Below are 72,089 nucleotides of genomic sequence, written 5' to 3'. Positions count from 1 at the left end.
TTGAGCACCAGCTCTGTGCCAGGTTCTTTACTGAGCACTGGGGATACAGCAATCGGCAAGACACAGTCCCTGCTTACTGCCCTGCCAGAAAGAGCCAACTCAAGGCACGTCTGAATAGGACAAGCTCTTACATGGTATGTTTTCCTCTTTCAGGGACAGAGACATCCTCACAGAGACCTAAACACAGTCATTAGAAAAAAAGCATCCACTCGAAATTATTTAGAACCAAATAGGGGAAACGGCTTTATAGATTTTTTAACACTGAAGACTACAATTCACATAAATACAGAAACTCAGCTTTGCAGTCTCAAGGCAGCTCTTCGGGAGTCCACATAAAAAGGTAAGGTTTCTGCCTCCGCATAGTCTCCTCCTGCATGATTCAGAAGCCCTGCTAGCCTGCGTCACACCATGAGACTGTAAAACACCCGGTATCTCTGGGTTTTGAATCCAAGCTCCTCACTGTTGTTCACTTTCCCATGAGGTTTACCTGCAGATGGAGAATTCCTCCTCACACAGACCTGAACGCTGCAGCAACATGAGCAAGTTAGATTTCTTATCACAAATTAATAAATGACCATTTGGTTTCTAAAATGTGAACGTTAGTCCCTCATTTGACCAATTTTACTGAACTCCCAGAATATACCCAGTGATGTTCTGGGTGTGGGACATGAGAGAGAATCAACCAGATTAACTTAAGTCCTCTAAGAGCCTACATTTTGATCATCAGAGAGAGTAGTTTTTCCATTCTTCAAGGCGCCTGCTATGGGACTCACGTAAAGGTCATGAAAAATCCCATGCAGGAACATTGAATTATCCTATTTCATCAATTTAAGATACACTTTTTTTCTCACCTTTTAACCTCTCTGAAATCAAGGCATGTTTTATAGCCAATAGATTCTTAAAGTAACTGTCATTAGCAACATAATTTGTGAGGGAAAGAAATCCTTGATTATTCTGATTACATCAAGAAGGCACTAGCACAATAATACTAACTAACAATAATAACAGGTAAAACTAAAATTTCAACAACTCAAGATAATACAAGTTTACTCCTCTTTAAATCCGATGCCAGTGTTCCATTTTGGGTAGCTCTCCGGCAAGCACTAATTTAGGTACCAATTCCCAATGAAAGCTCTCTAGTCCAGGACTCTTAGTGTTTCCCTGTGGGCCTTTTCTGTTCTGGCCAGGCAGGAGGGCAAGAGTATAGGAGTTTAGTATGGGAGACCATGTGTGGGCCAGAAAGTGGCCTACAACACATCTGCCAGAACTCCACTGGCCCAAACCTAATCACATGGACACGCCTACCTGCAAGGAAGGCTGGGAAATAAAATGTAGCTACAGGTACAGGAGGAAGAGGAGATGAGTTTGTTGACCAGCAGTTGGTCTTTTCATAGGCTTTCTGGGTTGTTCTCCATACTTCCTCTGTTCTTACATTTTTAGGAGCATGAAGGAGTTGGGAAAGTATTTGCTGATATGATCTCTGCACCTCTCCCTCTTTGTAGGACTGGGGTGTTTTTAATAGCAATATAGTGATAGGAATATTTTCAGCGATAGGAGATAGTCCTACCATGTGATCTTATCAAATTAAAAAAGGTCAAGTTTCTCCCCCAAAACTTTGGCTATTTAAGCCTGCAACTCAATCATTTGACCAATAACAATTATCTAGTAGGAGCCTAGTTTATCTTAGATTCTCTCAAATCTCAAAGATCTTCAGTATCTCAAAGATCAGTATCTCAAACATACTGTATCTCAAAGATCTTCAGTATCTCAAAGATACTGAAGAAGTGAAGAACCAACCAGTGATATCCAAGAACTGATAATATCATTACTGTTTAAAAAATGACTGCCAAGAAACGATCAGAGAGCAATTCATTAAACTATGCAGTGTTGCCACCAGTAAAAATGGTGTTAAAGAAGAGAGAAATTAGTTTGGAATGAAAGAATTTGTCATTCTTTCATGATTTCAAGTGTGAGAAGACTTGAGGTCTTCTAATCAGTGGGCTTTTAGATCCTTAGGCCGGCCCCTCTCTCTCTTCTTTCCTTTCTCCCTTTTCCTTTCTCTCTTTCCACCTCAGCACACCTAAGCATGTGAAGAAAAAGGAAATAGAATTCCCCACCCCAGCCTGGAACTAATCCAGCCATTGGTCAGAGCTCTGCATTGTAGTATCATTGCTTTCCCTAATTGATAAAACTATACTTCATTTCCTACTTATTGGTTTTGTACCTAAACTTAAGTGGTCAGAATCTTAGACAGCACCCCCAAGCCCCTACAGATACTAACAGAATTCTTCTTTCAAGTGATGTGATTTGAGTTGGGACGTTAGCTAAGAAGGTGAACAGTGAGAGTGACAAAGAGAAGATATTCCAGAAAATGGGGAGAATATGTAGAAGGATTAGGAAACAGGAGTGAGTGTGGTGTACACAGGATGTAGTGGAGAGCTCAGACAAGGTGAAACAAAAGGGGAACTGACTCTCTCACTGAGCTGGCTGGGCCCCCTGAGAGAAAAGGCAGCAACTGCACTGAGCAAGAACCGGGCTCAACCACGGGGGGTCTTGCTGACCCCAGGCAGAAGCATGAAAAATAGTTATGTTACACTTGCTTAGTATATTGGGTTGTTAAATGCTTTTTCATGTTTGCACACTCTTATTCACTTCTCAAAATAATGTTCTGGAATGGAAATTTTTAGGCAAATAAGAGATGGAGACACAAAAGTGTTAATTTTTTTGCCCGATCTTATATGACTTCTAAGTAGGGGGTCCATATCCTTTGCTTTCCAAACCAGGACACATTTGAGAATGAAAAGGAGTATTCTTAATAGCTACACTGAATAGCAGGTGTAAATTGGGACAATCTTGGGAAAACTGTCATGTATTGTCCCACTCCACATAGAGGGCAAAGTATGGATTTAAGCACAGAGCTCCAGACCCGCAAGTCTGATATTCTTTCCTCTACACTGTATCTGGCTTTTCGATCTATTTAAAACCAAGGAATTCTTCTGGAAAACAGCACTTAGCCCACCTTAGAGTAAGTACTGTGTTTAAATTAAGCCTTTAACAATTACTAATGTTTGCAAAATTTAAACTAATCCCAAATGATGTTTCATAAAAGTTGCAGGTGTTTGGTTCATACAAATGAAACAAACTGAGCTTTGATTGCAGGTAATTTGGTTTTATAGTGAAAAACCAAGGGGAATATAGATTTAATGGATTCCATTTTTACACATGATGGAAGAAATTGGACACAGGATTCTGTGCTATGGCCAGTGATTCACATGCATAGAGGGAATCTGGACCATGTATATATGTATAGGTAGGGAGCTTGAACTTTTGTCCTAGACTTGTGAATAGAGTGACCATATAATTTATCATCCAAACCAGAACACTTCTGAGAGTGAAAAGGGGTTCTAATAATAATTGTATCAGGAGAGCAGATATAAAGTTGGACTGCTTCTAGAGCAAACTAGGGTATATGGTGATCCCTTATAAGGGGGTGGGATGGGCACATCTTCTCCCTTACTCAGCCTCTAGAGCTCTAAACAGTGGGAAAACCAAGATTCATGTCTACTTCACCAGTCCACCTTTGTTTTTAGAAGAAAGTTACAATTAATAAGGGTTCCAGAATATGCAGGATTTCCTTTTCTTTAAGTTAATATACTGCCCAGAAACTGATTTCTATAATTGTAGGAAGAACTTTGGATGGCAAATCAACTATAATTCCTAGAAATGTTTTTGGTTGCAGATAATGCAAATGTTTAATTTGTATACTATTTAATATTTATTTACTTTTAATATTAATAATATATCTACACTAGATCATAACAATGTTACATAAAAGCAACTATTTCATTCAATAAATACTGCTGAATGATTCTTAGGCAATAAACTACCAAAGATTGAAGGAAATAGCCAATTGTTGGATTGAACAAGCAGATCTATTAACCCAAAGATTAATCCAATTTGCATATAACAATACCCAACTCAGTGCCAATTTTCTCAGTTTTTCTGCTCTTAGAAAAGTGAAATTTAACCCATAAGCCATTCTGTAAAATATCAACCAGGAGCTATATCTAAAAAGATAATTTTGATATTGATACAATTGCAGAAACTGGGCATCCTTTGAATTTTTTTCATTTTTTTCAATATGGAGCTCCCTTTTGTTATATCATCTTGGGACTATGGAAATAGAAATCCTCTACCCCCAGAAAAATTTTCAACCACAGCTTGCCTGGGTCTGATTGTTCTAGGAACTAGAGGAAGCATCTCACCAATTTCATTCCTGGTGGCCTCTCAGGAACAATCCAAGATGTGAACCATTTGACTCCATATTTGATTTGGGCCACAATATGATCATTGCCTGTGCTTCACGTTGTCATTGGGCACATAATACTGCTCTGAATGCCTGCTGCCACTGCGCACCCAAAATATGCAAAGATTCAAGTTAAATAGGATAAGAAGATATAGAAATCATCCCCAAAGACTATGTACACAAAACATTGAAAGACTGAAGTGCAAAAGAATAAGAATATACAGAAATAGCCCCAGATCAGCACTGCAGTGAAAATAGATGCTAGTATCATTATTATATGGATTATAGTAACTGTCCTTATTCCTAGGTTGTCTTTCTTCTGTCAACTTTAACTTGAAATGTTAGGCCACTGCCAGTTTTCTTGGCAGTTGTTAAGGTGAATCAGACTCACAGAACCTCCACTATTCCAGGAGACAAGAACCCAGGCAACTTTTGCCTCTGAAAGCACACAACAGTGTGAGCATTGTTTTACACATGCCAGATTCTGTAGGTCAAGAATTAGGAAAGGGCACAGTTGAGACAGCTCTTCTCTACCCTTCAATGTCTGGGGACTTAGCCAGAAAGACTTATGTAGCTGGAACAAGGCATATCTGGAAGGAGAGGACCTATTTATAAGATGCTTCTTCACTCATTTTTCTGGCAAGCTGAGATGCATTGGTTCCACTAGAACTGATGAACAGAATATCTCCCTGTCATTCTCCATGAGGCTTGAGCTTCTCACAGCATGGAGACTGGGTTCTGAGAGGGAGTGTCCTGGAGAATCCCAAGAAGACCAGGTAGGAGTTGCACAGCCCTTTCTGACCTGGACTCAGAGATTACCACCTAGCCTATAATTGTAGTTATATCTGTAGAGAAAAGACATAGACCCCTACCTTGGCATTTTAAGGTCATATTTTAAAACTGCCACGGATGATATTAGAAAGTATTTCTTTTTTTCTGCATCCTCGTCCTCAGACTTACATTTGGGTCTAGCTTTTAAAACCACCATGGTAACAGCTATAATAAGCTTTATCTTTAAACATTAAATAAGTTGAGAGATGGCTTGTGTAACAGAAACAAAATTGTTGCCAATAGTTTTGCCACCTTAAAGGTGATAAGTAGGACTGATAGCACAAGGAGTCAAGACCATACTGAACCCAAACCACCAACTCAGGACAGAGCAGACCCATGCAGGACACATCATAGGGCCATTGTAAAACAGACCATTTTCCCACTTTGTCTTGTTTATTCCTACTACCAGTAGAGCTTCAGGCCATTTGTAGACTAGCCTGCTGAGACATTACTCCATATCCAGGGATAGGTATCACCACCACTTTTTAATTAAAGCCTGCTGTCAGTCTGACAACCAGAAGTCATTTGCCTCTGTTTCTCTCAGGCTAGTTTTGGGATAAAGATTACATTCTATGAAGACAAATAGTTAAGTGATTCCAGAAGCTTAAGGTGAGGGAATTATTATTACAGTCTTCATTCCTGGTGTCAGGACCCTGGAATTTGACAGTCTTTTGGTTACTCATAACACTTTTTTATTCTTGGTAGAATTTGACCCTGGGTTTTAAAGGTGGTAGAAATTGGGAAGTTTATTCCCCTTTTCATCCTGGTCATAGATGAGAATTCCAGAGGACCAAGAAACAACTCTCTTCCCACCCCTCCCTTGTTTTTCTATCAAATCTAACCAGTAAAACTCAACCCTATTCTTCTTGGTCCCAATATATGGACAGCTGATGGAGAAAATCATACAACTGCATATATTCATCATTCAAAGATTTGTGATTTCTATCAATTCCAGCTCCACCCATTTATATCTGTATTATTTTGTGCAACTACCTCAACCAATTTCCCTATGTGAAAAATGGCAAGAAAAATAATACCTATTTTATAATGGTAGTTGTGAAGTTTAAGTGAAATTATGCACGTAAAGTACTTAGCATATTATAAATATGCAGTGAAACAGTAAATGTTAACTGTTCTGAGTTATTATGATTCTAGTCCCAGCTGGAGTTGATGATTTTAACTTTTCTCTCTTCCATTCTGCATAATCACAATATTGAAACTTCATTTCTCTCTCAAATCTTTACCATTTCCATGCTTACTCTCTGTGATTGCCTCTGAATATATAGAGAACATCTTTATCCTAGAGGAGCCCAGACATTCCTAAAGCTCCAGATGGCCTTAGGCTTTAGAGTACTGGGTGGTAGGATACGACTTCCCAATGTGTGCCTTTTTCTGTGCTGCATCTTTTCCCACACACATGTACAAAACATGGAGTATGGCAAACAGACACAGAAATCGGCCTGGCCTTTATCAAAAGCTGCCACTCCCCTGCCAAGCTTCCCCATGAAAAGGGCCAACTTGTACTAGAGATGCTTTCACAGTGATTCATAACACCAGGAATCTGGGAACCAGACCAGAATTTACTGTGCTGATAGAATCCCCTCTACAAACCATGACACATCAAGAGTCCACACTTACCAGGAACAATGGTTAAGATCCATTACAGCTCTAGTTTCCCATCGTTATAATGTTTTAATACTTCTAAGGTGTGGTCCGTGATATTCTGGAGCCCACTTGAGCTGGCTTACAAGAGCTGACTAGAAATTTTTCAGGAATTTTGTGAGCCAGTTGTTACACAAAGCCATTATTAAAAATTACAACATGAAACTTACATATTAAATGAATCATACTAAAAAGAAACATAACAAATACCCCAAACTCATCACATCCTAAGTATTATACTACTTTTTTCTATTATTTATGCCTTTGAGGTTATTACCACATATTCTATTTTTGTGGTAGGAAGAATATATGACGATGTGCTGCTGTGCATCTCTTCAGCTCTGCAATCAGTAATATGTTGGTAGCTTTAAATTGATCATGGTGGCTACCAATCACAGCCTGATTTGTTCCTTTTTTGATTGTTTAGTCATGAGAAGTAATGGAGAAAATGTTAATAATGTAGATTAAACTTGTGTCTATCACCATCACAATGTGAGCAGCACAAAAAATTGAGGATTATTCTCCCAGATTTGCACCAAAAAGTTGCTGACATTATTGATACACTATGAAATTCTGACACATCATTTTTCACTTTCACTTTCACTTTAGTCTCAGTCATTAATGTAAATAAAAATATTAACCATAACTCATTTTAGAACTATACTCATTCATCTCTTACAACCATGGGCTGGCCACTTATGAATAGAGTTTAGCAAAATTCAACCACATCAATCTGTGAGAATCAATCAGCTATGTGGAATTTACAATAAAGGGCATTGTACATTTTATTATTATTTGTCAATTATGTGCTATACATCCTTTGTATCAGTAAAATTTATGATAACACTTAGGTACATATATAAATGCATAGTTTTTTTTTTCTGAGAGTCTGTTATTAAACACATACTAGCATACCACTATGCTGTAACTATTTCTACCACTTCTTTATAAAGAGTCCAGACAGCTTAGAGAATTTGGATCTATTTTTAAATGTCACATATAGGAGATTCCAGAATTCCTAAGGTATTCGTCTTTACCTTTTCGAACATTTGTGATGACATCTTTGCCTCATTCACAGCATGACTATGATATAGTGAGGCTGCTGTGATAATAAATAGACCAGAGCCCTTGATTTTCCTAAGGAAGAAGCCCTGGATTTAGGATCAAACTAAAACTCTGGAAAGAACCATCTCCTCAGCACCTGCCTTTCTACTTGGTTGTTGGTGACCATTAGGAGAAGGTTCCCTGCAGGATGCCATGGGAGAGAAGACTTTGGATCTCCTCTTCCTTAACAGGCCACTGCTTCATCAAGCCAAACCCAGTGATAGAAGAGGCTCTTTCTGCCTTTGCCCCACTACAGAGCCTAGTAGGTTCCATCTAATCTGACATGGTGTCTGATTGGAGCCCCAGTTATGAGGAGACATGGGTTGGGACTGATTGCACAAAGGACATCATGTGCACCTCACCTCCCAACAACTTGGCCAACATGTATAATAACAACCCCATGGAGATGCAAAGGAGGGCAACCTAGAATGCCTCAGCCATTAGACAGGATGACATATTAAGAGTCTAGGAAAGCTAAACTTACATAGTTGAAAAGAGAAGACTCAGAAGAACATAGTTATAGCCTATAAATTCTTTCAAAGTAACAATAAAAATATAAGAAGAAAATTGTTGGTAGCATGAATTGGTGGGAAGAAATGGAGATTCAAAGAAAGAGAAACTTTGCCTTTGATTACAGAAAATGTTTTGGAGAAAAGTAATTCTATAATTTGTCTTTTAAGGTGTGTGATTTTTCTGTTTAATAGGTATTAAATAATGCATTAAATGGTTGGATAAGTCTAAGAAGATTATAATGAGGAACTTTCAAAATAAATGATGTTTTCACATGAATATGTTTATTACAATTTTATGCCAATAGATTATATAAATGTGTAGGCTAATATTGAAACTATAACTTTCTTTCACAGATTCATTAAATCTGTCATCATTATTTATCCTAAGGAGTATGCCTGAACAACAATGGTAGAAACTTGCATTTTTCTGCTTTGTATTTCTCAAGATAATAAGCTTGTCATGAGTGATTTCTTTGAACCCCACAACTGGAAGCACAGTTTAGATTTCATTATGAGTGCTTGAGTGACAAGGTGTTAGATTTTTACCCACCAACCACACAAATTAATAGGACTACCCTATTAAATGACATGGGCATTTGCAACTTCCAAAGGTGTGAGTTCCAGGAGAATCTCAGCAAGTGTATGTCTTTTCCCAAGCTTTTTGCAAATAGGCGCCTTGCTCCCATATGGAAATGAGTAAATGTTTGATGATTTTTAAGCCGTTGGTTATAAATTAGACTCTTGATTTTATTTTTGAATGTCAAAGTTATGAATTTTTTTAGGAAAAGCAGTTCAGTTTGAAAAAATTTAGGCCTAGGTTCCAGTTTAAATTAAAGTGAAATCTTTGTTTGATACTCCAGAAACCCACAAGTGGAAGGCAACATGGGAGGATGCCAGCATTTCACAGACCTTTCTTCACTCCAAACTGAAATGTTTGTGAACTATAGGAACGTGGGGAATGCAGCTCAGGGCATTGGATGAACCCCTAGGGCTCAGTCACTTGCCTTCAGTGACAAATATCTCAACATCAAAACCAGGGTATTTCCTTTGCTATAGAACTAGTTCAAGGGATTCCACATTCTCTCTTAGCAATCTTTATTTAAAGTTTTTCTTGTTTTGTCTAATCTAAATCTTAGATGTTATATTTTCTACTTAATTTTTTGGATATTCTTTAGCCATATGGGATATGAGAAGAAAGAAGAAACCAATTACCCTTTGCATTCACATTTCTCCCTGTATTTGGAGATTACCAGTCTAATCTCTTCTGGAGAGAAAAATGCATCTAATTCTTGGCAATCCCATGGCGTGGGTCTGACATTCTCTATGTGTGTACATCCTCTGTTTCAAGACATTTCCATTGCTTTGGGGAAGCCCTAACATTTCATTGCTTGGGGGTTTAATTTACTACACAGGGGCCTAGTCTATATTTTGGCACACTATAGGTTAACAGCTTAGACTATCTCAGAACAGTCCCCAAAGAGTAAATATCAAAATTATTATATAACTGGAAGAAATGGAATATCCATCCTCAAGAAATGATTCAACTCAGCACAATAAAATTTCCTTTAAGCCCATGTGGATTAACTATACTTGGGCACATGGCCAGGCCAAAGTTAGCTAGCTTAAGAGAACATTACACATTATCTAAGATAATACTTGAAATAAATAGTTCTCCTGCATTCCTATTCAAAGGAAGATAATGAACTTCTTTATAATTCCCAACAATGTGTTGTGTTATGTAAAGTAAGATTCTAGTGAGGACCAAGGCTATGGAGCCATTATCTGAATTGCTCCAAGCTATATTTCCAGTGTTAGAGAGCATTTTTATTTGAAGTACTGACTAAACAAAAGGAACTCATAAGCATCTTGAGCAAATGCTAGAAAAGCTCTTAGGGGATATTTAAATCTTCATTATTTAAATCAGAAACAATTCCTTCTCACCCAAGTCATTCAGAATTTCTTTTGTTTATTTAAGGTTTGTAAGCTAAATGGGATCTGGTGATACGATATAAATCGATATAAATTTTTGCCAAAAATTTATTCATGGAACAATAAGTAATTTGTTGAATAAGTTGGGCACAGTTGTATATGAAGAGGGAAAAAAAGGAATCCTTATTCTCTCATGTATGCCTTTTCTTCATTTCTCTGGGCAATTTCTTGGACAGAATTCATAACATCTCTGATGGTTTTCAGGAAACAATAAACATATCATCTTTAGATATAAAAGAAAAGCTAGTCCTTTCTTATATCAAGTTTCAGTCTCTCGACTGATATAAAGTTTTTCTGGATCCTCTGACATGATCTTAACTCAGGCTCAAAAACCAACAGATGGGCAGGAAGAGGCTCTAACTGGCTGTTGTTTGCTCAGCTTCTCCATTTGCCGCCCCTCCAGCTCACTGTGCTGTCCCTGGTATCTGTGGGGAAGGGAATAGTGGCAGAAGTGCAGAAGGATAAGGAGCAAAAAGCTCCCTTGACTATTGCAGTGGTAATCAGACCTCATTCTGTTAAGGTCTTAGTAGGTTTATCTTCCTTCCACCGTCCATCCTATTCAGGTGTTTACTCAGAGTCTGTATTCCCGCTGCGTGGCACACCTTCGTCTACAATTCCCTGACTTGAAAATAATGTATTTGAATGTTCGTCACATTCTTTCATGGCTACTGGAAAGATCGTGGGTCATTCCCACCCTATGGCTTAACCACCAATCCAAAATAAAAGGTGGCTCATTACCCTTAACTTGAAGATGGGGTTTCTTTCCTTGAAAATCTGGAAATATGTCCCAGGGATGCTTAGGCTGCTGACAGAAGTGAAAAGACCAATTCCTGGAACATCGAGCAGTTGTTGAAACATATATAATAAGCATTTGCCAAAGGAAATTCCACTTTCTGCAGGTGTGTATTAAATATGGGAGAGACAGAAAGAGAAAGAGGGAGAGAGAGAGAGCGAGCGCAAAATATGGTAGGGAGAGAAGACTGCGCAATGGTAAAATGCAATGTTTAGAGGGAGGCAAAATGAGGAAGAGATGGTTGTTTGTTTTTTTAAACTCTTCAGTCTTTAGGCTTGACCAGAAAAGCTGAGTGAGGAAGGAGGAGAAGTACACATCTCCCTAAGCAAGTCACTGCTTAGAAAACTGTAAGTCAGAATTACTTTTCTGCCAGAAATGGTATTCCTCAAAAATAAAGGGAAAAAAACATTTTTCAGATCCTTCCATTTTGGTAAAGACATTAACTTTCACATAATTTGATTTTTAAAAAATCTCAACAGCAGAACAGAATTTGTTGATGGAGAATTGACCTGGCATGAATATTATTGGCAAGAATCAGACTTCTGGGATGATTTTACTTAAACATTCTCAATAAAATCATACACGGAATTCTAAGAGACTCTCTTGAGTTCCTATTCTGTGTAAGGCACAGGGTTGGGGGAGGGGATAATCAAAGAGAATATAGATGCTATGAGCATTAACTCTGGGGGATCTATAAAGAAGTTATGACATAAAGAATATTTAACCTTTTCCTTCTTGTCTTCAGAAATTTTCACTTTCTCAATGTAAGAGACAAAACTTTACATCTTGGATCATTCTAAATCAAGAACTTTTGAATATATTTAACACTGTTTCTTTTTAAAAAAGAGGGAGCTGGAAAGGAAATGAAGGGAATATGGAAAATGAGATCAACAAATAGATTCAATAATTTACCATCAGAAGTTTCCTCAGAGCTGCCAGTAAATTTCTTGCAAAGTATACAATTAATATTTATGAGTGAGACATTGCAGGGCGTGCATCTGCCATTGCTTGGTAATTCACTTAATTTCTCTAAGGTTCCATTTTCTTACACTGTGCTAGAATCAATTAACCCCACTCCCTTGGGAAAGGGGAACTAGGTTTGGTGTGAAGGAAGAAAGCATTTGAAATTTTTAAAATGTAATCAGAAGTGGTTTATTCTTCTTTGACAGCAAAAAGAAACACATTTGTACCTAGTAGATGTACTGGTAACCAGATCCAAGCCCAGAAAAGACTCTAAGGCCCTCACAACAATGCCCGAGTTTATTCTTCTCAAGGGGGTAGGATGACTGCTCTTCTTGCAAATGAAATCTGAGTATATTATTGCAGAGAAAGTTTTGGCTATAGCAGTGTGAACCAGCATCCCAGGTACACTTGTGAGGAGATTGGCCTGGCTATCTCTGGTGAGGAAACTACAGTGGATTTAGATATCCTCTGACCATCATTACTTGCAGGACTATGGTCCATAATCTCCTTTCTGAATAATGAATGACTGAGCAAACAACAACCTTTTGAATTAATAGTTGGACTAAGGTTTAAGAAGATAGAAATGGTGGTGGAAGCATCTCCCCATGGAAAACAATGGGGATTATCAAGGAAAGTTATGGAGGACCAGAAAAAAAGGGATTGGAGGGGAAAAAAGGGATTGATTTAAAATGATCCAAGATGTAAAGTTTTGTCTCTTACATTGAAAAAGTGAAAATTTCTGAGGGAAAGGCAGCATAGAAAGGAGAAGGGCAGAGATTAATGAGATCACGAGAGAAAGGTTTTCTATGGTTCACACTCCTTAGAGAGAGAGATACCATTTCCTCTGAAATTTGGTCTTTTAGAAAAATACTTCAATCTCACTCACAGTTAGGTCTATATGGGTTGGAGGAGACTGGCAGATTGGTAACACCCAAGGGACAAACCATCACCTGCCCCCTCATTCCCAGAGGATTGATCACAGACAGAGCTGAAGATGGACTCTTCCATCCTTACCACATCCCAGCCCAATCCTGGGGCTTCTTAGGCAGTGCCACACAGGATCCCAGAGCAAAGAGTCTCACAGAACTTTAGCAGCAGAGAAGATCCCACTGACCCATATGGCTGCCCACATGGTTTAGCACAGGTGCAGACTTCAAGACCACAATAATAAATCTTCAAATGTACACTGTGAGCATGAAATGAGACCATTTAAATGTATATGCTCTTCACTCTTTAAAGTGTTATACAAATAAGGTCTTATTTTTCTAATTATGTACTATTAACTCAGTTATATCTATTCTAATACAAAATTTTTGGTCTGGCCTTCTGTCTCTAATACCAAAGTAATTTTCTTAAAGGCCTACATATTACCATTCTGAGTTGAAAGCCACCTTGGATTAGGTATATATTCTCTATTGACTAAATTGGCTTGTTCCCAAGGTAGGTTAGAACAGAGTGTGAATGAACATCTGAAGTCCAGAATATAAATAGGAAGGCATTATGTTCATTTACTGACCTGTTTTGGAGAATCATTGTCCCAGATATTGTGAGGCCTATAAGAGACAAAAAATAAAAGAAAAAAGAACAATTAGTGCTCTCAGGATTTCTCTGTCTAGGGGACAAGACAGACTATAATTTAGCTGAGTTTAGGACAGGATGTGCTGTTTTAGAGGATCACTCTTCCTAGGAGCAGGTCAGATAGAACATTATATTCCAAGGAGCTGGCCTGCTGTGTGCACAGCACAATCAGGAAAACAAAACAAAACAAAACAAAACAACAACAACAACAACCTGACTATATGCCCATGAAAAGAAAGCTAAAACTAATTGTCTAGTGACTGAAACGGCAGGTCTGTTGTTGCTGAGAATTGGATTACTTAGGAACTCTGGGTTGCAAGGAACATAAACCTATCCAAGAATATGGCATGCCAGGGGTGAGCAGTAAAATAATAAACACAGGAAAGACAGAAAACAAATCTCAAACATACAGAGGTCGTATTGTATGGTTGCTTTGAGCTTGGTCTCTAAATCATACTACCTACCTTTGACTTCCAAGTTCTATTCCCTATATGAACATTATGTGACCTTGGGCAACTGATTTAACCTTTCTTGGTTAAATCTTGCTTTGGTTTTCTTATTTTTAAAGGGGGCTAATGAAAGTACTTACTTCAAGTAATTGTTCTGAGGTTAAAGGGAAAATCCTTGAAAAACTCTTAAAACAATTCTGGTGAAAAGTGAGGGATCAATAAATGTTATTCATGATCAGTGTTAAGTTCCTAGGTTCCAGGAGAAGTAAAATGGTAAGAATTCTTGGGGGGAGGTGGAATCCATTTCAGTCAGACAGGCCTCAAGAAGTTTGGAATATCTTGAACTGGTAAGTCATTGAGAATTTGAGTGCTGCCAATGACCAAGAGGTTTTGCTTGCACCCCTGACCGAGTGCCCCCTGAGCCACAAATCTGTTTTCACCCAGTCTTCACCACTAATGTGTCTCAGCTTTTCTCCTTGATTCCATGTCTGTGGACCTTTCCTTGACATCATTTCTTCTACCCTTTAAGCTTCTGCTTACACATGATGTCCCCATGCTGCTTTCTATCTGTGTGGCTCTTAACTTCTGCTCCCATACCTACTCTCAGTTTTTCTCTCTATTTTATACTCAAATTTCTTAAAAGAGAGTCTAACTAGTTACTAATACCCTTGTTGGACAAAATAATCCTACCAGTCATTTAGTAGGTATTTGGCAAGTCAAGGGAGCTCCCTTAAGTTGGGCATCTGCTCCTGGTATGTTCAATAATGGCCAGGATGAGCACATCAGGTGGAAGAGAGTGGGGTTACCTAGATATAAGGATCTACTTGGGTCTGTTTCTCATTTAAGAACTCAGACTAGAACTTTCTAGAGGTAAGTAGGGGTTACCTGAAGAGGTATGAGGCTTGAACTCTAATTCACCACTACACATTCAACCACCACCCATCAGGAGAAGTTAACCAAACTTTTTTTTTTTTTTTTTTTTTTTTTAATATAGAGAGAAAACACAGGAGGGGAAGGCAGGGACAGAGAAAGAGGGAGAGGGAGAATCTTAAGCAGGTTCCACGCCCAGCATGGAGCTCTACACAGGCCTTAAACTCACGACCCTGAAATCATGACCTGAGCTAAAACCAAGAGTCAGATTCTTAGCCAACTGAGTCACCCAGGCACCCCAAACACTTTTTTCAGTGTCAAAGACACACCATAAAATACAAATATCTTCTGATAGTTCGAACACAGTAATTAACATGGTTGAAACCATTCTTAATCATCATATCTAATGAATCATGCCACCTGTGTCATCTTTCATCAAAGAATCTATAAAGCTATAAATTTTTGTCAATCCCTACACAATCTAATTTTGCTTCTAGTAAAATAAAACGATTGCACTATATTGATCTTGACAATTGCCAGCTCTGACATTCTATAATCTATGGCTCTCTGTAATATGTCCTTTGATTCAGCCTACATCTGACATTTGTGGGATCCAGAGCAAGAATGTAAATGGAGTTCCATGTCACATAACAACATAATATCGCAGAACAAAAGTGATATAAACCAAGGGAAAAAAGAGCTAAATGAAATATGTTTAATAACTTACTTTCAAAGAAGTGGGAAGCTAGATTTTAAATTAAAATTCTTGCATTTCTTAGAGTTCTAGAATATGACAGCCTCCCTGCACCCGGCCCTTTATGCTACAGTCTGTTTCTTCATTTCTCATCCCGGGCTCTGTCCTGCATGATGAGAGTCCTTGTATAGACATGTAGGCACCCAATCCACACATGCAGCTTCATTTATATCCTTCATTCCATCTCCCCACTTCCCCAACCATTGCTCCTTGGCCATGCCTGGGACACAGGCATGTGCACATTGTTAATAGCCTGCTTAAGGAAGACAGACTTGGGGGTTTGGAGCAGGGAATTTGGGGGTCCTAAGGATTTCATATGTAGTCTACAAAGGGAGCAAACACTTGGTCCTGAACTCCTCATTTGATGGTGAGGCCAAAGCAGGACCCTTTAAAGCATGACTTCACAGGCAGGGGACCTCTTTTCTATGTCGAAGAGAAGAAATGCCCTGCCCATGACTCCTGAGCCTACAACTGTAAAATTAAGGCAAATAAGTTACCAAAGAACTGTTTTGTCCCTAATTTATTTCTCTGGCCTTGAAATAAAAGGACAAATAGACACATTTTAGAAAACAATAGGTTTATTTGGTAATCCCTTGTTTGCATTCTGTTGTGTTCAAAGCTGCTGGAGAGAAACTTGCTTTGTCTCTACAGTAATAAGGATTCTTCACATTCCCAGTTTAATTCCCCTACTGTCTGATTGTGGAGATCTCATGAGGAAGGGGAAAGGTGGCCTGATTCATGAGACTTGACTTTTCATAATGCAGACCGTTCCACAACGGAGTGCATTTTAAGATTATGGATTGTGTGTTGTTATATTTTTAAAGAAACCTTCTCGCCAGTGTGAAAACTTAGAGAAACACAGAGGGAACAAGCATAAAAGTCAAGGCATAAGATAATGACATTAATGATAGCTAACATTTATTACACATGTACTAGGTGTCTAAATACTTTATGTGCATTATCTCACCTAACTTTACATGAATGAGATGAGGTAAGTATTATGATCCTCATTTATACATTTCTGAATTATGAATTCCACAAATACAGAAAAGAATTACATGTTTTGACCACAGTAATTTGGAAGTGGTCACACGGGATTCAAACCAACTCTGATCAACTCCAAAGTTAAGATCTGTAACTACTCTCAATGCCCATGAGATGATAGATTTTCAAACCATTCCTGGCCACATTTCACCTTACTAACAAAAGCCAAATCATCTGAAAATATTTTTTTTTGTTTATTTTTTGAAAGTAATGCGTTTTATGCACAACTGAGTTCCTATATCATGCATGCGTGCAAAATGAAAGGAAGTATACCTTTAAACTTAAATCAATGGACACTCTCCTAGGATGGCAAATCCATTTATTATTATAGAGTGCAATTAAAAAATTAGGAGAGCCAAGAGAACAAAAAGCCCAAAAGCCTGCTTTATTCACATTAAAACATCTCAATACAACTTTTTTTTTTAAAGGTTTTATTTTATGTAATCTCTACACCTAACGTGGGGCTCAAACTCACAACTTTGAGATCAAGAGTCACATGCTCCACCGATTGAGCCAGTCAGGTGCCCCAAAACATTTCAGTACCTTAAAATTTGAGTGAGTTCACTATTCACACATACACAGAGAGGCAGAGTACTATTCTCCTTTATGATGCAGCCTTTTTTTTTTTTTTAAGATCTTATTTATTTATTTGACAGACAGAGATCACAAGCAGGCAGAGAGACAGGCAGAGAGAGGGGAAGGGAAGCAGGCTCCCCACTGAGCAGAGAGCCCTTGCAGGGCCCAATCCCAGGACCCATCATGACCTGAGCCGAAGGTAGAGACTTTAACCCACTGAGCCACCCAGGCACCCAATGGTGCAGCCTATTACTAAATATCTATTCTCTGAAGTTCAACTTTCTAAAAAAAAAAAAAAAAAAAAAGGAAGTAGAAGAAACTGCCCATTAAAGAGAAAATTTTAATAAAATCCTTATAAAAAATAAAGAGAAAATTTTATATCTGCTAATGCTACCTTGGATAAAAGGAAACCATTTTTTTTTCCTACCTTTTGGAATTATTGACTGAATGTTGAAACCCCAGAGAAGTTCTGCCAATGGCATGTTTGCTTTGCTTTCTGGGTGAAATTACTGGGTGAAATGATGATGAGCCCTGCGCTCACCTTGCTGTGAGTTCACCTGCCTTGGCAGGTCTTGGGTCTCCTTGCCAATGAGCTTACTTTTCTCTGTAGGGGATGCCTGCCCTCTCCTTTAAAAATGAGTAATTTAAACTCTTAATATTTGGATTACTGAGAGTAATGAGAGTAATTTGTTAAAATGTATTTGATAAATGCTCATTGCATGCCTACCTTGTGATAAGCACTCTTTTGGTTCTGAGAACAAAAAGAAATGAAATGGGCAATGATCTTACTCTGTGAAGCTTGAATTCTAGTAATACGACAGAGAACAATTAAAAGGTTAAGATATTTGAGAGCTGAGTGGTGAGAAGTGCTGTGCAAAGAATAAAGCAGGGAAGGGATATAGCAAGTGTCGGGAGGAGCAGGTTTCCTTCTATGTGGGGTACCAAATATTGTTGAGCAGATATTTGTCTAAAGACATACCTGAAGTTAGTAAGAAAATGAAACCTGTGTGTATTTGGGGAAAGAGTATTCTGGGCAAAGATAATACATTCAAAGGCCCTGGGGTGATTATGTATTTTTTTTTAATTTTTTAATTTTTTTATTAACATACAATGTATTATTAGCCCCAGGGGTACAGGTCTGTGAATCACCAGGTTTACACACTTCAAAGCACTCACCATAGCACATACCCTTGCCAATGTCCACAACCCAACCACCTTCTTCCTACCCCGCCCCCAGCAACCCTCAGTTTGTTTTGTGAGATTAAGAGTCTCTTATGGTTTATCTCCCTCCCGATTCTATCTTGTTTCATTTTTTCCTTCCCCATCCCCCAAACCCCCCATGTTGCCTCTCAAATTCTTTATATCAGGGAGATCATATGATAATTGTTTTTCTCTGACTTATTTCACTCAGCATAATACCCTCTAGTTCCATCCACGTCATTGCAAATGGCAAGATTTCATTTATTTTAATGACTGCATAGTATTCCATTGTATATATAAACCAAATCTTTATCCATTCATCTGTTGATGGACAATTAGGTTCCTTCCATAGTTTGGCTATTGTGGACATTGCTGCTATAAACATTCAGGTGTTTATCACTACATTTGTATCTTTAGGGTAAATACCCAGTAGTGTGATTGTTGGGTCGTAGGGTAGCTCTATTTCCAACTTTTTGAGGAACCTCCATGCTGTTTTCCAGAGTGGCTGCACCAGCTTGCATTCCCACCAACAATATTGGAGGGTTTCCCTTTCTCTGCATTCTCACCAGCATCTGTCGTTTCCTGACTTATTAATTTTAGCCATTCTCACTGGGGTGAGGTGGTATCTCATTGTGGTTTTGATTTGTATTTCCCCAATGCCGAGTGAGATGGAGCACTTTCTCATGTGTCTGTTGGCCACTGGATGTCTTCTTTGCAGAAATGTCTGTCCATGTCCTCTGCCCATTTCTTGATTGGATTATTTGTTCTTTGGGGGTTGAGTTTGAAAAGCTCTTTATAGCTTTTGGATATTAGCCCTTTATCTGATATGTCGTTTGCAAATATCTTCTCCCATTCTGTCAGTTGTCTTCTGGTTTTGTTGACTGTTTCCTATGCTGTGCAAAAGCTTTTGATCTTGATGAAGTCCCAATAGTTCATGTTCTCCCTTGTTTGCCTTGCCTTTGGCGATGTTTCCAGGAAGAAGTTGCTGTGGCTGAGGTCAAAGAGGTTGCTTCCTGTGTTCTCCTCAAGGATTTTGATACATTCCTTTTTCACATTGAGGTTCTTCATTCATTTTGAGTCTATTTTTGTGTGTGGTGTAAGGAAATGGTCTAGTTTCATCTTTTTGCATGTGGCTGTCCAATTTTCCCAATACCATTTGTTGAAGAGACTGTCTTTTTTCTATTGGACATTCTTTCCTGCTTTGTCGAAGAGTAGTTGACCATGGAGTTGAGAGTCTACTTCTGGGCTCTCTATTCTGTTCTACTAATCTATGTGCCTGTTTTTGTGCAAGTACCATACTGTCTTGATCATGACAGCTTTGTAATAGAGCTTGAAGTCTGGAATTGTGATGCCACCAACTTTGGCTTTCTTTTTCAATATTTCAAGGTCTATTCAAGGTCTTTTCTAGTTCCATATAAATTTTAAGATTATTTGTTCCATTTCTTTGAAAAAAATGGATGGGATTTTGATAGAGATTACATTAAACGTGTAGATTGCTTTAGGTAGCATAGAAGTTTTCACAATATTTGTTCTTCCAATCCATGAGCATGGAATGTTTTTCCATCTCTTTGTGTCTTCCTCAATTTCTTTCATGAGTACTTTATAGTTTTCTGAGTACAGATACTTTGCCTCTTTGGTTAGGTTTCTGAGTACAGATACTTTGCCTCTTTGGTTAGGTTTATTCCTAGTATGGTTTTGGGTCCATTATAAATGGGATTGACTCCTTAATTTCTCTTTCTTCTTGTCTTATTGTTGTTGTATAGAAATTCAAATGATTTATGTGCATTGATTTTATATCCTGACACTTTACTGAATTCCTGTACAAGTTCTAGCAGATTTGGAGTGGAGTCTTTTGGGTTTTCTACATATAGTATCATATCATCTGCAAAGAGCGATAGTTTGACTTCTTCTTTGCCAACTTGGATGCCTTTCATTTCTTTTTGTTGTCTGATTACTGAGGTTAGGACTTCTAGTCCTATGTTGAATAGCAGTGGTGATAATGGACATCCCTGCTGTGTTCCTAACCTTAGCGTAAAAGCTCTCAGTTTTTCTCCATTGAGAATGATATATGCTGTGGGTTTTCATAGATGGCTTTGATGATATTGAGGTATGTACCCTCTATCCCTACACTTTGAAGAGTTTTGATCAAGAATGGGTGCTGTACTTTGTCAAATGTTTTTTCAGCATCTATTGAGAGTATCATATGGTTCTTGTTCTTTCTTTTATTAATGTATTGTATCACATTGATTGATTTGCAGATGTTGAACCATCCTTGCAGCCCCGGAATAAATCCCATTTGGTATTGGTGAATAATCCTTTTAATGTACTGTTGGATCCTACTGGCTAGTATTTTGGTGAGAATTTTCGTGTCTGTGTTCATCAAGGATATTGGTCTGTAATTCAGTTTTTTGATGGGGTCTTTGTCTGGTTTTGGGATCAAGGTAATGCTGGCCTCATAAAATGAATTTGGAAGTTTTCCTTCCATTTCTATTTTCTGGATCAGTTTCAGGAGACTAGGAATTAATTCTTCTTTAAATGTTTGGTAGAATTCCCCTGGGAAGCCATCTGGCCCTGGACTCTTGTTTGTTGGGAGATTTTTGATGACTGCTTCAATCTCCTTACCGGTTATGGGTCTGTTCAGGTTTTCTATTTCTTCCTGGTTCAGTTTTGGTGGTTTATATGTCTCTAGGAATGCATCCATTTCTTCCAGATTGTCAAATTTGCTGACATATAGTTGCTCATATGATTATGTATATTTACTTGTTAGGGCTGCCATTAAAAAAAATATCACAGTCTGGTTGGTTAAACAGAAGAAACTTTCCTTCTCACCATTCTGGAGCCTAGATGGCCAAGATCAAGATACATACATGGTTGGTTTCTTCTGCAGTCTCTCCCTTTGGCATGCATATTGACATTTTCTTACTCCTTCTTCATGTGGCTGTCCCTCTGTGTATGTCTGCCCCTGGTGTCTCTCTATATCCTAATATTCTTGTCTTACAAAGATACCAGTCCAACAGAATTGTGGCCTACTCTAATGGTCTCAGTTTAAATCAATCAACTCTTCAAAGTTTCCGTCTCCTTATACAGTCACATTCTTAGGTGCTGGAGGTTAGGATTTCAACATAATAATTTAGGAAAAGATCTGCGGGGGGGGGGGGGGCATAATTCAGTCCATAACAGTGGGTAAGCAGTGTTTTCAAGGAACAGCAGGGACCAGTATGATTAGAGCAATGTGAGCTAGGAACAGAGTATTAGATCAGAAATGCAAGTGGAAGGAAAGTCTGACTGTGAAGGGGCCTAGAGGTCATTGTAAAGATATTTCCTTTTACTCTGAGTGACTCCAGGAAGTCACTGGAGTGTTTTGAGAAGACGAGTAAAATGATCTTATGCTTCAACTTTCAATTATAAGAGATAGTGATGTCTCCTGAGAAGAGAAAGGTCATTCATATTTGAATGACCAGTGGTCCCTAAATAGGTCTAGAGCAAAACCTGTGTAGGGTGGTGCCTGAACTATTTTTGCTGCAGAATCTGAAAATGTTGTTGTCACTAGGGAAACCCCTTCTCAGAAGTTCTGTTGATGGATTCCTCCTCCTCTTCTTCTTCTCCTTCCTCGTCTTCTTCCTCCTCCTTTTCCTCCCTCCTCCCTCACTTCCTTTCTTCCTCCTCCCCCTCCTCCTCCTTCTTCTTCTTGACTGTCAAATTTTGCTCTGTTTCTCTTGAGGCTGTGTTATTGGGTGAGTAAGAATTTAGAATTTTTATGGCCTGGAGCAAATTGAATTATTTTACAATTGTGAAGGGACTCTTTATCTCTAGGAATGCTTTTGTCTCAAAGTTGTTTTATTTGATGCTAATCTGACCATGGTAGCCTTCTTTGGGCCACATTTGCCTGAGGTGGTAGTCATTCTTCTGGTTTTCCAAATGCTTCCATTCTCCTCCCTTTGGGGCACAGATTAGGACTGCACTTTTTAGACCCTTTGTGGTTTGTTGAGTGATAGGCCAAGTTCCAACAAATGATCTGTAGATGGGAACAAAGTGTTTCACTTTTAAGAAGTAGTATAAAATTCCTGCCATTAGACCTTCCTGCTATTATTATGATTAGCCCAGTTCAAGGGAATGGCTGTTGATCATCCTGGGCTTTGAAGGCAGGAGACATGGAGCAGAGCCCCAGGTGTCTGGCAATAGGCATGAGTGACAAATACATGTTTTTGTTTTAAGCCACTGGGATTCTGGAGTTGTCTGACACCAGAACAAATCCACCATGACTGATATAGACATCTTTAATTCTTTTTCTTCTAATTGTTCTCTACTCTGGAATTTCTGAACCTCAGCACTATTGATATTTGGGGCTGGATAACTCCTTGTTATAGGGACCTATCCTCTGGCAACCCTGGCCTCTGCTCACTAGATACAATCGTGTCACCATCCCTGACATGTGACAGTTAAAACCATCTCTAGACGTTGCCAAAATCACCCCTGATTGAAAACCATTGCTCTAGCCTTATGACTGAGTGATTAATTATAAATTATTTTATAAATTTACTTTATAAGTTACTTTATAAATGTATATAAATTATAAATTACTTTTAAAGTAATCACTGTTTTCATTTTCTCACTCTTCTTTGTGTTCTCTATTTGTTTGCAAATTATATACTCTCTAAGTTTTGTAACATGCATTCTTACTACATTTAAGGTCAAGCTTTTCACATTTCCTAAAGAATACAGGCTCTTTGAATGATGTAACTCTAGTCATCCCCTCCTAATTTATATTTTAATTATGTCTAATATTTTGGTTTCATCTTGTTTTACAACACCACAATTTGGAGGTTATTATTTTATAAAGTTAGAGTTCATTAGATTCACCCCATATTTACTACTTTTCCTCCTTGTCATTCATGTCCAGATTTCAGAACTTCCATCTGGGATTATGTTCTTTCTACCTAAAGCACATTCTTTAGAATTTCTCTCCACAAGTGTCAAGTTTGATAAACTCAATTTTTAATTTGATTGAAAATGTATTGAGCTCTTTTTATTGAAAAGTAGTTTCTTTCAGTTTAGACTTCCAATTCTTAGAATTCTAAGTTCAGGTTTTGGGGGATTTTTTCTTTGCATATTAAAGATAATATGACAGTCATTTTTCTTTTTTTTATTGTCATTGAGCCCTAATTCTCTCTCCAACTGTTTTTCTGTTGACATGACCAATCTTTTCTTTCCACACATTTCAGATCTATTCTTTGTCATCTCATTCTCCACTATGATGTGGCTCTTTGTCTTGCTGGTAATTAAGGACTTAAGACTTGAGGTCTTTTTAACAACTTTTTAAATTCTCATCTACCATCTCTTCAAATATTTCTTTTTTCCTCATTTTTCTTCATTATCTCCTTCTGGTACTAGATATATATTAGAAGTATCACTCTATGTTCCAAATTGATTAACTACTTTTTTTTTTTTTTTTTTCTTTTCAGGTTGAATTACAGAAAACTTCTTCAGGACTATATTTAATTTTCTTGATTCTTTCTCTAGCTCTTTCTAAGCCTCTTTTTAGATCTTGCAGTTCTTAAATGTTAATTATAATGGTTTGGTTCCTAGAAATTCCCCTTGTTTCTTTGACAGAACTTTTTGGCCATTTTTATAGTGTCTTGATCTTTGGACAGATTTTGATGAATATCTTTTGAATCTCAAATCATACTAAATATAATTATTTTATATTCTTAGTCTGACAATTTCAATACCTGAAGTTTTGCAGATCTGATTCTGGTTGTTTTTGTTCTCACTCATGATCCCTTGTTTTCTTGTATATTTTGTGATTTTTATTTTTACTTTTATTTATTTATTTACTTACTTACTTTGTTACTTACTTAGCCTAAGGGTTATATTTGAGACCATTTTAAATAAAATTTTTGTTTTGAGGTCTTTAAACCCAGCTCTGGGCAGGCTTGTGATTATCAGTTCTCAGGAAGGGATTATATTTTCCTTCACTGGAAACCAAGATCTAGAGAGACATTTCCCTTAGTTGTTTCACTCTTGAATATGCTCAAAAATCTCATCATATTTATATAACATATGATTAGTAGAATAAGAAAACCACTAAATTTGGAGTCAAAGAGACATGTTCCCTACTGATCACATACACTATGACAATAATTTTAACTTCTATAAAAGGTAGATAATAGTTTTTACCTCACAAGTCTACTATAAAGACTGAATGAAACACAAGGGAATGTAATATCAGGCACATAGTAGGCCCACAATGTTAGCTCCCTTATTTATGGAATGCTAGTATTTTGCATAGGTCATCATTTTTGCACATGTCACCTACAAGCCAATCTTTCTTTCCCAGTTAGGAAATAGGGAAAACCATCCTAGTTGTCCTTCTCTTTTTCCACCTTTATTCATGTAATGTGCTTTCTACTTGCAGTGTTCTAGTTATTGGTTATAATAGGACAGTTTTATCTTTCTAGAAGTATAATTCCTACATTGGTGTAGGCAATCAAAGTAAAGCAAAATAAAGCATTAATAAAAGTTATTCCTCCATAGGGAGTTGTTTGGATGAAGGAATCACACACAGACACACACAAATCTATTTATAACTTGCCTCTCAAACTCTGTAAAAATGCTTGATTCCTAGACATCAAAAAATTGGATTAATTTGGGTTGAAGGTTTTCCTCCCCTTAGTTTAGACCAAACAAATGTCATCTCTGCAGAATACTGTAGGAGATGTAGTTAAAGATTTATTAATTATTACATCTCTTAAATTTATGACAAGTATTCCCCAAAATGGAAGTCCTCAAATTAGATGACTTAGTTAGAATTTTCTTGGCATTTATTTTTAGTGGGAAGGAACAAGTTAAGAGAAAATAAAGTCATAATAGAAACTTAAATTCCAAGAAATAAAGTTTTCAGATTATGTCTTTGGGTTGTAAACATTTATCCCAATCTTTCACAGTTTCTGTATTTGCAATCATAATTCTAAAAAATATAAGCTAATATTCAGAGCATGGAGAGGTGGGAAATGTTCAAGAAAAAATGAATTCTTTTCATGGTATTGAATTTACTAAATAAGGAGAACATACATGTGCATATTAGAAAGATTTCTACCTAGTATTAATAGATTAATAAACACTAATATATTATATATTTATAAGCACATCAAATACCATAATCTACATCAAGTCTCTTCATTCACACTTAAGTCTCAGAAGAGCTAATCACAAATATTCTCAATATCCTGAATTTGGGGCACCTGGGTGGCTCAGATGCTTAAGGGTCTGCCTTCAGCTCAGGTCGTGATAAGGTCATGATCTCTGAGTCCTCGGATTAAGACTCTGTCTGGCACCTGCTTGGTGGGAAAATTGCTTCTCCCTCTCCTTCTGCCCCCTCCTCCTGCTCATGTTCTCTTTCTCTCTCAAATGAGTAAATTAAATCTTAAAAAAAAAAAAAAGATCCTGAATTCTACAATAGTAAGAAAGTTCTTTCCCTCTTCACAAAGAGGAGCCTTGAATCTCTGAGCTGTGAGATAATAGAACATCTCTGAGATCTTCTTCAGAAGTTGGAACAGTACCGCCTTTATTGAATTTAAAAACAGAAGCTCTTCTCCTCAGAACTCTAAAGGGCTTAGCCACCATAGCACTAGATATGAACCTAAATGAACCTTGCCACAAGCATCCTTCAGCTTTCAGGAGTAGTAGGCCAAACCTACTTTGAGAAAGTTGTACCCTTTTGATAGTCACCTTTTGCACAAAGTTGTGGACATAGCCCTGTTTTTGGAATATTCTGATGCTCTGCCTTTGTAGTGTCACTAGGGGAAGAACCAGGCCACATTCAAGATCATTCAGGGAGGAAAAGTAAATTCATAAAGAAGTCTGCCAACTATAATACTTTGATGGATGAGGCAAGAGGAAAACATCTTTCAGCTTACCCTGAAATGGTGATTGGTTTACTCTCTGAAGCATGAGGACTGAATTTTTCTTGCAATTTTATTTCTGCTAGAGTTCTGCTATTGCCTTTTTACATTAAAAAAAAAAAAATCCCCTTTGTTAAGCTTAAAATATTTGGCCTTGAAGAATCTTCCAGCAATGCAGTTTCATTATATAACAATCTCAGCATGAGCCTAAAATGACTAAACACATGGTTACAAATCATTCAGTCATCAGAAAGTATTTCTTAGCCACCTAATTTGTGCCAGACGCTAAGCAAGCAACAGAAGTTAGAGCAGTGTCTGGGACAGAGACAACTTGTAACCTCATGGAGTCTGCAGTCCAATAAAGAAGAAAAAAGCTGAATAATTACAACCATGATGATGGTTATAAAAATGTACAAGGTACAATAATAAAATCCCAGGCCCCCTACTTTTGGAGATGTCAGGCAAGGAATTTCCTCTTAAAGTAACATTTAATCTAAGACCTGAAAAAAGAGAGGAAATCGGTCTTAGAACTATATAGAAAGAGGATGAGCAGGTTGTACAATTCAAGAAACATTGAGAAGGTCACCGTGCCTTGCACTCTGTGAACAAAGCATGGTGGTGAAAAACAAAGTTTGTAGATACAAGGCAGATGCTGTATGACCTTAGAGGCTCTTTTAAAATGTTGAACATTACTTTAAGAGCCCTGGGAAACTTTGAAGGTTTTAAGCAGGAGAATTAAATGACCAGATTTTAATATTTTAAAAGATTGTTCTGTGTTCCGAGGTTTGTCCTTAATGCTTAGAAAGAACAAACAACTCTCCTGTCTGGGCATAAAATTCAGGCTCCGTGCCAGCCTGCAAGGATAGATTGGGCAAATGTGGGTGCTTATCACAGGGCAACTCATGCTCACTCTTAGGAAAACAACTTCAAAACGTGTGATGCTCTGATGGCACACAGAGTCATAGCCGGGCACAGCTGTTTCTCAGTAGAACAGAAATCTTACTTGCCCTTCACTGACATTGACCAGCACTGTGGATATAATAAAATTCCTCTTTGGAAGTTTTATTGGTCTGTTCTATAACTCAGGTCATAGCCCATCTTGTAAATAATTTTTTTGTCAAAAATCAGGCACTAATACATCATCAAAGAGACTGTATTCCTCTGCTTCAATATTTGGGCCAAGAAATGCAACTGATCTTTGGTTCATATCCCAATCTGGGAGCTCTGATTTCTTCCAGCCTCGGAGCCTGGTGTTTGTCCTAACATTAATTAGAAAGTGTGTTTTGGATTATGCTGGACTCTAAAATACTGTTTGTGGAAGGAGGTGATATTCTCTTCCTTCCATGGACCCCCAGTGTCCTCTCTCATCTCTACTCCTGAATCCAATACATTACCAAAGTTTTTTTTAATAAACTTCATTTTCTTAGAGTAATTAAAGGTTTATAGAAAACTTGGGCAAAATATACAGAGTCGCCTTAGGTCTCCTGCCCCCCCAACCAAGTTTTCTCTATTATTAACATCTTGCATCAGTTACTATGGATGAACCAATATTCCTATATTACTATTAAGTAAAGTCCATCAATTGCATTAAGATCCACATCCTGTGTTGTATAGTCCTATGAGTTTTGGCAAATGCTATTACAGCATCATAGAGAATAGATTTACTGCTATAAAAATCCCTTGTGCTCCACTTATTCACAGCACCCCCCTCCTTGAATTCTGGCAACCACTGATCTTTTTACTACCTCTACAGTTTTGTCTTTTTCCAGAACATCATATCGATCGAATCTTACAGTATGTAACTTTTTGAGACAGGTTTCTTTCACTTAGCAATATGGACCTTAGTATCTTCCATTTCTTTTCATAGCTTGAAGGCTCTATTTTGATTGCTGCATAATATCCCATTGTGTGAACGTATCCAAATATCCATTCACCTATTGAAGAATACCTTGGTTGCCTCTAACTTTGGCCATTATGAATAAAGCCGCTATAAATATTCATGTGCAGGTTTGTGTGGATGTGAATTATTAGTCCATTTGGGTGGATACTTAGGATTGTAAACACTGGATCGTATGCTAAGACTATGTTTAGCTTTGTAAGAGACTGCTAAATTGTCTTCTGAAGAGGCCATGCCATTTTTAACTGGCACAATGCAGGTACCATCAATTTGGGCCTAGAGGTCCTCTGTGTGGGGGCTGGCATTCCAGGAAAAAAATACAGGATTTGGAAAAACATAGTACCTATTCTACTGCCTAGAAAAGTACATTCTCTGACTCCCTGGGAGAGTCAGGCACACTGTTTTTCATTTCTTTCTTTTTAATATAAAAAGGCCTTTGCTTTCCATGGAGTCAATTTCCTTTCTGTCTCATTCTCCTAGAAAATACATTGCTCCAATTATGCCCACTTTTAAAAAGCCTCTTCTTAAAGTCAAAAGGCCATTTTTTTGTTTTTTGTTGTTGTTGTTGTTGTTTTGTTTTTTCCCAGCCAGCTCAGGCATAGAGTTTACACTCACTGAAGCTCTGATGAGATGGGAGGACTTACTTCCATGTGCTGAGTCACGGAACACTCTCCCTGGCGGACTTAATCTAATCCAGTCCACTGAGGCCCTTAAACTGGCCAGCTGGTTGTCATCACTAATTAAAGAGAACATTTTAACGTCACTTCATGAATGATTCACAGACATATCACTGTGTCCTTTGTATCTGCAATGGCATTGAATCATAGAAGTGGATGAATTTAAAGAATGTCCCAAAGCTCACCAGTAACTACTTTAATCAATATTTCCTTTTTTGCTTGTCCTTGGCCCTATCAGGTCACCTTATCCTTGAGTTTTAGAAGATTTTTGTCCCATTTTGCACTATTTGCTTCTAAGTAAATCATCCCTTCACCATTCTTTCCCTAAATTTCATGACTTCTGCTTATTTCTAAATTCCTGAATTCTATGGTACATTGTTCCAAACCATTTACCTAAGATTATCATGTTATAATTGGCCATCATTAAAGCTTTTTACAAAACAATCTCCAAAAATGTTTAAAAAAAAAAAAAAAAACCCATATCTAACTCTAAGGTCAATGAATCAAATCTATGAGGAGTTTTTAGGCAGCTGAAGAGACATCCCCAAAAATCATCACCAACTAGGGTCTCACAATGTTTTCATAGCCATAATCCAGAAGACAAAGCAATTACTTGGCATCAAGATTGATAATTTCATTACTCTACTTTCTCCCAAGGATTATCTCAAGATTCTAGTCTACTTATTTCTAACACTAGAAGACAGTAGTAGTTAAAAAGAACCTTTCTTTGCTTGCTCAGAAACCCATGCCTTCCAACAGGCAGCTCTACAACGTAAGGAAGAGGGTCATAAACTGATATTTTTTCTTAAATATTTAAGAATATTTTTAATATTTATTATTTTAATATTTAAATATTTAATATCACCTTAAAATATTTAATATTTAAGGTGATATTTTTTCTTAACCCACTTCTGCCTTCACTGACAGATTAGTGCTTGGGCCACCCTTTCCACTTGCCTGGTTTTCCCTGCTACTAAGAAGAAAGAGCCCAGGGCTTTGGTATATCCTGACTTTACCTCAAATAAAGGAAAACATTTGTTTCACAAATGGAGTATGACTTGCCTCCTTGATATCTGGGGTAGATGTCAAGGTCAGGTACAGAAGATAGCATGCAAGGGAAGCTCAGATGTTTTGCTAAGCAGTTTTCCTTCATCATAATTTGTGTTGTAGCTATAGAATGTGTGTCTCCTGACAGTTTTCAAAGGTATGGTGGGACAAACAAAAAAGAAGTAAATCAATGGAAGGGAATTTACCTTCAAAAGATTGTTTCATTAATATGTACTCAATACATAAACTATCTTGAATTATCAATACTTAAGCAGAGTATCTGACATCCATTCTTTAGGTTATACTTATGTCAAATCTACAAAGTCAGTAAAACAAAATGCAGTGATAACAAACGTCTTCTTTCCCTGAGTTCACCATGGATTTTCTGTCTCAGAATTAGATCTCTAGAATTCTGGAGCTTTGAGCCATGGCTTTATCAACCAGACCAATGAGCTTTCCAAGTTCTAAAGAAAGATCAGGTAGAAAATAAGCCTGCATGACAGGCTAACAGTTTGTGAAAAATAAGCACCATATAAAAGACCTGGGTCAAAGGAGGATAGCCACCACAGAGAGAGGCAATAGAGGAAAACAAGTGAGGAGGGAAGAGATTCAAAGAGGGCAATTTCTTCTACTATCAATGAGACAAGACACTTCAAGTATACAAAAAGCAATCGATGGTTCCTATCCACAACTTCACATCTTTTGGGTTCAGGTTGACCCTTCCATGAGGCCTTGCCCACCACTGTGACCAGCTTCCTTCTCGGCACCCTCACCTCCTCACATGGAACTGCAGGCCAGCAACAACTTCTTTATGCTGTGACATTGTTATTCTCTGGATTACTATACATAGGAATCCAGTTAATGAACAAATCTTTAGGATCAGAGTCAATCATGCTTTTTATAATTCCTCCAAACCCATTCTATTTGCTGAGAAAATGGGGTTTAAGGGGGCTTACCAACTGGTCCAAGAAGCTGTGGGAACTGGTCCCACAGCTTCTAGGTGGCAGAGTGAGATTTAAGATTAGCTCTGAGTGGTTGTAAGTTAACTATAGCACCATATTTAATGCAAAGGGTGGTCAGCCAATATTGTCTGATGGACTGGGTAATAAGAGAGTAAATGAAGTAAAAAAAAAAAAAAGTCTAAAAAGCTAGCAATTTGAGAAGAATATTTCTATAACACTTCAATTTCATTTTCTGGTTTACTTAAAAAGGACATGGGAGGGGTGCCTGGGTGGCTCAGTTGTTAAGCATCTCCCTTCAGCTCAGGTCATGATCCCAGGGTCCTGGGATTGAATCTCACATTGGGCTCCCTGTTCAGCAGGAAACCTGCTTCTCCCTCTCCCATTCTCCCTGCTTGTGTTCTCTCTCTCTCCCTGTCAAACAAATAAAATCTTAAAAAAAAAAAAAGGACATGGGAAGGGATCAGTCCTGGATATAAGAGAAATAAGAATTTCTTTCTAATTCACCAAAAACTTAGAAACCTCCTTTGGCAAGTCATTGAACCTCACATGCCTCTGTTTCTCTGGAAAAAAAGAAGACACAACACTAGGTTATGTTTTTCAAGTTAGTTTAAGAAGCTTAAATGACCTACACTGTGCCAAACATTAAAATACTGACTGGAATTGTAGAGCATGCATTCCAAAGTCCTGGATTATTTATTTTTAAAAAAGGTTAAATAAATAGGAGAAACAATAATAGAATGTGACATTTTCCAACTGACCTGACTGCCTGAGTGCCCGCTGAAGGGTCTCCTTACAGTGATCCAAAGAAAGATCTAGGAGTTCACCTGCAGCCTGGCTACAAGTGATGGAATTAGACCTAGTTAAGTATGGGCTGTCAGTACTGACCCCCACACAGAGACTGAAAGAATATAACTGGTAAAAGGAAGAAGTGTGCCATCTAGACACAGAGCAACTTTTTGCCACTATTCAATTACATTGAAGAAATTTTGACAAGTGCCTACCATAGCTAAGCAGTATGCTCTGTGTTGTGTATACAATAATGTACCAGATGATGTTCTCCCTCAGAACCTCACAGAGAAACCAACTGAATCCCAAGTGACACAACAGTATCTTTACAGAAAAGTGTTCTCCCTCCCAGAACTTCACAGAGAAGCCAAGCGAATCCCAAGTGACACAATAGTATCTTTACAGAAGAGAATGAAAACAGAAAGAAGAGAGAAAACAGTTCTACTAAAGAAGAAGAAATTCTAATACTGGAAGGGTAAGGGGCAAGTAGGGAAAAGCATAGGAACTAGAGGCTAAATGCCAATGTGGTAAAATCTACATGATTTGAGAATCAATTGAATATGAACAGACAGAAAAGAAGTAAATTACCAAGGTAAGAATTCATCTCGGGTGAATGGTTTGGATAGTAAAATAATAGGTGGTGCCATTCACCTAGATAGGCAAGGTACATGTGCTAAGATGAGACAAGGTAACTGTTAGACACATTGTTGTGCTTGGGGGGTGGAAATGTAAGCAAAGAAGTGCAAGCTCTTGAATACACAGTGCTCTGGTCCAGGGACTCAAATTATTATATAAGCCCACAGTTAAAACTTTGAGATCAGATGCTATCATTTAGGGAGAACATATAGAGTAAAATAACAGAAGTCTGAGAACAGAACTCTCAGAAATAAAGGATTGGGCTAAGGGAATGAAACCAGGGAGGAAGAAAGATAACTAGGGGATGGTGGGTTCCCATAAGGTCCTCAAAGGAGGAGAGGGTCTACAGGAGGAGAGGTCATCAACAGTATCAAATCTCACAGGAATAATGAGAAAATGGTATTTTAGTTCTTAAATACAAGGTGTAAACATCTATTTCTAGAAGCAGAGTTAAGGGTTCTAAAAAAAAAAAAAGTGTGGATGGAAAATAGAGACCACTTTTCAATATGCTTGGTTGTAAAAAGCCCTGATACAGGGCTTTATGTGATGGAATACAAAGGTCTGACAGAGAGGTTAAAGTGCGAACACCTTTAGCATGTTCATAAGATGCTGAGAAACCAGTGAAGAGGGTAAGTTTTAAAATACAGAAGAGGGGATAAATATAGAAGAAATGGCAGAGGATGAATGAGCTCAGGAGCAGCTGTAAATAGAAGCTTCTCTCCCTAAGGCTAGAGGGCAAGAGCTAAGATGTGAGTGAGCATAAAGTTTTTCCTCTTTTTATCCCACTTCAGCTTCAATTATCTTTGGAAGGTAGATAGCAGTTTCACTAGCTAAAAGAAAAAAGCGCCCCTGTAGAGTAAGGAACTTGAACAGTGTGGTTAAAATCTGTGATAACTGCAAGGTGAATGGGAAAGGAGACTGACCAGAGGCAGACAAAAGTCTTGAGTTGTGTAAATGGCCCATCTGAGACTGGAGACCACTAAGTAATCCTGGGGCCAAGAACTCAGGTGTGGAATTTTCTCTAAAGGTTAGACTGATTCAAGATTTGTGTGATGGAAAAACAGACGCAATCATTAAACACGTAGGGAAGAGTTTGGTTGAAGTAACAAATTCTGAGAACGGCTTTGAATAGATAAGAATCATGAGAAGAATGAATAGGGAGATAAATAGGGAGAAAAAAAGCCAATTGAGGATCTAGAAATCTCAAGGATGATAAAGAACAAGCAAGGATACCATATATATGTGACACACAGGAAGGATGGGATGAATTTATAAAAGGAACATTACTTTTGGCTCCCACTTACTCTAACCTGTGAGGTAAGAGTAAGGCATGGAATGTCCTCGGCTCCTGGATGAGCAGACTCCCAACTCCCCTGACCTTTCTCAGGTAGCTAACAGTTCTACAGATTCCTTCATTCACAGACAAGCCCGTCATCAAAACTGTCCAGTTCTACATCAATCCCCAATAAGAGATGAGATTTGTCTCCCTCCTCATCTTGAGTCAGAGCTAGCTATAGGTGAGCTGCCTACCCCTTGGGAAGGGATGTTGTTGGCTTCTTCTCTCTTTCTCCCCACTGACTAGCTGGTTTTTCAACCGTTGCCATAATGAAAGCAGAGTCAGGTGGAAGGAGGAGTACAGGGGATTGGAAATTTCTAATTTCACTATTCCTGTTTAAAGTTGGCTTCATGCTCTCTAAACCTGGCAAGTATTTAAAGTTTATTCTTTTCTCAAGGGCACTTTTGTGCCTTCTTCACAGATCCTCCTTCTGGGTCCCTCTGACTATAGTTATCATCATGCGCAGAGTCCTGTCCTCAACTAGCTACTCGTGATTCCACCCTGAGGTTCTGTCCTGCCTTTTCCCTGCTTGGCCCCTGACTGGCAGGCCAACATCTCTGTAAAAGAGAGGAGAATATATATTGTTTCATATATATGTTTATATATATTCTCATGAGTATAAAATATACATTCATGTATTTTTGTATATATATTCTCAGGAATATATATACACATACACACATATATATGCATATATATACACATACATACATATATATACATATAAACATATATACATAAAAATATACACAGTCTTATATATACTCATATATTTATTTCATTTCCTCCTGTGAATTCAAGTCACTGTCTGATGTCATTTCCTTTCAGCCTAAAGGAGTTCTGTTAGTTTTGCTAGTATGATGACAACAACTGCTGTTAACAACAAATTTCCTGAGTTTTTATCTGGGAATAGTTTCCTTTCACTTCTGAAAGAGAGTTTCATTAGATAAAAAATTCATAATGGATAGTTATTTTTCTCTTTCAACATTTCGTGTATACCATTATCCTGCCTTCTGGACTCCACTGTTTTGGATGAGAAGTCAAACATTCATTGTACTGATATATCCCCATATGTAATGAGTCACTTTTTTCTTGCTGCTTTCAGTATTTTCTCTTTGTTTTTGTCATCCACCAGTTGTACCATGATGGTCTAGAAGTCGATCTTTTGTGATTATCTTACTTGATGTCTGTTGAGCTCTTTGGATTTGTAAATTACTGTTTTCATCAAATTAGGAAAGTTTTCAATCATTATTTCTTCAAATACTGTTTTCTCTTTCCTTTTCTTCTGGGAGTCCTATCACAAGTATATTGGTACACTTCATTATCCCACCAGACTCTGAGACTCTTTTTTCTTCCATCTTTTGTCTCTCTGTTCTCCAGATTTATCCAATGTCAAGTTTAAAATTACTTCTTTTGCCATTTCAAATCTGCTCTTGAGCCCACTTTGTAAATTCCTCATTTCCATTTTTAGAATTCTTAATTCTAGAATTTTTTTCGTTCTTTTTAAGTGTTGCTATTCTCAAATTGCTAGGTTTTTTGGCACGTCTTCATCATAGTATTTTTCTCTAGTTCTCTGAGCATATTTATAATAGTTGCTTTGAAATCTTTGTCTACTAAAGCCCACATTTGGGCCTACTAAGTGTTGGTTTCTATTTTTTTGTTGTTTTTTTTTTTTCCTCGCGTATGGGTCACATTTTTCTAATTCTGTGCATGCCTTATAATTTTTGGTTAGAAACAAGACAGTTTAGATAATCTATTATAGCAACAACGGATTCTGTTTCGTTTTTATGAGATTTACTTTCATTTGCCTGGATAGAAACTACAATGCTTGTCTGCCCACAATGTACACCTATTGATAATTTGGTTCAGTTTTCTCATTCTTATTGCTATAGTTTAGCTGGATCCTTATGGGTCATCCTTGTGGCTGCATAGCTAGGTGATCACCCAATAATTTGCATTGAGGCCTTCTGCCTATTGATCTGAATATGGATTGGCAAGTACATTCCAAGTTGCAGCAAGTTCTCAGGTCTCTTGATTTATATATTCTACTGCAATAAACCGGGGATAAATAGTTTCCTAGTAAACAAAAGGTGTGTGGAGAGATTTTCAGTCCTTCAATAAATCTCTCTTTTCCCAGACTTCCTCAGCTAGTCCACTGCTCACTCTAACCAGGATCACAAACTTGGGCAAATAAATGTATAGTTTTTCTCTATTTATTTGTTACCAAATGTTTCAATTTTACCTGACTTGGCCATTGATTTTTGCCACCCTCCCCAAATTGATCATGTCCCATCTGACAATAAAGCTGCTAGGTTTTTTTGACCAGCTCCTAACTGGTAAAAACTACATTTCTTGCCAACTGTGCTGTGGTAGGAGAGAGAATGAAAGTAGTCTTAGCAAAAAGGCCATAGATTTCTGCTATTCTTATCCAGAGTTTTTGAGAATACATACATATATATGCTTCTCAAATTGTAGTCTACACAAGTTGGGTTCTGTGGTCCAGAGTCCTGAATTTTGTTTGTTTAGAATTTTGTCCATCACATCAAAATAAAATTTCTTTGTTTGTTTGTTCAGAATTTTGTCTGAGAGGATTCACCTGCTTCTTCATACTACTATAATTGGAAGTCCTTTCAAAACCTTTTTTAAAATTACCTCAGGCTGACATTACCTGTGTAGGCCATGTTTGGTCCCTAGGATTCATGCCCTCTGATCTGCAGGTGGAAGGCAGGCAGTGCTTTTCCAGACACAGACAACTTCTGTGCCCCCCTAGCTTTCTCAAACATGAACCACGCCTCATGTATCTGTGTCCTGGACTTGCAGAGATCCCATACCAAGCTCTCAATGCAATCTCATTGGAGTTCTTCTCACTAGACTTGGGATTAGGAAGCACTGCTCCTTGTACACACATGCTTCTCTCTTTCAGTAGGGTGGACTCAATGGGATGGATTTCTCCAAAGAAATCCTCTCCAACTCTCTTTATGCTCAATAACTGAACAAGTTTTAGAACTTCAGTCTGGTTTAAGAGTGAATTCAACCATGGTAGTTTGACTTACAATTCACGTTTGAAGAAGGCAACTAGGACTTATTGTCTTTGGCCTCAATTAATAGTGAGATAGGAAGAGTCCCATTTGACATCTTGTTATAAGAGTAATCTGATGAAAGGTGTGCAAATTCATAGGTAAGATTAAGTGACAAAATATACTATAACATGGGGACTTGTATATTTGGGGTTTGCTGAGCCCAAAAGGAAAGTAAATCTTCTAATTTAGGTACATTCAGTTTCATCCATTCTTGGAAATGAATCCGCATTCTCCCTTTCTTGTGGAAGGAAGCAACTATTTTCATGTACTGCTCATGCAGATAGCTATTAAATGAAACAGAAGTGACCACAAACACAGAAAGTTTCATTAAGAGGCCCCTGTGGATACTTAAGTAGTTATGTTTGTCAAAGGAAGATACTGCAGGAAGGATATGTTTAGAGAGATCACAGTGTTATTAGAGTCGTATTTTGGCAGCCTGAGGAATAAATGATAGCTTCCCTTAATGTAACACTGTCCTTAAGGAGATCAAAGGAGAAAAACCTCTCTGACTGCTTTTTTCAGAAGTTAAAAGAGATTTAAGAATGGAAGAGCTTGCACTACTGGGTATTTACCCCAAAGATACAGATGTAGTGAAAAGAAGGGCCATCTGTACCCCAATGTTTAGAGAAGCAATGGCCACGGTCGCCAAACTGAGGAAAGAGCCAACATGCCCTTCAATGGACGAATGGATAAGGAAGATGTGGTCCATATACACTATGGAGTATTATGCCTCCATCAGAAAGGATGAATACCCAACTTTTGTAGCAACATGGACGGGACTGGAAGAGATTATGCTGAGTGAAATAAGTCAAGCAGAGAGAGTCAAGTATCATATGGTTTCACTTATTTTTGGAGCATAACAAATAGCATGGAGGACAAGGAGAGTTAGAGAGGAGAAGGGAGTTGAGGGAAATTGGAAGGGGTGGTGAACCATGAGAGACTATGGACTCTGAAAAACAATCTGAAGGTTTTGAAGGGGCGGTGGGTGGGAGGTTGGGGCAACCAGGTGGTGGGTATTAGAGAGGGCATGGATTGCATGGAGCACTGGGTGTGGTGCAAAAACTATGAATACTGTTACGCTGAAAAAAAAATTTAAAAAAAAGAATGGAAGAGCTTGGTTGTAATATAGTAAATAAACAATAGATTATAAGAATCTAATAATCCCTATCTTTACTATTTTACTCATTTAGTAATTAATTAGACAAAAGATAAGAGTCATATCTCTCAGAAAACAGTGCTTCAATGCTGCCAATGTTGGTCAACAAAGATTTGTTGAATGAATGCCATCTCTAGCTTCTTTAGGGATAATCTTCAATCCAAAAGGAATACTTTAACCCACTGAGCCACTCAGGTACCCCCAAAAGGAACACTTTAAATGAACAATCATCTCTATGATCTGGATGTAGGTTGTGGGGAGATATTGGGAAGAGGGCATGCACATTCATAACAAGCACATTTATTTTACATAGGAATAGTACTAGAATCAACTATGTGCTTGGACAGTTTCAGCACCCACTGAAAACATTAAGCACTGTTAGACTAACTTTCAGGGTCTCAGTTTTTCCCTCTGAATAATGAGGAGCTTAACTAAAATCACAGATGGGAAATGAAGTTTGCCCACTAAAACTGAACAGCAGTGGCTTTATTAGTACTACAAAGAAGAGGATTTGAAGCCATGTAAGGGTTTAGTGGAAAAGTGTACTCCAATTTTTCCTTGGTCAACGGATAGGGAGCAATGATTTAAGTTGCAATTTTGCAATCTTTGGAAATATATCTAAGGATCATTTCACTTTAACTTTCTATGATTCTATAATTCCACATTATAGTCTTTATTATATCTTCTAGAACAAGGCAGTCTAGTTTGTGTACAAAAATAGATCCATTCCAAAGAAAATTGAGGGTCAAACTGGTTTCAGTTGTAAATAGATTTTAGTCACTTATTTATATGGAGAGATTTAGGGAAGGAGAGTGGACAGAAGTTCTCTTGCACCATTAATTCCAGACATACTTTTCATGGGTCAAATATTTGTAATCTACAGTTTATGTGCAATCACCCCGAGGAAACTAACTCACCACACCAATATGTAATTGAATACTAATGAACCCGTGCATTTTTATTGAAATTTTCACTTTGTAAAATGCTTTCACATTCATTTTTCTCTCACATGGTTGTTATTTTGCAGTAACCCTGTAAGGAAAATATCCTTATTCTGGAAAGGAGCTTAATGCCTAGTGAGGTAAGTACATTCGTTGCCCAGGACTTCTTGGCTAAAAATGATAAGGGTTAAAAATGGCACCTGAACACAGCATATTTAACACCCAGTCCAGAGATTTTTATACCCCACCATAGCCAATCCTTTTTACAAAGTAGTTTTCAATAAGAAGATGACAAATGGCATAAAAGCAAAAAGTACTGGAGAAGGCAGGACAGCAAGCTGATTGTGATGGGGAGTCAGATGTTTAAGGAAGAAAAGACAAATCAAAGTCTCTGAACCACACAATGGACTCCCACTACTATATCTCAAAATTGTTTACCTTGATTTTAGGACTCATGTAATCTACCACATCTCCACAAGAACTCTTGATTTTCAGCCCACCCTTCCTTCCCAACAAATCTATTCCCTCCATAGTGTTCAATATACTGTGACATAGTTTATTAGCCTGCTAGGGCTTCCATAACAGAATACCACACCTGGATGTTTTAAAGAGCAGAAATTTGTAATCTCACAGTTCTGGGGGCCAGAAGCTAAGAAGAAAATGCCATCAGGGTTGGTCCTGATGAGAGGTCTCTTTTTGGCTTACAGATGGCTACCTTTTTGCCATGTCCTCACCTGGCCCATTCTCCATTTCAGCACAAAGAGAAAGAGATCTCCAGTGAACACTAGTCCCATCAGATTAGGGGCTTACATTCATGGACTCTTTTAGCCTCAGTTGCACCCAAAAGGTACTATCTCCAAAGATAGCCACATCAGGAATCAGTAATTCCACATCTAAACTTGAGGAGAACACAGTTCAGTCTATAACACATAGCATAACCTTTCACCTAGTTGTTCAGACCAAAATACTAGGAGTTATGCTTGGTTCCTCTTTTCCTCACATCACACATCTAACCCATCTACCCTGAAATATGTCTCTACATCAGTGACTTCTCCTCACCTCCAGAGCTACAACCAAAGACGAAGCCACCTGATATTTTACCCAGACAACTGCAAAACTGGTCTCCCTGCCCAAGGAGTTCTTTAACCCTGTAAATCAGATCACTCCTCTTAATTAAAGCCATTAATTACTTTCCATATCACTTTAATTCAATCCAGTCCCTTTCCTGGGATTGAGAAGGTCCTGAACAAGCTGGATTCTGACCATATCTCCAAAGTAATTTCTCCCTTGCTCACTAGGCTCCCCAGCCACCCTGGTTCTCTTGCTGTCTGTTGAACACTCAAAATCATTCCCATTCCAGAGGGTTGGCTCTTTATCTTTCTCCTGCCTGGAATGCCCAGATGCCATCAACTAGAAAGGCCTTCCCTTACCTGAAATAGTGTCTCATCCTCTAATTACCTCAGCCACACAGCTCACTATTCACAGGAACAGGACTTCACCATCTTAGGAAACTCTTGCCCAGAAAAATTAATTTGTAGATAATGTTATTGCTTATTCTAGGAAATTCCCAATGTCCATTTATCCAAGCAACACTAAAATTCATTCAAGTAAATTCCTTCTCAGGGCAAGAGATTCCTCAGCTGGGCTCATCAAACACAGTTTCCTCTTCAAAGCTGTCTTCCAAATCCAAGTTTCTCTATGCCTGCCAATTCCAACCAGGCCTGACATTGAAAAACCTGCCTTAATCCAGACCCCCAAAACCTCTCATGATCCCACCTCCTTCCTCCACATTGGATGCATTTCTGACATTGTCAGGGTAGTGTTCTCCCTTTCAATCCCGAGATTCCTTAGCTTTGCTTTATCAGCAGACTATTTTGATGATTTGGGGGAGGAATTGGCTCTTGATTCTGCCCACTTTCTTTCTACTTACCCTCTGTAATTTTTATTCATATCATTTATTACTAAAAGTACATAATAGTCATTTATTTGTTGCTCATTTATCTTTCTCCAGGAGTAGAATGTAAGATCCATAATGGCAAGGATCTTTTCTTATTCTCAGCAAAATTTCTAGCAACTAGAACAATGTCTGGCACACAGTAAATTCTCATTAAAATTGTTAAGAATGAGTGAGCTCTGTAGGTTTGCTGAGCCAAAATCAGAAGAAAAGGCAGATACAGAAACATATCTAAATTCAATGAGATGAATAGTATTTCTGGGTCCCTGGAAGGATTACAGAGGCTATAGAATCTCCCTTGGAACCCTGCACAACATTGAACCACTAAGCACAGATGCCATGGGTGACACAGGGCTGCTCTCTTAGGGATTCTATCCACTCTGGTACCCTTGCCCCATCTGAGCAAATGCAAATCTTCCCAGCCATCTGCTCTGTTCTCCAGTCTTACCATCTTCTGACTCTCGATCCTTTCACCCAAGGAGTACATGACAAAGGTGGATAACTGGAAACAGTTCTGGTTCTGCCTACCCTTCATCCTGAAATTTCTGCCCTGTATCAAGCCTGACCAACAAGAGTCTGTATAAGAGACACTTACACATTGAGAAGACCATGTATACTAAGGCTTTGAGACAAAATATAGGATGCAACTTAATTTTTAATTTCAAGTAAACAATGAATCATTGTTTTAGAATAGGACAAATACTGTGTGCAATATACTTGTATGAAAAATTAATTTGTTGTTTATCTGAAATTCAGATTTAATTGGGAATCTTTTTTTAATGTTTTTATTTTTTAGAGAGGGAAAGAAAGAGAAAGAGAAGGAGAGGAAGAGGGAGAGAGAGAGAATCTTAAGCAGGCTCTAGACCCATCATGTAGCCTGACCCAGGGCTTGATCTCACAGCCCTGAGATCATGAATCATGACCGGGGCCAAAATCAGGAGTTGTACAATTAACTGACTGAGCCACCCAAGCACCCCAGGAATCCTCTATTTTTGTGTGCTAACTCTGGCCGACCTAAGCTATACACTTATGAATAGACATATATAATAAATATAGACAGATAATTGAATGCATGTCCCCATATTAAGGATGATTGGGGCTCTTACCATTTTTTTAAAAATATAAATTCTATGAAACAGTGGTTTTGCATTAGGATACCATGAGAGTATAACCCTAAGGACCACATGCCAAACCTAATAAAGGCATGGTCATCTCTAACTCTCCACCTTTCCCGTGGAAGCATAAAAACACATCAAATCAATGTTATGTGGAAATAAACAAAGACCACACTAATGAGAACATGTGAAGACTATTTATTCAGATTTCTTATAACAAGGAAGTCAACCACTATCACATGCATTTTGGCAGAAACATAAAGGCAGACAGTGGAGTGAGAAAGCTTCTTCGTGGAAAAAAGGAATGGCTTCAGGTGTTCCCTGACTGGAAGCTGTTGGCATGAGGAAGCTGTAGGTGGCTAAATGGAAGTAGAGTGTCCTACATGATTATTTAAGGGTACATATTTGGGTTTTTCTGGTTAGTCCCAAGTTGAAAGCAGGGGAAAAACTTAGTGAAACTATTTGTTATTAATCAAGTCCTGAACTTTTGAGGCTGAATATTAGAGTGGTGATTGATTGGCTTTCTGATTGTTATTACATATAATGGCCCAGCTTCCTACATGCCACATATAGCCAGCTGGCCTTCTGGGCTGGTTATTGTAGATAAGGGGGTTGGTTTCCTTGGTGATTGGCTGGGGGTAAAAGTTGCCTTGTGGGTAAAAGTTCTATTTTTATTTGTAGTAAGACCGTTGTCTGTAGAATCAGTTCCTCTATTTGAGGCTGCTCTATCCAATATAGTAGCCACATGTGGCTATTTAAATTTAATTAAAATTAAATAAAATGTGAAATTCAGTTGCTCAGTCACATTAGCTACATTCCAAGAATTCAACAGCCCCAAGTGGCTAATGGATGGCTAAACTGGGTGGTGCAAGTGAAGAACATTTCTACCACTGCAGAAAATACTATTAAATGGTACACGAGAGATGACAAAATGCCTTCACAACTTTGTTCATTAGATTTCCAAACACCTCTAGGAAAATGCAAGCACCATTATTACCTTACTGGATTCTCCATTCTCCCTCTGAGTCTCATTTATTCTGTATTCCCACAACTTTACACTCTCCGTTCTTTTTCTTAATTACCACACTGTGACTTTGCCCTCTCTTATGCCTTCCCAGTTTGCTGGCTTGCTATTCTCCTTTTTCACAAATTGTTTTGGAAAAGTCACTCTAGTGAGCACTTATTGAGCTTTCTAACTCTACCTTTCTAGAAATTACCTTCTTCCCTGCTATCCACAAGTTCATCCCAGAAGCTAACACATTTGTACAGTGTGTCATCCCACCTCTACACCCTCTGGTCTCATTGATTGGGTGACTGACCCAACTGGGCAGTCAGTCTTTTCCCTGGGAAGTGGAAAGCAATTCCTTAGGCAGAGCGAGCAAGAGATCTGTCTCCTAGTGAGTCACCAGTCTACAGTAAGTATGTGTTACTTAGAAGCAGGAGGCACCAGCCATTTTCTACCAGGCCATGCAGCTAATAATAAAGTGGTATGAGAGAGTAATGAAACAGCTGTCCAAAGAAAGAGAGGCAGAAATAAGAGATGGAAAAGGGGCTCTCAGAGTTCCCTGCAGCACTGCAATCTTTAGTTTTATTCCTAAGATTCAGATGCTTCATTGCCCTCAAATTCAATGACATAGTCCATTATCCCTCCAATAAATTTCCTTTTTTGCTTTGAGTAGTTTGAATTGATTTTCTGTTATTTGCAAGCAAAAGAGTCCTAATCAATATAAACCGTAATTAAGGGAATTTGGAACTTGCCTCTTTAGACTCTCCCCTTCTCAAAGCATCACACATGATCACCAAGCCCTTCTCACTGTTACCTGGTACAAGATATGTACAGCTAAGGGCTAATCTCTTGAAAAGAAGGAATGCAGTACGTAATGTGCAAAGTGAGATAAACTTGTTTTTAGAATAGAGTCAACTCAATTAATAACGCTTACTTCACAAGCTTTACCAGTCAAAAAAAAAAGAAAAAAATAGAAAAGGGAAGGGAGGATAGGCATTTTCTACAACGTTGCCTAAACCATTAAAGTTCTATAATCATTTTTGGAAAATAGGACAAACTAAATTTGTATAATTTCTAGCTATCTATTATTTATTTATTAATATGTATTTATTGAACCTCTTTTATTTTTGGATAGAATGAAAGACGCTGGGATTTCTCAAGAATAATTTCCAGAACTAAAATTCTGACTTTTGTCTAATTATAAAGTGAACACATGTCAAAGATTTTATTCAACTTATTAATGAGGTTAACTATTGACAAACAATCTGTCCTATATTACTCCATGTTCCTGAATAGTGTGGGCCTTCTGAGCACTGAGATTGCCATGCTACAATGATAGGGAATATCTCCTTTTTTCTGCCAGCAACATTTACCTGTCACATTTCTTTTTTTTAATATTGTCTCCTAAAAATTCACTTTTTTAAAAAATTGTTTTCAGTCTTCCAAGATTCATTGTTTATGCACCATACCCAGTGCTCTATGCAATATGTGCCCTCCTTAATACCCACCACCAGGCTCACCCAACCCACCACCTCCATCTCTTCCAAAACCGTCAATTTGTTTCTCAGAGTCTATAGTCTCTCATGGTTTGTCTCCCCCTCTGATTTTACCCTACGCACTTCTCCTCTCCTTCTCCCAGTGTCCTCCGTGTTATTCCTTATGCTCCACAAGTAAGTGAGGCCCTATGATAATTGACTCTCTCTGCTTGACTTATTTCACTCAGCATAATCTCTTCCAGTCCCATTCATGTTGATACAAAAGTTGGGTATTCATCCTTTCTGATGGAGGCATAATACTCCATTGTATATATGGATCACATCTTCTTTATCCATTCTTCTGTTGAAGGGCATCTTGGTTCTTTCCACAGACTGGCAATTATGGCCATTGCTGCTACGAACATTGGGGGTACAGATGGCCCTTCTTTTCCCTACATCTATATCTTTGGGATAAATACCCAGTAGTGCAATTGCAGGGTCATAGGGTAGCTCCATTTTTAATTTCTTAAGGAATCTCCACACTGTTTTCCAAAGTGGCTGCACCAACTTGCATTCCCACCAACAGTATAAGAGGGTTCCCCTTTCTCCACATCCTCTCCAACACTTGTTGTTTATTGTCTTGTTGATTTTGGCCGTTCTAACTGGTATAAGATGGTATCTCAATGTGGTTTTGATTTGAATCTCCCTGATGGCTAATGATGAACATTTTTTTTCATGTGTCTGTTAGCCATTTGTATGTCTTCTCTGGAGAATTTCCTTTGCTATGCAGAAGCTTTTGATCTTGATGAAATCCCAAAAGTTCATTTTCACTTTTGTTTCCTTTGCCTTTGGAGACCTGTCTTGAAAGATGTTGCTGTGGCTGATATCAGAGAGGTTACTGTCTATGTTCTCCTCTAGGATTTTGATAGACTCCTGTCTTATGTTGAGGTCTTTCATCCATTTCGAGTTTATCTTTGTGTATGGTGTAAGAGAATGGTCGAGTTTCATTCTTCTATACATAGTTGTCACAGTTTAAGGATACTCCACATGAAGTTGCTTGCCTTCTTTGCAATAGAGTTATCTGCTTCCATCCAGATGAATAAAAAATCATTCTTAGCTCTCCCGGCACCAAATGTGCTTTCCAGGGTAGAGATCTTCCCTCCCTCCAGAAAAGGATATGCTTACATTCTGAGTAAAAAATAATCTCTCTCTCTTACTCCAGGAGGAACAGACGTAGGTACTCCAGCTCCTATATAAGCTCTGATAATAATAATTTTGGAGTTTCTATTCTGTAGTATAACCTCCTGTGTAAGCCAGTGAACCCTCCGCTCTCATCACACTACCCACTAAGGTGTTGGGCATGAGGACCCAGAATCACCTTGTTATTGCTATGAATAACAAAGGTGTGACATCCTGTTCAGTGTCTGCTATTTCTGTAAGTAAGAGAACATCTCAGATCCTTCAGAGTTTCTGACTTAGTAAAAAAAGGCTAAAATGTTAAAAACTGGTACAAAGAAGAATATATGTGTGTATGTATAATATATAATATATGTAACATATTTATATAATCAAGTATTCTGTAATTAATTAACTAATGGATGTATAACCGGTCAATATCTTACAAGACAATAAAATGTAATACTTGGGGTAGTACCTGTTCAATAAGGCATAAGCTATCACACATTTTTTTGCATTCCTATGCACAAGAATGATTTGCATAGCTATCAGTTTTCTGTAACTTTTATGCATACAGAGCTCTAAAAAGGCTTGTTAGAAAACTAATCAAAGATGCAGACCCTTAGAGAGTCAGATCATGTTTTGGAGGGTCAACTAGAAAAGAAAAGGACATCCAGTAACCTCTTTTACTCATTTTCAAATCTTAGGCAATTTTTTCCTGATAAGAACAAAAATAGGGGCGCCTGGGTGGCTCAGTGGGTTAAAGCCTCTGCCTTTGGCTCAGGTCATGATCCCAGGGTCCTGGGATCGAGCTGCACATGGGGGAGCTCTCTGCTCAGCCGGGAGCCTGCTTCCTCCTCTCTCTCTGCCTACCTCTCTGCCTACTTGTGACCTCTGTCAAATAAATAAATAAACAAATGAATAAATTAAAGAACAAAACTAGGATCCTGACCTTCTGGAGCTAATAGTCTTGTGAGAGAGATTGATATTAATCAATTAACCATAAAATAGCTGAATAATGACTAATTGATGAATAATTTAAAGACGTGGTATAGGGGGACATGAGAACATATCATGGGAACCTGATATGGTTGAGAGTCAAAAAGTAGCCCTTAATAAAAATGTATTGTCATAGACCAAGTTTTTAAATGAAATAATTACTTTCTAATTGTGATCAAATACAGGTGATAAGAGTTTCAAATATGCCATGATATAAAGCCAAAATTTATTCTCCCTCCCACCCCTAATCCCTAGTCATCCTGCCCCTCTCCAGGAAGGACTAGTGTCAATAATTTCTGGTATATTCTTTCAGTATACTCTAGACATATACATATATATACCTGTATACAAGTATACACGTATACATTTTTACATGAATAATAGGACACTATAAACTATATATAAGTCACTGTACTATCTTGTTTCCATTTAACAATGACATCATTTTGTATCAGTACATATAGAGTGCCTCATTCTTTTTAATGACTGCAAAACTGTCCATTGAAAAGATGTATCATTATTTAGTCAGTTGGATCTACTTTCAGTTGAAGAAAAATATTTACATGTATGGTAAATTTAACTAAAATCTATGTAGGGTTACTCATTTCACATGTAAGATTCATTTTTGCTGAGGTTGTAATTACCCATCACGTTTGTGAAAAGGGTACCAGGCTCCTTTGAAAAGATACTGGCCGGAGCCTTGGCTCTGTTATTTACTAGATGCAAGAGCTTGAGAGTTTGTTTAAATTCAGTTACCTGGAAAATTCTAATGAAAAACACCCGCCCAATCTGGTTTGAAGGACTGAGGTAATAATCATGTCCAGTGGCTTTGAAGTTTGATCCCCAAGCATTAGGAGCCCTTGGACTCTGAGGCACACCTTTCTTCCCACCTTCTGCCACATACCGATGCCAACCAGAGCATGGCCATTTAATGTGTTTATTTGTTTTAAGCTTCTATGTAAGATTTTATTTGAAGATAGGAATTTTTTTTTCCAAGATGCATTGTTTATGCACCACACCCATTTGGGAAATAAAACCAGAAAATTATAAACTACAAAACAATGCAAAAATATAAGGTATTGTTATTCTGTTAGGAGAGAAATGGAATCACAAAGAACACAAACAATGCACTAAGGATATCAGCAAAGCCACAGATGCTGCCTGGATAAGACAAGGCAGGCGTGCAAGGAAACCCCCTTCCTTCCCTTCCTGAGATTGAGACAGTTTGTAAAAGGTAATCTTCTATCAGAAGCCACTAAAAGAGATTGTTTAATAGAGAAAGCAGGAATAGGAAACTCAATCCTGGTTTGGTTTGTTTTCAAAACAAAAGCCTGAGTGGGAAAGGCTCCAAATGAATGCCTAAGTATGTAATTCACAATCAACTGTTAGGGGCCTTTACAGAATCTTTGAAAGGGTGTATTTTCAGCAACCTCTGGGTTTGACCTTATTTTGAAGTACCGCCCTACTCAGCCTTTCTCTGGGAAAAGGGCATTTTATTACTAACACAAATTCAGTGTCCTTGACACAAGTTTCTGCAGACCAGTCTCTTTTGACCAAGCACTATAAGAGATCTAATTTTAAGATACGGTATCATTATGTGATATGCCAGTTAAAATATCAACCCTCTGCATGTGTGCGGCACCACACAAAAACACTTCCAATCTATTGCATCAGGTGCCCAAGTATATAGAAAACATATAAAAGTATGTACACCCAAAATATCTTCTCTTCCACATGCTAGTTAAAGAAAGCTATGCTGTGCCCTCCTCTATGGGCCAAATACTGTCAGGCACTAATGATAATGAGCTGAAGGAGACAAAGACCTTCCAGGAGCTCAGTCTTTGGCAGAGTAACAAGCAGAGATGATTACAAAGGGCAACCATCCATTGGTGAGAATTATTGGAATTAACACGACTAGAAGCAGGAGTCTAGAGCACAGACTAATAGGAGACAACGTCATTGTAAACATTACAGGGCTTGACTCAGCTCTCTTCTCCTTCCATGTGCCGTGCGAAGTGGCGTCCATGTTTTTAAACCCTCAGTCAAGCCATACTTTGGACTAGCTCTTGAAAAGGACATCCATATTTTTTAACTTTTAAAACTGGTTTTACTTTTTTTATGACATTCTTTCATTTGTTACGGATGGTGTAAGGAAACATTACTGAGCTTTGTATATGGTTGAGCTCTTTTTCAGCCCAAAGAGTTTGCCCACTTATTCTCTAAATTTGTTCCTAAAGAGATACTAAGATTTTCAAGAAATGACAGTTTCAGTTTTACCGTTGGCTTTCTGATCATCATATCTTTCCTTTCATTTCTCTTTCTTGTTAAAAGGACCAGGACCTACACTTGCAGGGTAAACAAGAATAGGTATAGCAGGCATGGTGTCTTACTCCTGAATTTAATGGAAGTACATTCTAATAGTTGACCATTAAACATCATATTTACTTTTGATATTTTATATCCTTTACCAGGCTAAGGCAATTCCTTTTTGCTTTTGGCTTGCTAAGAGTTTTTATTGCCACCAGATTTATCATTAGTTGATACTGAACTCTATCAAGTGCTTTTTTTTCTGCAAGTGGTTCTTTACTAATCTCCAGGTAAGGTGGAGCCTTATATTGACAGATATTCTAATGTTGAACTACCATTTCATTCTGCAATGGACCAATGGTGATTATTTGTAATACACTGTTAGATTCAATTTCCTGGCCTACAATTTTATGTTCTTGCACTGTTTTTTTTTCCAGTTTTTGTATCAAGGTAATAAAAATGACTCAGATAGCTTTAAATTTTTTATATTTTTAGGTACATTTTTTAAAAGATACGGTTTAACTACTCATTGAGAATTTGCAAAAATTTGCCTCTACACTTGGCCTGGTATATGTATTGGGTGGGTGAATAGGTAAAGGAATAATTTTTATTTGAATTTGATTTCTCTGGTGGTTATTAGTCTATGCAGGTTTTCTGTTTCTTTTAAGTCAATTATGCTAATTTATCATTTCTTTTAAAAATGTTTATTTCATCTGTTTTCCATTTTTTTCCATAAACAATCTTCTTTTTCTTGATCATAAAAAATCCAATCCTTGTGTTAATGATTTGCTCTCAAGCTTTTATCAGATAGATAATAAACTCTTTGACAACTGACCAGTTATCTCCCTGGGTAGGGCCAATATTAACTGGCCTGTGTTTAGTGCCCCCCCCTTACAGGTGCTAGGAAACTCCAGCTCCTTCCAAACTTAACAGCCCAGCTTTGCCCTGTGATTTGGGACTGTGATACACAGAACTTCTTTAAGGAAATTTTTAATCTGCTAGAAGAAGCAATGTGGTTTCAGCCCAGAGAGAAAATTATTTCCTCCCACTTCTGTGTTTTGCATTTTCAATGACTTATTGATTCTTGTGAAGCAGATCAAAGGTAAATTCACACATTTTACCAATAATATGCAGATATGTACCTAAACTGTGCTTTAGGTGCCACATTTTGAATTTTAGGTTTGAATATTATGAAGAACATGGAGCTCTTAAGTACTGTTGGGGAGCTATTTGGATGCCTAACAAGGACACTCCTTTGTATGACACAATTAAAAAGAATAGTGACCCTAAAGAAACAATCAATAAGAAGACAGTATAAAAGTTCTAAACTGGACCCATAGAGAAGCATTTCAGTTACAATATTTAATTCATGGAAGCATTCATCCGAGAACAATAAATACCAGCCTACATGTTGCTCGGCCAGAATTCCTTTCTTCTTCTGTGAAACAAAGGAAACAAAATAAAATATACCACCTGCTCCCTTAAATTGCATAAAGGCCAACTTCTAACTCCTGGCCCCTTCTATTTCCTTCAAATATGGCCCCTTACTCCTTCCCCCTTACTCACCGGTGACTTTGGGGACCTGCATGCTGGCCTCACTGTCCACTGTTGCTGCTGGCACAGCTTGTTGTGATTTGCACAAACACGGTCCATACTTCTTAGGCTCTTGATGTTGTTAGCTCCAATTCTTCTCTCAGCCCCACCTCGGCCATGCAACTCATGGCCACATCTCATCAACAAAAGACTGCACCCTTTCTACTGTATCATCTCCTAACTTCTTCCTTTTTGACTCTCGACTTTGTATTTCAGGGTACGCTGGTAACTCCACTCCCGAAATGTGCTGACCTTGCTGAGACCTCCAGTAATGCCACAATCTCACTCAATTATACAGCACTAATGTCCTCACGTCTCCCGGAAGCTATTTGGGGTTCAGTGTGGAGCCCACACTGCTAATATCTTTGCTCCCCTCTCCTTCTGAACCTCCATCAGCAACACCCAGTTCTGGGGGCATCTGCGTAACTGCTTACTCCTCACCTGCACCCGGTCAGCTTGGATGAGCCTGGAGAAATTCACACAGCTGGTTCCAATGAACTCACCTCCATTTTCTTTTTCTTTCTTTCTTTCTTTTTTTCCTAGCACATATCTCAACTGGACAATGCATTTGGCAAAATAGTGCTACTATATACCTTTAACAAAATTTATCCTGCTCACTTCAAAATGATTATGTTACATCTTCTCCTTCTCCTGACAAAGTCCCTCTTCTGACCTATGTTTAGTCAGGCTCCTCCTACCCCTTTTCTCAAAGAGGCCTGCTTGGCCCGCTTTTAGCAAGCACCTTGCTAAGTCAGCTTAGTGAGAATCTCTCATCTTTGATATTGGAGCTCCCTCAATATCTGATCGAATTCCTCATCTTCCATCATCTTCCCAGTGATACATGATCCCAGTAGCCTGCCTTCAGAAAGAATCCCGTTCGGTGGAATCAGTGGGAACGCCCCCCACCCCCACCCTTGGTGTCTCCTCAATAGTTTCTACCCACCCGCCCCGACCCACCCACCCTCACCCCAAGCCGGCTTCATGGCTTATCACTCCCATTTGATCTTGTCAATTTGAACTTGAGTCCAGCTCTATACAGAAATCTCTTTTCCCTTACTGTAATAGCTCCTGATTAAAATCTGTTTTTACCACTTGAAACCCCTGTGTGGCTCTGGTTTTCTTTAACACCGTTCAAAATGTATCATCCCATCCCCGTGTTCTCCATGCTCTCAGATGATGACAGCCCAAGTTCACACCTAATAGAAGAAGAGTCGCGGTCAGCGCAGAACAGACGTGGGCAAACTAGCCCGCAGCTCAGGTCTGGTCCCCAGCTTCCTTTCTCCACAACCTAGGAACTAAAAATGTGTTTTACATTATAAAATGACTGGGGAAAAAAGGGAAAGGAAAATTATTTCATGACACATGAAAAGCCAAATTTCATAAAGTCCTTTTCTTGGAACGCAGCCAGGTTCATTTGCTTACTAGTGTCTGTGATTGATTCCATGAGGGCAGCAGCAGAGCAGAGTAGTGGCAACAGACCGCTTGGCGGTCTCCAGTATTTACTCTCTTGCCCTTACAGAGAAACTTTGCCAACTCCGACCTAGCTCAAGTCCATTCCTTCACAAAACTCCCAGTGCTTGATTCATTCTTTGATTGCTTCACTATTACAAGAGAAAGAGCCCTCCTCCAGCTGGCACTATCCCTCCACTTGCCTCTCACAGTCTCCTTCTCAAGGTTGCCACTTGTCCAATTAACAAACTTTCCCCTTATTGTTAATGTATTCTTCCCTGATGGATTTTATTCCAACTGACATATAAGCACACTTGACTTGACATCCCCCTTAGCCTCTATTTCTCTCCCTGCTTCTCTTCATGGTGAAATTTCTCCAAAGGATTTCTGGCTTCACTGTTTCCAACTCCTTCCATCATTTTTTCTCTTCCATCCACTCCACTAAAGGCTTTCACATTCACCACTCTCCTAGAGCCGCCCTTCTTAAAGTCAGCAGTGACCTACATCTTTCCCAAGCTAAGGCAATATCTGCACTTTGTTCTCACTGAAGTGTCCTGCCAGTCCATCAAAACAAAGTTTTTTGGTTTTGCATTTTATCCTGTTCTGTAGCCAGTTAGCTTACCCTAGCAACAGTGCTTCATCCATATTCATATGTGAATCTTGAAAAGTAAATTAGGGTATGCCTTTCATGTCCTTTATTAATGAGGCTTTATTGAGCATTATGGCATTTCTTGAGTATGAAGATAGTTTTGTGTTATGTCAGAGAATGTTCTTTCTCTTAAGAAATACATGCAAAGGTATTTAGAATCTACTTTAAAATAGTTCCTTGAAATATACTATGTGTGTTTGCAGAAGGAAAAAAAAATCTTTTTCCTCTCCCTATCTTGTGTTCTCTGGCAAGGGCCCTGTAAATTAGACCAGCAAAAGACAGATTAACAAGAGAAAAGCAAACAGAAGTTTATTAACATGTGCACTGTACATAGGTATTGGAGCACTCAGCAATGAATAACCCAAAGGGTGTGGTTTGAACTTGGGTTTAGATAGCATTTTAACAAAAGAACAATAGGTTTTTAAAGAAGTGGCAAGAAAAAGCACTTTGAGCTTCTAGCAGGGCAAACTGTGGGAAGGCAAATATATGGAAAAATTAGCAGTAGAGAAGGGATAGTTTTAACAAGGTTTATGTAGATTTCTCTGGTGCTGTGTGTGGGCTGATAAGGGCTTAGAGTTGTCTCCAGTGATTAACCTCTGTCCTTCCTGATAGGGGAGAAGAGACACCTTTATAAATTTATGTCCTGCTTTAGGCAAACAGAGGGAGAGCAGAGAGATTTTCTTGTGTCTGCTTCTTCTCAATTACCTTCAGTTCAAAATAAACCTTATGCCAATGTAGCATATTTTGAGATGACATATTCTGCTTCTTGTCATGTGTGTGTGTCTGTGTGTATGTTTGCAACCAAAGAGAGACAGACATATCATATATGGCCAAAAGTTAACAAATATGGATGAAAGATACATGGTTGCTCACTGAAATATCTTTTTAAATTTTCCTATGGGTTTAAAATTTTCCAAAATAAAAAGTTAGGGTAAAAATCAAATCATAATCATTTGGATTCACCCCAGAAATAAAAATATAGTCCAACTTTAGTAAAGCTATCAGTGTGATTCTCAAAATCCAGATATTAATGGAAAAAATGATTTAACATATCCACTAATGATTTTTTTTAAACTCTTAAGAAATTGGTATTAGAACTTTCTTCACTTGATTAAATAAATCTACCAAAAATCTACAGCCATCATCATTCTGAATGGTGAAATTCCCATTAAGTTTAAGACCGAAAGTCCTGGAAAATTAAACTATGAGACCAAAACAAACAAACAAACAAAAAACAAAAAACAAAACAAACAAACACACATATTCTTGAAAGAAAGAAATAAAACTGTTATCTGATACAGAAAATATGATTATCTACCTAGAAAACCCAATAGACACATCAGTTTCTGACAATGCAGTGTGCTACCAGTATCCGGAAATACTCTCTTCTTTAAAAAAAAAAAAAAAAAAAAAAAAAAAAAAAAACTAGAAATTCTAGAAAATATAACAAATATCTCTTGAACTATAAATTTCCAAGGGCTAAAACGGGGAGGAGACTTATAAACAAGGAGCAAGCAGAAGCCAAGGCTGTGGCTATATAAAGTGGAGGTACCTTTCCCAGTTATTAAGGGGTTTGGGCTCTACCAGTCACACAGGGAAAAGATTTGAGGCCTGGGTTTGGATGAGGCGAGGGGTTATAATTAATGACCTTGTAAAGCCAGGAGTGTTGATGGGCTCTACCCTCCAGAAAGGGTGGATTAGGAAGACACCATCCATCAGCCCAGGGAGATCACAGTATCTCTTATCTGTCTAGAGTCAGCATCTAGGTGAAAAAAGAGAAAGGTCAGGCCTGTGTTCACACAAATTTGGAATTTGAATTTACACCATCTGTGTTATCTAAGAACCCTTAGAGAAATAGGGTGAGAAATCAACATGAAAACTGTCCCAAGATGGTGATCGTCTCTATCCAGGGAAGGTCAAATTCTCTGGAAGAAATTACATTCTTCAAGATACACAGGGCCCCACAAATCATGCCCCATCAAACATGAGTTCACACACAAGGAAGGAATTCTTCACAGGCAGAAGCCAGCAGGCACAATCAAAAACAAACTTAATGACCTTAAAACCTGAGATAATAGAATTGTCAAATATACAAAAATTAAAATGATTAAATACTTACAGAGGAATTTAAATGTTCTTATAATTTAAAATCTCAGTTGATAAACTAAATAGTAATTAAGCACTGCTAAAGAGATCATTAATAAGATGGAAGGATGAGCTCAAGAAATTAACCCGAATTCATCAAAAGAATCAAACACTTAGAAAATATGCAGACGGAATGTGACAGAAAAGACAGAACAAGAAGATTCAACATACATTTCTTCCATTTAAACATTGTTTCAAAAGGGGAGATTAGAGAGATTGGGAAGAGCTGAGAATTTTCCAGAATTGATAAAAGATATGAATAATCAGAATAAAGAAAATTTGGATTTGTTAATCCAAGTCAGGATAAATAAAAAGAAAGCTACAAATAGCAGAATGAATATTTGGAATATCAAAAACTTTTTTTTAAAAAAAGAAAATATTATTTGTTAACAACGAATGAATTAGACTACATATAGATATATCAATGTCTATAACTGAAAGCAGAAAAGAATTGAATAATATCTTCAGATCATTGAGAGAAAACAACTGAGTGTTTAAGATCTTACATAGACCAGCAAAGAATGAGGGTGAACAAAAAGCCATTCAGATAGACATGCTCTAAATGAATTTACTTTAATACTCCAGGGAAAAAAAGAAAGTAGACCCAGGAGCAAGCCTAATACAACCTATTCTAAGCCACACACCCTGTAGCTTTCCTTGTGTACAAAGAATTTCTTCAGATTATGTAGGATTGTTGGTCACAGATTAGGTTCATTTTCTATTTTATTACAAACTAGTAAAGAAACTATGAGCAAAATCTCAAGGCAAATGTGAATAAATCTACATAAGGATTAACTACATAAACTAACAGGATTAATAGTTTTTATAATGGTGAACACCAATATGGGAATGGATAAATAAATGGCATTGGAACTCTATATAATGGAGTACTCTAGAGACATTAAATAGGACAAAATGGATGCATAACATATCTACATAAACAAATCTCAGAACACCATGTTGAGCAAAAATATGAGAATAAATATCATAATACATACCATATTATGGCATTTATACAAATTAAAACAAATGTGCACAAATATATATTGCATTTGGATAGATATAATAGCAGCAGTTGGTTGTGTGGTATATTAGGGGAGGGGTGAAAATGGAGAAGGGCCATTAAAAAGGGCTTAACTCTATCTGCAATGCTCTTTTGCTGTTTTGTTTTTTTTTAAGGAAAGAAATATAAGCATATGCTAACCATTATTAATTCAACATGGCAGGAATATGGGTACATGTATTGTTTTTACCATTCCATTTTTTAAATTTCTTAAAAATATGTATGTGTATATATATATGTGTGTGTGTGTATTTATATATATATATATATATATATATATATATATACTCAATAAACCTTCATGAGAATCTCCTACAGTGAGTCTGACAATGTGAACATTTTATGGAATGTTCGTTGACAGTGTGAACATTTTGAACATTTTATGGAATGAAATAGTTTGAACTTTTTAACTTGCATTTTCTTAAATATACGTTATAACCTATATAAGAAATTATAAAAGAAATTGCAAAGGAAACATTATTACTTGTGTGTTCATAATTCATCTTTAAATTTGGTAGAAGTATTAGTGTTTAGAGTGGCTCAGTCAGTTAAGCAGCTGACTCTTGATTTCGGCTCAGATCGTGATCTCAGGGTTCTGGGATTTAACCCCAAGTTGAGCTCCAAGCTCAGAAGGGAGTCTGCTTGAGATTCTCTCTTTCTCTCTCTTTCTGCCCCTACGCCCCCTCCCCAGGCACCCACTCTCTCTCTCACTCTCTCTCTCTCAAATAAATAAATCTTTTTTAAAAAATAAGTATTACTGTTTGTAATTTTAAAATTTAGTTCACTGTTTCTGGCCAAAACACAACTGTTAGCCCCAGAAAATCACTGATAAATTATGACAGTGAAACAACCTTACTATTCAGATGCTGCTAGAAAAAATTCAGTGTGCCTTTTTTATAGGAAGGAAAATAGTATCTCTTTGCTTTCAGGCATACTTGCAAGATAACTGGAAATGAACCATTGACAAAAGCTAGAAGCTAATATTACTGTCGATTGGAAAAATAGGAGGAAAACTACATTTTTTTGAATAAGGGCTCCAAATCTCATCCTGCAAGGGATTTTCAGGCAGACAAAATTTGTTTCCTGTACCTGGAATGCTTTCTTTCAATCCAAGACTATTGAAAATATTTTCAAACTATACCTTACTTTTTCACATCATAGTTCATGTAATAGGCAAATGGAAATAACAAGACCTTATTAGCCCTTAGAATAGCTACATGAATGTAGGCTTATATAGAAGTTTATTTAATTTTTATGTTAACAAAAGGCACATTTGGGATGTTAACTATAATTTCAGTGAGTAAAGTTATTGACCTCAGTATTTTAAAATTTGAATCTAGCCATGTGACTAACACATAGACTATCCATGCTGGACCTAGAATCTCTAGTGTTTAACTATAATGAATCTTTGTGGATTTTTTTTTTCTGTAAGTCATGTTATCATTGTTAAAGAGAATAGAGGCCTTAGAGGAATATTTGGGATCTGAACAGGATGAAGTCTCTGGAGGCATAAAGGAAATGGTGCTAAGTGTGAGAATCCCTGTATATGAGAATCCCATCAGCGCTTTAGCAATAGAACCAAGTAGTGGTATCTGTCCATTAGAGAATTGTTGCTGAGAGAAGCATGATGATCATCCCACCACAGAATGCAAAATAAGAGATAAATAAGAGCCTCTGGTTTTTCTGCTTTTCCATAATTTGCTGGTGTCAATACGACTTAGTAAAAAGGACAAGGCTTCTGAGTACCTCAGAGAGAAATTTAAATTCTACCTCTGTCTGTCACACAGCCTGGGACAGTCTCACTGTATATTGGTTCCTAACTCTGTGAAATGTTAATTAGACTCTCTTCCTTTTAGCATGGTTATAAGGACTAAGCAGTATTATGTACGAGGGACCTGGCACACCCTAAGCATACGATACATGGTGGATGTGCTAATAAATTTTTGCTGAAATGTCTTTCCAATCCCTTTGAAACTGTAGTTTTTTTATTCTTCACTTGATGTACTAAATCGAGTTGTATATGGTGCTCCAAGGATAGATATGTGAAATATGACTAGAAGCAATATGATGAACACCGTTGATGTTTCCTGTTGGGGATGGTGGTATTTCTTAGAATACTTTAGGGCCAACACAGGCTCCTTGCAGACAGGTGGGATGTAAGTCAAATGTGTTGTCAAGAGAACTAATCTAAGAGTAAGAGAACTTCATCCTATCCTACCATTTCAAGACTTAGACCCTCACACAGATCATTGGATTTTTTAGTTTGTTCAATACAGTTGTTTAGTTGAAACAACATCCACTTTCTGCTTTAAATATCTGGAGTCATGGTGACAGATCTTCTGATTTATTAATCAATTTCAGATGCAAGTAGCCATTTGGAGACATGTATATTAAGGTAATAAGTTAAAAAGTTGAAGTCAAACTATAATTTGGGCAATAAATGAAGAAAAGTAATAAGAAAATTCTGCCTCTGAATAAAATGGAGAAATCAATACCAAAAGTCTTCCTGCCCCTCAAAAAACCTTAAAAACTGGAAAAAGTATATGAAATAGTTACCTTCAGTCACTAGACAATAAACAGCATAGAACCATGACCCCTGAAAAAGGGAATTAAACAAGGTAAATATTATAATTGCTCTGGATTTTTGCTTGGAAGCACTTTCTCTATGAAGTTCAGGAAAGGGAAAACAAGGAATAACATAGTAGTCTTGCTGCTTTGAGAAGAATCCGTATTTTAGGGGAAAAAAAAACTCAATGACTTGAAAACAGCACTAGATACTCTGCAAACTGAAACACAGAGAGGAAAAAAGACTTAAAATAATTTTGAAAGACCTGTTCTTTATTGAACTCTGAAAAAATATTCTAGTCTGACAGACTGTAACTGAAGCTCCAGAGGGAAGGAATGGGCACAGAAAACCATTTAATTAAACAATGGACAAAAAAATTCCCAAATGTAATGGAAATTAAAAATATGACATTCCAAGAAAATTAACAAACAAAAAGCAGAAGAAACAAAGACAAACCATATCAAGGCACATCCTAACAACCCCACTAAAAGATAATGATAAAGAGACATTGTAAAGCAGCCATAGGAGAAAGAATGAATAAAGATTTTATGTCAGAGAGAGAAAAAAAGGCAGGCTAGAAAATAATGGTATATTTTACAATTTCTGAAAAAAAAAAAAAAAAAAAAACACCGCCAATCTAGAATTTTATATCCAGCAAAAATACTCTTCAAAAGTGAATGTGAGGGCACCTGGGTGGCTCAGTGGGTTAAGCCTCTGCCTTCAGCTCGGGTCATGATCTCAGGGTCCTGGGATCAAGTCCCGCATCGGTCTGTCTGCTTGGTGGGGAGCCTGCTTCTCCTCTCTCTCTGCCTGTCTCTCTGCCTTCTTGTGATCTCTCTCTCTCTCTCTCTCTCTCTCTGTCAAATAAATAAAAATCTTAAAAAAAAAAGTGAATATGAATCATGTGGGATTTACCTGAGGAATGCAAGAGTAATTTAACATATAAAAATCATTAAACGGGGCACCTGGGTGGCTCAGTGGGTTAAGCCGCTGCCTTCGGCTCAGGTCATGATCTCAGGGTCCTGGGATCGAGTCCCGCATCGGGCTCTCTGCTCAGCAGGGAGCCTGCTTCCCTCTCTCTCTCTGCCTGCCTCTCTGTCTACTTGTGATCTCTGTCTGTCAAATAAATAAATAAAATCTTTTAAAAAAAAAATCATTAAACGTAATACACTATATTAATAGAATGAAGGGGAAAAACTCATCAACTGAGTTTGATGCCCAAAAAGCATTGATTAAAACACTAAACAGAGAATAGAAGAGAATTTTCTCAAATGATAAAGAACATCTGTGAAAACTGATAGCTAACATCACACTAAATGGTTAAAGACTGAAATCTTGCCTCCCAAGATCAGAAATGAGACAAAGATGCACCTGCTCACCACTTCTTTTCAACATTGTACTGGAAGTTCTACAAAACTACAAACACTGTTGAAAGAAATTAAGGAATACATGAATAAATGGGAAGACATATTGTCTTCCTGTATTAAAAAACTTAAATATTAAGATTGCAATACTTCCCAAAGTAATCTACAGATTCAATGCAACCCTTATGAAAATGTCAATGGCCTTTTTAATCATTAGGGAAATGCAAATAAAAACAATGAGGGGAACCTGGGTGGCTCAGTCGGTTAAGCATCTGCCTTCAGCTGAGGTCATGATCTCCCAGTCTTGGGATTGAGCCCTGAGACAGGCTCCTTGTGCAGCAGGGAATCTTCTTCTCCCCCACTTTAACCTCCCTCAATACTTTTTCACTCTCTCTCAAATAAATAAGTAAATAAAATCTTAAACACACACACACACACACAATGAGATACCACCTCACACCCACTATGACAGCTATAATAATTTTTTTAAAAAGAAAAATAAGTGTTGGCAATGAGAGAGAAAAACTGGAACCCTTGTAACATTCCTAGTGGAAATATAAAATGGTGCAGCCACTGTGGGAAACAGTTTGGTGGTTCATCAAAAAGTTAAACATTGTAGTATCATATGACCCAATAACTGAATCCTTGGTATATACTCAAAAGAATTGAAAACAGGGACTCCAACAAATAACATGAATGTTCATAGCAGATTGTTTATTATAGCCAAGAGATGGAAACAACCTGAATGCCCATCAATGAATGGATGAATGAATAAACAGATAATGGAGTTTCCATAAAATGGGATACAATTCAGCTATAAAAAAGAATATAGTACTGTGATATTCCACAATATGGATCAGCCTCAGAAACATTATACAAAGTGAAAGTCAGACATTTAAGGGTACATATTGTATTTATATAAAATATCCAGAATACGTAAGTCCATATTTTTAGTGTTGCCAGGGGCTGGGTATAAGAGAGGATGGAAACATTGCTTAATGGGTAGAGGGCCTCCTTGGGACAGTGAAAATATTTTGAAACTCAGTAGAAGTGATGGTTGGATAACTGTGAATATGCTAAATGCTACTGAATTGTACACTCTAATATGGTTAATTTTATTTTATGTGAACTTATCTCAGTAGAATAGGCAAATTTGATTTTCCCCAACTGGAAAAAGAAGAAAAAAATTTATCAAATAAAAACTAAGATAATTCATATTATAAAAACTCTCAGGAAACTAGTAATAGGAAACTGTTACAACCTGATACTGGGTGTGGGTGTGGGTGTGTGCACATGTGTGCACTCGCACATAGGACCATGCAGTTGACTTTATAACCAAAAAAAACTGAACTTTTTTCATATACAGTCAAAGATGAAGCGAGGCTTCTACTTCCATCATTTCTAATTCAACATAGTTCTTTTTTTTTAATAGATTTTATTTATTTATTTGACACACAGAGAAAGAGAGAGATCACAGGCAGGCAGAGAGAGGTGGAAGCAGGCTCCCCACTGAGCAGAAAGCCTGATGCAGAGCTCAATCCCAGGACTCTGAGATCATGACCCGAGCTGAAGGCAGAGGCTTAACCCACTGAGCCACCCAGGGGCCCCTCTAATTCAACATAGTTCTTAAGGCCTAGTCAGAGTAATAAGGTAAGAAAAAGAAATAAAAAGCATATAGATTGGAAAGAAAGAAATAAAACTTCTCTTTTACAGATACATACTCATATGAGTAAAAAAATCATAAAGAAACTGCAAGTACAAAAGAACAAATAAGTGAATTTAACAAGGCCCTAGCATACAGGATAAATTTTGTATTTCTAAATACTATCAAAAAACAATTGGGAAGTGAAAGTTTTAAGAATACCAAAGTTCATTTCAAAAAAGCATCAGTAACATGAAACAGTTGGGGATAAATTTAACAAAATATCTGCAAGCTTCCAAGACTGAGTGAATACTTAATAAAACTGCAGGGGCAGAATATTTTTTCCATGATGTCTTTGTTATTTCAGGGAACCCAGGGCACATTTTCTTCCTGGCAAACAAACAGGAGCAAGAAGGAGGGAGGTTTTCCTTGTCATAAAGCCTTACATCACCTGATTCCCAACTACCTCATCAATTAGGAAGGGCTTTCAAGAAATCCCCTCAAACGGAGATCCAAGAGAAATTTCTAATTCATCATTTAAAAAAAAAAAAAAAAAGCCAACCTCAGAGAATCAGTATGGGCTGTGAACAAGCATGCACAAGGCCCTAAATCTTGCTTTTACTCAGACACATTCAGAACATCTTTCTTGAGCATTATAAATAAAAAATGAGGGCTATGGCAATTCAGGGAGAAAAGCCTCTGAGTCACATGTGGAAATGAGAGATACTGAGGACAACATGCACTGACCTTCACCTAGTCTTGGAAATGTCAATGACTGAGCCCCATGTTGCTTAGAGCACCCCACTGGCAAACAGAATTATAACTGTATCAGGATGAAAATAAATTCCTCCCCTATTTTTCTTAAAGGAGGTGAGGAGTTTTTGTCACCAGAGAGAGAAGAAATTATCCTACTTCCAATTGAGAAATTAGTTGATTTAATAGATGTAGGGATGATAAAGCTACTTATTTAGAATATATGTTTTAAAGACATGATTAGAGTCCTGAGGATTCTAAGGAGAGGTGTGACTCGTTCCAACCAATTCAAATCATTGGTTGAGGACTACATGGGTGAAGAAGGCAGGGATGGGCTTGACCCAGAGGTCAAAATCATGGCTCTGTTACACACTGGACCTTGGGGAAGTCACTGGATCTCTTTAATTTCATTTTCTCATCTGCAAAGCAACTCTTACTGGGCTGGGCTTAGTAGAGAAGGAGCTGAAGCCTGCAGGCTCCTGATCACACAGCTTGTACGAGGCTTGGATGTGTTGAGCCTGTGATTGTGGATGAAAGATGAAGCTGCAGTTCTAGAGGGATGAAGTAAGAAGTATAGCTCACAACAGAGGTTGATGGCCAGGAAATTTCCATAGACAGAAATATCCATAGACATGGGTAATCTATTGATGTGTTGGGCTGGCTTACAGGATCTGACCTAGTGGACAGCTAATACTACCACTCAGGATCATGGTGAGGCTCAAACAAGAGTATAAGTGCCTATCACAGTGCCTGTCACAAAAGAATATTCAGGGAAAAAAAACCTTAGGTGTTTTTTATGGGCTGAATAAAAATATACATACACACACACAAACACCACAAATCTGTATGTTGATACCCTAACCCCCTAGTACCTGAAAATATGAATGTTTTTGAATATCAGTCCTCTAAAGAGGTAATTAAATGAAAATGAGGCCATTAGAGTGGGTCCTAATCCAATCTGACTGGTGTCCTTTTACGAAGAGGAAATTCGGGCACACCAAGAAACGAGGATTCTCACAGATGAAGGAAAGGCCATGTAAGGACACCAGGAGAAGGCAGCTGTCTGCAAGCTAAGCAGAGGGGCCTCAGAAGAACCAAACCTGCTGACAGCTTGTCTTAGATTTCCCAGCCTCCAGACTGTGAGAAATAGATTTATGTTGTTTAAGCCCCCCAAGGTGTGGCAGTTCCTTACGAGTGCCAGAGCAAGCTAATCCATCATTCAGCCCACGTTCAAGAGCAGGAGCTACATGTTTAAACAATGGGAACTATGTATTCCTAAGAAAAGTAAGGCACCCAGAGGAGCCCCTTTTTCATTGGCATTGTGGATTCTGTATCAACAAACAATAACAAGAACACTCACTAATGTTCCTATCAATAATACACTACAAGACACATAAAATGTCATACTCTTTAGAGTGTTAAAAATAGTATGCTGAAGTTTGTCTTCTGGGGAGTTGTCTAAGGCACAAGAGATAAGAATGGAGAATGAAATCCAAACATTTTTCCATAAAATACTCATGATTTTCTAGGACTCTACAATTTAGGAGGTAACCACATTCCCTGAGACAATCTTCTATGTCCCAGGATGCCCCAATGCGATGACGATGTTTGCTCAGTGGTTCAAAGACAGATGCTGGGTGGCAGTAGGAGTGTGAGTGTCTTTTCCATCTTAAGTGATGGAAGGGTGAACACAGAGAGTTTTGTGGGATAAATCAAGAAAGAAGAGGGAGGTGTCAGAAGAACACGTATCAACAAATGTCCTGCTTTTATTGAAACAGAGGAATAAAGTAGATTTTGGCATTCAAATGTGGGTAGATTTCTTGTTGCTCCCTTGCAACACAACCTAGAACAGAATTATTTTTTCTTTGAATGCCAGACTTTTAAAAGAGGACAGGAAGAGTAAATGGAAACATTAGGCAGAAAAAGTCCCCATCGGGAGCAGTGGAGATAAGAGGCTGGCAGCCTCCTTGCTCCAAGGTTCCAACTCTGTCAAGGTTCTCTTGGAGTAAGGTGGGGAAAGGAAAGGACGTCCCAGATGGTCCTGTGTGAGGGCAGTCCTGGGTCATTTGAGACAGCTCCCTTAGGGGAGAAACGTCTGCTTCTTGTGCTCCTGCTCTGAGTGTGCCCGAGGCTCTCTAATCATGTGCACCAACAGCATAGGCAGAACACTGACAGCATCTGGCATTTTCCAAACCAAGTATGTTTCGTGAACAAGCCACCTATCCATCTTCTGTCCAGCCTGAGGAATAACTAATTTCTGTGAACCTGAGGGATGTTCCTTCAGAGGAATGCAGGTGACAGAAGAATACAAATGACCTGTTTACAGATGTCAGTGGCGAGCAGAGCAGCCGGCTAGGTGGACAGCATGAAAACGTTGACAGATTTTAATATCTTGCTGTCTAGCCATGGGAATGTGTACACAGACACAGACTCACTCGCGACCTTGGAGGGGGATCTTCTCTGTTCCTCGGTCTTCAAACAAAATAAGCTGTAGTCTAGCTCTGTAGAACACCATTTATCTATCATTTCTTCTTTCATTCTTCCCTTCAACAGATGTTTGTAAAGAGCCAACCATGTGCCAAGCTCTGGGTTAGCTGCAAGGTATTCAGTCATTTATAATTTGAGAAACAGTCAATGCATCTAATAGTCATGGGGTCCTTGAGACAAATTAGGAGCATTTTTCCTTGTCTGGGAGGAAGGGGGAGAGGTTGAATAGATCTGAGACATCCAATTTTAAAAACTTCCAGAAAGGGAGAAAAGTTACAATCTTCAACAATACTGTAATAGCCAACTCATCTGAGTAGCATAATCCCTTTCCTTTTATTCTTTCTCCAGTGGGCCAGTCCTCAGATTCAAGAACATCCTATCTCTCACTGTGCCTTTCACAGGCATTATATTCCCCTTATTGGTAAGCCAGCTCATCTCTCTTCTCTTCTCACCCACCAGGATAGCTGCTGGGCAAGAAGGAACATGGAGAGGATTACAGCGAGACGGGGGAGAATCTCAACATTGGCACCCTGCAGGATAACACAGGGACAGTGGTGAAACAGAACCTATGGCCCTGCTCCAGGTTTGGCCAAGAGAGTAAAAGTTGGTACAGATAAACTGAAGGGAATGATGTTGGCCCATGTGACTTTACATTGGTTCACATTTAGATTCTGGACAGATCATCTGGAGGCTGCCATCACTTTATGGACAGGTAGCAGAAATCCTCCCTACCCCCACCTTTACTGAGATTATAACTGACAGATTAAATTGCATATATTTAAAGTATACCACATGTACTGATTTGATATGCATATCCTTTAGGAAATGAATACATCTGCCCCCTCTTTTGGGGAGGTTGAGAACACTTAAGATATACCCTTAGAAAATTTGAATATACAATACAGTCTTATTAACTATAATCACTATCCTGTATTCGATCCTCAGAACTTATTCATCTTGCCACCCTTAATTGACCGTGAACAGGCTTGCCATAGACCTGTCTTGGTTGGAACAAGGGAGCCAACAGAAGATATGACAGAGGCTCAGAAGCCTATAGTCTCAGCAGGAGCTGAGGGAAGAACCATTAAACCAAGAGCCCCGGTCAAGCCAAGGAAGATGCAACCATGACTTACAGCAGCCTCCAACTTCAGACTATGAATGGCAGGAGTGACTATGGGCAACACACAGTGCTTTGGAGACCAGAGAAGTAAAATATAAGAACCCCTTCCCTCTGCTGCCAGGAAGTCACTGGAAGCCTCTTCATGCACGCAGAGGCCATACTGGGAAGGAGAAGGATGGGGAGGAGATTAGAAAGAAAAAGCTTTCTACCTCCCAACACCAACAGCCACAACTGTAATTCCTGATCCTGTGCTGTTTCTTGTTGATTTACCACAGCCTTTGTCCCTCGGAGACAAACTACCCTATGTGTCTTAATTTCCCACAGTCTTGACATATTTTATATTTGGTCCTTACTTATCTTTCCCACCCTTTATTGATTCTCTTTATTGAACCAAAGATTCAAAACAAAAAGAGAGAGAGAGGGAGAAAGTGAGGGAGAGAGGGAGCAGGTTCAGCAACTGTTTGCTTCTTTTGTAATCTTCACATGAATTCAATCAAAGATATAGTTCCTACTCAACCTTCCTAGTATCCTTTAACTAAATTGCCCGTGACATTCAACAAGCAAAAGGCAGGACTCTAAACAGAGAGGTGGAGCAAGTTAAACATTGAGTCTATAGACTCAATGACAGCAGTAAGTCTGCTCTTCAAGGTGAGCAAATGATCAGGAGAAAGGAACAAAGTTTTAGTAGATCAAAGAGAACTTACAAAGTAAGTAAGAAGAAGAAATGAAAGGAAAAGAATACTTTCCCCCTGGGGCAGTGGAGTAGAGAGGAAGTATATCAGAAACCCACACAGCAGGTGGACCCTGGCTTCCCCAGGCCGGACTTCGCCACCTGTCCATATAGCCAATGGGAGCCACCCTTCTGCAGGCTTACCAGCCCGTCCTCACAACTATTCCATGATGATTCTTTAATCACCTGCCCCAGTTATCTAGGCAGAGGCCTATGCAGCACAGGCTCGTGACCAAGTACAGCTAGTTTGAAGGAGAATGCTTTTCTTCCAGACTTCCATTGAAAATTACTTCTTCCACACCCCAAGTCACAACTGACTCTTTTGCTGTTGGTCTTATGCTATTGCATCTTTTCTCCCTGAAATCCAAATGCTCTTACCTGTACTCTCACCCCCAGCCCATTTTCCCATTCTACGGAAGTAAGCCTGTTTCTACTGGACCTGGCTGAGCACCAGCCTCTTTGGCTCTGTCCACTCTAAGTCCTCAACATCCATTCAGATCCTGTTTACCAAGGTGCTGGTACCACCTGCCTCATTACCTTCCTGAAAGCAGCCCCAGATTGAGCAATCTATTCAAAAGGTTCTCAAAACCTCAAAAGGTTCTCAACTGGACGTGATTTTGACCCCAAGGGATATTTGTTTATGTCTGGAGAAATTTTTGGTTGTCACAGCTCAGGGGAATGGGTTGCTAGTAGGATCAAATTGGTAGGGACTAAACATCCTACAATACTCAGGACAGCCCCACAGCAAAGGATTGTCCAGCCAAAATACTAATAGTGCTGAGCCTGAAGGACACTGCTCCAGAGGAAAATTTAGCCCTCAGGGGCCTTGACAAGGTCTCTCCAAAGAAGGCTTTCTAGAACCCACCCCTCCAATCCATCAGCCAAATATCTCCCTCCTTATTTAAAAAATAAAATAAATTATGGAATTGTATAATACAAAGGTTGAGATGACCTCATCTTACAGATGAGGAAATTGAGGGCCCAAGGGAAAATGCAGCTTTCTCAAGGTCAAACACTGAGTCTGGGCTGTCTGAAGCCTAATGTTCTGTTAGAGCAAAACTCACCATTCATCTACCTGGCAGACATTTTATTCTGAGAAAGAAATTAGGTTAGCCTGACAATACCCATTCTGAACAATTCTGCCCTATGCTCTTCTATTGTCTTCAAGAGACAATACAACTCCATTCTTCTGGCTGATTTCTGAATTATTTCTAAATCATTTGGTGTCTCTCTATCTTCCTATATTATAGAGAAAATACTACTGTCATTCCCAGTATATCTAGATTGTACTTCGTTTAATTTTGTATTACCTTCCAAGGCAACATTTCCACTGGATTGATTCTTGCACACTAAGATACTCAGCGAGGTAGAGTAGCACCATTGTTTTGAGCTTAGGCTCTGGAGTGACACAAACCTGGATTCAGAATTTGTGAGTTATCTTTTCAGTTGTGGTAATAGAAACTAAGACTATCTTAAGTCTGAAAGAGCATCATTTGGCTCACTTATTTGGGGAACCAAGATTATTACTGGCTTTAGTAATGATTGGATCTAGGGATTCGGACAATTTTATCAGAGTTTATTTTCCCTTTCCCTGCTTTCTTTTGCAGGTTAGTTTAAACCAAGACTCCTCTCCCCATGTAGCAGAGGTGACCTTCCAAGTTGCAGCTGCTCTAGGCACTCATGGTCCAAACACGGAGTCTCTTTGTTCCAACACTGAAATCAGTCTCCACAAAGGTGTCTGTTTTGCTTTACCTAGTTAAGGAGTTGGGCACTCCTTTGTCAGGCTTATCAGAATCACATGGAGTGGGAAAAGGGGAACTCAAGCAAATGAAGCATTCAGAGGCAGATCAAATATTAACCACCCACCTAATTTGATAAGTTTTGGCACAAACATATGCTTCAAAATCATCACTACAATCAAGATAATGAACATAACCTTTCCTTCACAAAGTTTTCCTCATGTCCCTTTGTAACCCCTGCCTCCTCCTTTTCCACTCCACTTGTCCCTCTCCATAGGCAACAAATAATCAGCTTTCTGTTACTATAAATTAGTTTCCAATTTCTAAATTTTTAAAAAGTTGAATCATACAGTATGCCTCCTCTTTTGTCTGAATTCTTTCATTCGCATAATGATTTTTGAAATTCATCCACATTATGGTATGTATCAATAGTTTATTCCCTTTTATTATGAAGTGGTATCCCATTGTAAAAATGTCCTGCAACTTGTTTATGCATTCTGTATTGTTGGAAGTTTGGGTTGTTTCTAGTTTAGGTCTATAGTGAGGTAAATTGTGTCACCCAAAAGGATATGCCCAGGTGCTCATCCCGAGTACATGTGAATGTGATCTTATTTGGAAATAAGGTCTTTGTAGATGGAATTAAGCTAAGGATTTGGGGATATAATCCTTGACTGAGGGTGAATCCTAAATCCAATGACTGGTGTCCTGAGAAGAGAGAAGGGAAGGGAAGGGAAAGGAAGGGAAGGGAAGGGAAGGGAAGGGAAGGGAAGGGAAGGGAAGGGAAGGGAAGGGAGGGAAGGGAGGGGAGGGGAGGGGAGGGGAAGGGAAGGGAAGGGAAGGGAAGGGAAGGGAAGGGAAGGGAAGGGAAAGAGAGAATAGAAGAGAAGAGAAGAGAAGAGGAGAGGAGAGGAGAGGAGAGGAGAGGAGAGGAGAGGAGAGGAGAAAGAGAAAGAGAAAGAGAAAGAGAAAGAGAAAGAGAAGAGAAGAGAAGAGAAGAGAAGAGAAGAGAAGAGAAGGCGAGGGGAGGGGAGGGGAGGGGAGGGGAGAGGAGAGGAGAGGAGAGGAGATTTGAAACATATGAAAGTACAGGGAAGAAACCATGTGAAGACAGAAGCAGAGAACCAAGTTAAGCAGACACAAGCCAAAGAATTCCAGGAGTCACCAGAACCTGGAAGAGGCAAGAAAACCTCCTCCCCTAGGGCCTTGTGAGGGAGTATGGCCCTGCTGACACCTTGATTTCAGATGTCTGGGCTCCAGAACCATGAGACAATGCATTTCTGTTGTTTAAACCAGGAAGTTTGTAGTAATTTGTTATGGTAGACCTAGGAAACTTATATGGGGCTATTACAAATAAAGCTGCTAAAATTATTGTACAGTTTTTTGTGTGGCTATATATGCTTTCATTTCTCTTGGATAAATATTAGGATTGAAATGGCTGGGTGATATGGTAAGTGTATATTTAATATGCTAAAAAAAAAAAAACCTGCCAAGCTGTTTTTTTTTAAATGGTTGTATCATTTTATATTCCCAACAGTGTATAATAGTTTCAGCTGCTCCATATCTGTAGGGACACTTGGTATAGTCGCTCTTTAGTCATTTGATAACTTTGTAATGATATCTCATTGTGGTTTCAATTTGCATTGTCCTAATGATTAATGGTATTGAGTATCTTCTCATGGACTTGTTCCCTATATGTACACCTTTTTTTATTTCTGTGTGTTTTTTTGGTGAAGTGCTGTTTCAAATCTTTTGCCTACCTTTATTGAATTTTGTTTAGTTTACTTTTTCTTACTACTACATTCTTGGGGTTCTCTATATAGTTTACATACAAGTCATTTATCACATATGTGTTTTGCAAATAGTTTGTTCCATTCTGTGGCTAGTCTTTTTATCCTATTAACAGTAAGTTTATAAGAGCAGAAAGTCCCAATCTTGATAAAGTTTAAATTATTAATATTTTCTTTTATGGATTGTATTATTGGTGTCATGTCTAAAAATATACTAACTCACTGTCACAAATATTTCCTGTAAACTTTCTTCTAGAGGTTTTACATTCACAGCTGTATTTCATTATGTGTTCTTTTTTTTTAATATAGCTTGGGGTTCATTTTTTTTTTCAATATACATATCCAATTGTCCCATACGAGCTGTTGAAAAGCCTATTGAATTTTCAATTGACCGCATATGTATGACTCTATTTCTGGACTCTATCCAGTTCCTCGATCTGTTGATCTTTCATTATGCAATATCACACTATCTTCATTATTATAAATTCAGAAGATTTGGAGTTAAAAATAAGTCCTTTAACTATTTTCCTTTTCAAAGTTACTTTGACTATTCTAGATATCTTGCATTGATTTTCACATTAATTTTAAGATGAGCTTATCAATTCTACAGAAAATCTGTACTGATCTTGATTAAAGTTATTCTGAAAATACAGATTAATTTAAGGACAATGCACATCTGAAAAAAAATGCATCTTCTGATTCATAATCATGGTGTATCTCTTAATCTGTTTAGAACTTCTTTAATTTCTCTCAGTGAAGTTCTATAGTTTTCCATGCACAGATCTTGCACAACCTCTATTAATTTGATCCCTAAGCATTTTATATTTGTTGTGAAATGTTGAATGGTGTTGTTTTTTAAATTTCAATTTTTAATTTTTGTTATTTGTTTAGAAATACAGTTGATTTTTGTAAATTGATCTTATATCCTATAACCTTACTCAACTCATTATTTCTTGCAGCTTATTTGGAGAATTAATATCTTCCTTATAAAATGTCATGCCATCTATGAATAAAAACAATTCTTATCTTGTGGTTCAACTGGGGAAAAATTTGCTTCCCAGAACACTTAGGTTGTTAGAAGAATTAATTTAGAGGTCCCCTTCAACGAGAGGTTACCTCTAACTAATTTCTTTCTATGTGGGCTTCCTCAACATGGTTGCTTACTTTATCAAACCCTCAAGAAGAAGCTCTAGCATGAGCCTTAAGAAACAGAAACTTATATGATATAACACAATCAAAGCAGTGACAACCCACAAACTTTGTAATAGTCAACTAGTTAAATACAGGATATAGGTCCTGCCACACTGTGGGGGAAGGGATCGTACAAAGATATGAAGGTGGGGATCATTGGAGATCATTTAGGATCTGTTTTCTAAGTGTTTTGTGCTTAGGAATAAGAGTGTGCGTGTGTGTGTGTGTGTGTGTGTGTGTGAAGTAAAGGGACAATGATCAGCTCCTCCAGTCTATAGTCATTTCTATCTACAAAGCTCTTCTCCCTGTTTCCTCAGTCCCCATATGTGGTTAGCTTTATTGGTCAACTTGGCTAGTTTAATATATCCAGTTATTTAATCAAACACTGATCTCAGTGATACTGAGAAGGTATTTTGTAGGTGTGGCTAACACCTACAATCAGTTGACTTCAAATAGGTAAGATTACTCTCTAGAATGTGGATAGACTTCACCCAACCAGTTGAAAAACTTAAAAGAAAAACTGAGGAAAAAAAGAAAAGAGAAAAGAAAAACTGAGGTTTCCCAAAGAAGAAATTCTGCTTCAAAACAACGGCATCAGCTCCTGCCTAATTTCCAGCCTTCTGGTTTTCCCTACAGATTCCAAACTTGTCAGACCCCACAATTACATGAGCCAATTCCTTAAAATAAATATTTTAATATGTACATATATATCCTATGGGTTCTGTTTCT

The sequence above is a fragment of the Lontra canadensis genome, unplaced genomic scaffold, assembly GCF_010015895.1.
Source record: "Lontra canadensis isolate GAN:19392208 unplaced genomic scaffold, GSC_riverotter_1.0 scaffold47, whole genome shotgun sequence".
Classification (NCBI taxonomy): Eukaryota; Metazoa; Chordata; class Mammalia; order Carnivora; family Mustelidae; genus Lontra; species Lontra canadensis.
The sequence above is the reverse complement of the archived record's forward strand: the minus strand, read 5'-3'. Positions refer to the sequence as shown.